The sequence below is a fragment of the Marmota monax genome, unplaced genomic scaffold (assembly GCF_021218885.2).
Source record: "Marmota monax isolate L192 unplaced genomic scaffold, Marmota_monax_Labrador192_F-V1.1 WCK01_AAM20220418_F8-fsc00092, whole genome shotgun sequence".
Taxonomy (NCBI): Eukaryota; Metazoa; Chordata; class Mammalia; order Rodentia; family Sciuridae; genus Marmota; species Marmota monax.
Window position 1 is genome coordinate 1,697,229 of NW_026692583.1, and position 58,467 is coordinate 1,755,695.

At 52.0% G+C, this 58,467-nt stretch overlaps 2 protein-coding genes across 4 annotated transcripts; one reads left to right on the top strand and one right to left on the bottom strand.

The window, feature by feature from the left end:
- Positions 1 to 349: 349 nt before the first annotated feature.
- Vps37b (VPS37B subunit of ESCRT-I) lies at positions 350 to 31,005 on the top strand. 2 transcript variants are annotated; one of them, XM_058579819.1, is made up of 5 exons: positions 381 to 505; positions 18,316 to 18,390; positions 25,843 to 26,014; positions 27,838 to 27,920; positions 28,745 to 31,005. In XM_058579819.1, exons 3-5 carry the CDS (start codon positions 25,870 to 25,872, stop codon positions 29,234 to 29,236), a joined length of 720 nt encoding a protein of 239 aa, XP_058435802.1. In that variant the 5' UTR covers positions 381 to 505; positions 18,316 to 18,390; positions 25,843 to 25,869; the 3' UTR covers positions 29,237 to 31,005. The 2 variants fall into 2 exon arrangements, with proteins under 2 accessions (XP_046302232.1, XP_058435802.1); XM_046446276.2 differs by lacking the exon at positions 18,316 to 18,390 and having other exon boundaries at positions 350 to 505.
- Positions 31,006 to 33,326: 2,321 nt separating this feature from the next.
- On the bottom strand, positions 33,327 to 57,867 carry Hip1r (huntingtin interacting protein 1 related). 2 transcript variants are annotated; one of them, XM_046446070.2, is made up of 32 exons: positions 57,690 to 57,867; positions 46,071 to 46,134; positions 45,666 to 45,808; positions 45,475 to 45,531; positions 44,490 to 44,570; positions 44,015 to 44,091; positions 43,700 to 43,761; positions 41,568 to 41,708; positions 40,590 to 40,647; positions 40,427 to 40,502; positions 40,134 to 40,274; positions 39,974 to 40,035; positions 39,744 to 39,816; positions 39,489 to 39,672; positions 39,323 to 39,411; positions 39,124 to 39,240; positions 38,947 to 39,048; positions 38,505 to 38,699; positions 37,881 to 38,028; positions 37,697 to 37,783; positions 37,166 to 37,273; positions 36,848 to 36,984; positions 36,554 to 36,664; positions 36,269 to 36,327; positions 36,054 to 36,084; positions 35,912 to 35,974; positions 35,497 to 35,597; positions 35,251 to 35,356; positions 35,021 to 35,144; positions 34,870 to 34,931; positions 34,564 to 34,770; positions 33,327 to 34,470 (listed from the first exon to the last, which is right to left on the bottom strand). In XM_046446070.2, exons 1-32 carry the CDS (start codon positions 57,780 to 57,782, stop codon positions 34,423 to 34,425), a joined length of 3,207 nt encoding a protein of 1,068 aa, XP_046302026.1. In that variant the 5' UTR covers positions 57,783 to 57,867; the 3' UTR covers positions 33,327 to 34,422. The 2 variants fall into 2 exon arrangements, with proteins under 2 accessions (XP_046302026.1, XP_046302027.1); XM_046446071.2 differs by lacking the exon at positions 57,690 to 57,867 and adding an exon at positions 51,064 to 51,258.
- Between the last annotated feature and the right edge of the window lie 600 nt (positions 57,868 to 58,467).

Below are 58,467 nucleotides of genomic sequence, written 5' to 3' on the forward strand. Positions count from 1 at the left end.
TCAGGGGTCCCTGGTTCAGGCAGGGCTCACAGCGGTGGCAGTGACTTCCCACGGCCTCCTTTCTTTGGCTTTCTTCCTTGTCCTTGAGGAAACAGGCCTTATGACATCACCATCGCCGCTATGACATCATTACCGCGTTCTCTGCGTCATCAGATGGGCCCCTGAGCCCCTCCTCCCTTGGAGGCCCCAAAGCTTTGCTGACCCAGCACCCGCCGAGAGCCCCGCGGGTCTGCGGCGCGCCACGTCACGTCCGCCCGCCCGCCAGAGAGGCGATGACGTCACGCCACAGGGCTGGCGTCACGTGCCCCCCCGCGGGGGGCGGGCCTCGAGGGCGGCGCTTCCGGTCGGCGCAGCCTGGCGGCCGAGCAGCGGAGGCGGCGGCGGAGACGCGGGGATGGCGGTCGCCGGCGGCGAGGCTCGGTTCGCCGGGCTGTCGCTGGTGCAGCTCCATGAGCTGCTGGAGGACGAGGGGCAGCTGACGGAGATGGTGCAGAAGATGGAGGAGGTGAGGCGGCCTCGGTGGGGAGCGCCGGCCCGGGGCGGAGGCGACGGGGGTGGCTAGGGACGGGGGCCCCGGGCGGGAATAGGCGCGTGAGACGGGCGTGGGGAGCAGGGACGCGGACCCGGAATGGGCGTCGGGGACTCGAGGTCGCGGCCGAGCGGCGGGTGGCCGCGGGTCCTAGAACGGCGCGGCGGGGAGCCTGGCGTGGGGAGGCTGGGGTTCCCCGGGGCCGGCGGCGCCGAGCCCGCGGAGAGGCCGGGGCCGGGGGCCGCCGCCGAGTGTGGGAGGGGGTTCTGAGAAGGACCGTGGGGCCGGGCGGGAGTTTGAGGCAGAGCCCCAGACGGAGCCGGGGAAGGAGAGCCGTCGGGTCCGAGGGGTCCCAGGAGTGCCGCCCGAGCGCGCCTTCGCCTGGACGGCCCTGGCCGGGTCGGGGAACGTGCTTGTGGGTGGCGGCAGGGTCCCTGGCTCCATAGCGTTGTCCCGGGAGGAAGAAGGGAACGTGGGCTCCTGGAGTGACTGTTACCCCGCAGCGTCCTGCCCTGTGGGTTCCTGAAGCTGTTTCTGGGAGGAGATAAGCGGGGGGGGGGAGTGTTGGGAGCCGACTGCTCACCCCTCCTTGGTAGTCACGGGCCAGCCCAGCCTCTGGAGGGCATGAGCCCGTCCGGTCCTGCTTATCTGCCTCCATACCTTGTGTGTGGTTTGCTTTAAGGGGTGACTAACTTTAGCCTTGCGGATGGATTTGCTGTAGGCGCTTCTTTTTCTCAGCCGTTTGGGAATGTGTCTTGGGAAGTCCGGTTCTGTGGGTCTGGGTCTCCACCAGGCAGAGGTGGCCCAGGGTGATCCAGCTGACACTTCTCACTCCTCCTTTGTCTCTCAAGCCTGAGCCTTCCCACCCTGGCAGTGCAGAGCATCTCCCCCAGAAGCCCTTGTGGGGGGCTTTTGGCTTTCTTTCCAAAGAGGGATTATTCAGCCCTGGGTCAGTCCCCTTAAAGGGGGGCTTGTGTGGAGGCTGCACATTCAAAATCCCTGGAAAACCCTCAACAGATCATTGTCTGGAGCCACAGAGAGGCCACTGTAGTAAGATGGTATCAGTCTTTCCATTAATACACCCCTTGTATTCACAGGCTTTGTAACTTGGCACATAGGACATGGCTCCGAGATGCAATTTACCCCATTTATGGTCTCCATGTGGCACTTTCCATTTTAGAGAATAATAAGTGACAAAATCCATCTTTCTTGACTGACTTAGAGTTTCATGTCTACAAAGAAAGGAAATCTTTGCTTAGTTTCTCTGCTTTTTAGTTGCTGGGAGACCTTTTGTTGATTGTCAGCAGGGCATCTTTCCACTTTAATGATAAAATGATAGGTATATTTCTCTAATGTGTAACACGGACTAAAGTTACTTTGTTCAGTGTGACGATTGTGTTTCAATAAGAGCAGATTACTGTAGCTTTATTGGTGGTACATTAATAGCAATAAACTGCTTTTTAGTTGCCAGAGGACTGGGGAATGAGTCGGTTTGATTCCAAGGCTGTTAGGAACAGCCTCACTTGTTTCTTCTACCTGAGAACTGGAGATAATTTAAAGAGAAAGGCAAATTAAACTGGCATTTTTTTTTTTTTTTTTTTTTTTCCCTTTTCCTTTTCCTGAGGACTGACTTCACGGTTGTAGTTCAATTTAAATTTCTCAACAGTAGTTTGTTCTTTTGGGTGTAGTGCCTTTTTTTTTTTTTTTTTAGAGAGAGAGAGAGAGAATTTTAATATTTATTTTTTAGTTTTCGGCGGACACAACATCTTTGTTTGTATGTGGTGCTGAGGATCGAACCCGGGCCGCACGCACGCCAGGCGAGCGCGCTACCGCTTGAGCCACATCCCCAGCCCGGGTGTAGTGCTTTTAAAACAAGGAAATTAAATTTGAAAATCCACATACCTTAGGTAAATCACCTAGTCAGGGTGACACTGCATATCCTGTTGCCTTCCTTATTCATGTGGTATGTTTCTAAAGGAACGGATATAAAGTTTTGGCCATGGTAGTTTTACTCACCTGGTAATGTTATCTGTTGATTTATTTTGAGGTGGTCTCGAAACCTAGTAGAAATTATTTTATGTACTGTCTACTCTTTATTTTTGAAAAAAAAATATATATGTTTAGTTGTAGATGGACACGGTACCTTTATTTTATTTATTTATTTTTAGGTGAGGCTGAGCATGGAACCCAGTACCTCCCACATGCTAGGCAAACGCTCTTCCACAGAGCCCCAGCCCCAGCCCTGAACTGTCTGCTCTTGACCAAAGGAATATTTATGATAGGCTTTGGAATCATACATTCTAGACTGAACACCCCTACTTTTTAGCTGTGTAATTGCAGGCATGTCACTTTACCTCTCTGAGCATTGTTGGAAAAGGATGATATAATAATATCTGTTATCACAGAGTTGGTGTGAGGATCAGTTGAGATAATGACTGTTAAATATACAGTCTGTATTTAGTGCTCAATAAAGAATAATGGCAGCCGTGTATGGTAGTACACACCTGTGATCCCAACTACTCAGGAAGCTGAGGCAGAAGGATCTCAGGTTTGAAGCCAGTCTGGGCAACTTAGTGACACCCTGACTCAAAGTATATAATAAAAAGGTCTGGGGATTTAACTCAGTGGTTGAGCACCCCTAGTTTCAGTCCAGTACCATAAAATAAATAAATAGGTAGAAATGGGGATGTAACTCAGTAGTAGAGTGCTTGCCTAGCATGTGCAAGACCCTAGGTTCAGTCCCAGTACTGAAGAAAAAAGACATTGCAATTAATGACAATCACTTCCTCTTCTCTCTTTCAAAGTTAACTGACAGTCATTAATACCAAATCATCCTGACAGGTTAATAGTCTCATTTCAATATTAAGTAAATTTTTGATTCACCATTAACCTTGGAAACAATTTACCTTTCTGTGATTAAAATGGTTATGCGTCTCAGGTCTAGGAAGAAATGGTTAATGCAACAGGCCTTTCACAGTATCAGATCTCTTAACCTGAATGGAAGCCTTTTTTTTTTTTTTCCTTAATTGGCAGAAGGCAGTGTTTTAAATTGTAGAGTAAGACATCTTCAAGCCTGAGGGGATATTTTGTGGTGACTGGAAAGTGTGGCTGGGTTTTGAAGGCATTCACTGTTAGGCTGTGCATTATGCTTCACTTACATTGTTTTAATTGTGGTGTGTGAATTTTGATGCAGGTCAAGACATTAAAATAATGTTGGAGCTATAGACTTTGTGGGCCCGTGTTTGTTTGTTTGTTTGTTTTTTTTTCCCCTATTTCCCCTGTCCATTATACAGTTCCATAAATGTAGTATATCCTTAATGATTATTTGCTGTGGACTGACCCTTCATGTACTTTTTTTTTTTTGTATTGGGGATTAAACCCAGGGACACTTAACCTGAGCCCCATTCCCAGCTCTTTTTATTTTGAGACAGGGTCTTGCTAAGTTGTTGAGGCTGGTCTCAAACTTATGGTCCTCCTGTCTCAGGCACCCACCCCACCCCCAGTCGCTGGGATTACAGGCCTGTGCCACCATACCTGGCTGTATGCATATGTCTTAATTTTTGAATTTTTACCACCACCCCCCCCTTTTTTTTTTTAATGAGACTGGGTCTCACTGTGTTGCCTAGGCTGATCTCAGACTCACAGTCCTCTGCAGCAACCTTCTAAGTAGCTGGGGTTACAGGGGTGTGCTGCTGCAACCGGCTCATTTTTATTTTTACTTAAAGTTATTTTTTACATGGCAGTAGAATGTGCCTTTATCTGTCCACATTAACCCCATTGGACTGGCAAGGCACTCCCTTAAAAGGAACTGTCACTTCGGGAATTAGGCAAGTAAACCAGGCCTCTTGGGTCACTTCTCCCTATGTACTTTCTAAGGAACTACCACTTGGTTGGTGCCACTGAACAGTTCCACTATTGATTCAAATTCTGGATGTTTGTTGTGTGGTGAGTGAAAATGCCCACAAGTAAGAATGCCAGGGATCTGAAAGATTGTTTTGCGGAAAGTAATGAACTTTGGTCTAGAAGAAGCCACTTTCCTAAGGCCTGGGGGCTGTGATTTTGTGTGAGGCTGGAGAGCTACTATAGGAATCATAATGGCTCACTGAAAAGTAGCACCCTTGCTTAAAGTCCAGGACTCCTTCCCAAACACACAGGCTGAATGAATGCAGTTGGACTTTGATTTTTAGAAGCCAATATTTGAACTCTTTTGAGTATATACAACTGGAGTTTTTTCTCTCCATGTTGTATGATCATTATTGTTCATGTAAAGGCTTTACCTGTTGTGGGTCAGTCTTTTATGGATCATTTGAGTAAAATTTACTGTGCCCAGGAATATCTTCTGAAATTTCTCCTGAAATTCTCATTTTATGTGTTTTTTTTAAAGGAGGCATCCTGATGTGGCAAGAATGTAGTAAGAGTTAGTTGTGTGACCACATTTAAGTTAAATTCTCTATGCTTCAGTTTCCTCAACTGTAAAGTGAGGACAGTAATAATGCCTGCCTTTTAGAGTTCTTTTGAGGTTAAATGTTAGTACTTGGCACAGAGGAAGTCTTCAGTAGAGGCTAGCCCCCCCCTTTTTTTTCTTTAAATACCAGCGATTGAACCCAGAAGTGCTTAACTACTGGGCCACACCCCAGCCCTTTTTCTACTTTTTATTTTGGGTCAGGGTCTCATTTAGTTGACTAGCACCTCTTTAAGTTACTGAGGTTGGTTTTAAACTTGTGAATCTCCTGTGTCAGCCTCCCAAGTTGCTGGGATTATAGGCATGCACCACTATATCCAGTGTTCCCATTCTTTAATAAGAGATTTTCAGAATTGTTGGATTGCCTTAGATGAAATTTGATCCACTTGTTTTATTTAATCAATCTTTACTTATATTTTTAGTGTAGTAGGGGCAGTATAGCACTGATATTAGAGTCAGAACTGGCTTTTTAAAAAAATATATTTTTGTTGTTGTATATGGATACAAAACCTTTATTTTACTTATTTATCTTTATGTGGAGCTGAGGATCGAACCCAGGTCCTCACACACGCTAGGCAAGCGCTCTACTACTGAGCCACAACTCCAGCCCCACAACTGGCTTTTGATACTAGTGGTGCGACCTTTAGCAAGCATTTAGTCTTTCCAATTTCAGTTTCCTTGTTAGAAATAAAAGGGATAATAATAATAGCTTACTTCATAGAGCCATTGGACAGATTAAATAGGTTTGTAAGATACTTAACATGGTACCTAGTGCAAATGGAACACTTGGTAAGTAGTTATCACTGGTTATTATTGCTGGAACTAAAAAAGCACAGTATATTTACTGCCCAGATGGAAGATTCCATTTCAGTTCCACAGCTCTTGAGCATTTCCTGGGCATTGTAAAGGAAACACTAGTAGGACAATAGGACATAATCCCTGTAGGAGAATTTGGGACCAAACCAAGTACATGTAACCTTTTATAAAGAGGTATAGAATTTCAGATTGGGAAGATGGAAAGAGTCACAAAGGTGGATCATGGCACAGCAGTGTGAATGTACTTAATGCCATTGAATTTGTACTCTTAAAAGTAGTTAAAATGGCAAGTTTGGAGGCAAGGGTACTGGGGATTGAACCTGAGGTGCTTTATCACTGAGTCATATCCCCAGTGGGCCCCCACGCTTTTTGAGCAGGTTCTCACTAAGTTGCTGAGTCTGGCCTCAAACATGAGATCCTCCTACTTCAGCCTCCCAAGTTGCTGGGATTACATGTCCACCACCATGCCTAGCTAAAATGGTTTATAAATTTTGTGTATATTTTAACTACAGTTTTTTTAAGAGAATAAGGAAAGCCCAGATGTCAGTTTTTTGAGGGAGGGGGTAGCAGGGATTGAATTCAGGGGCACTCAGCCACTGAGTTGCTTAGTGCCTCGCTTTTCTGAGGCTGGCTTTGAACTCATGTTCCTCTTGCCTCAGCCTCCCAAGCTGCTGGGATTACAGGCGTGCACCACTGTGCCCGGCTCCAGATGTCATTTGTAAGTGACATTGAAGGTTAGATGAAAAGAAGCTCTCTGCCTAGATTAGATTTCTAGTGTAAAACAGTGGACTTTGGTAGGTGGGTAAACTTTAAGAAAATAAATTATTAAATGCAATAATGCCTACCAGAAAGTATAGAGAATAGTAAAAAGAAATCTGTGCACCTGCCACCCAACTTAGGAGGTAAACGCTGTCATCCTGACATAAAGCACCCTGTGTTCACTGTTCTAAGGGCATTCTCCCTACCTCTGTCCCCAGCCATTATCTTGACTTAGGTATTTATTTTTCTAAGAAGGATTTTGACAGACAAAATAGGGGATCAGAAAGAAGTGACAGCAGGAGCAGAGACACAGAGACAAAAAGGCGGGGACAGGCTGTGTGATTAGTGAGTTCCCATCTACTCTGGCCAGATGGGATTTGCTTATGTGTAGGGAAATGACAAGAACTAAGGCTGGCAAGGGTGGAATGCAGGGTGTGAGCTCCATGTTAGTTAATTTTGTGGCAGGGAGCAGAGGGGCAGTGGAATGAGAGTTGCACTTTGGGAAGAGTCATCTGGCCGCAGAGTGTGGCTGGAGTGTGGGAGACCCAGGGAGACCATGCTGGAGGCAGAATTGGAAAGTGCGGGTTAAATAGCAATTAGGATGGAAGCTGGGGCTCTGGTAGGGGTGGGACCAGCCTCACTTCCCCCTCCCCTGTTGTGTGTAGGACTTCACGGTTTTCTCTTCCAAAGCTCTTCCCTGACCTCAGTCATAGACTCATGGTCCCTTAGCCTCTTTGGTTATTTCTTCTATTGCACTTGACACCATTTTATAAGTCACTTCCTTCTCTGTGTGCCCAGCTAGCATAGGGGCTCTATTTTGTCATGTTTGTGTTTTCAAACTGGTGTTCAGCACAGTTCCACCTGGCGCAAAGAATGTGCCCGCTTGGTGCTGCTGAGTGAGTGAAGTGACTGGGGTTCAAGTGGCCCAGTAGGAGAATGGGCACAGTGAGCCAAGAGTGGGGGAGGGAGTCATTGTTAAGAGTGTGAGAGTTAGGGTTAGCATTGCCTGATCCTGCCCAGCAGATGGGAGGAGTGCCTGTGGTATGGGGATTGACCTCAGGGTGCTCTACCACTGAGTTGCATCCCCAACCCTTTTTAAAATTTTAACACGGGTTTTGCTGAGTTGCCTGTGCTGGCCTCCAATTGTAATCCTCTTGCCTCAGCCTCCTGAGTTGCTAGAATTGCAGGTGTGCTTCACCACACTTGACTCTTCCAAGTGCTTGTTGAAATCAAGGGGAGGTATCAAGTTTGAAAAGCCATTAGGAGTAATTAATGAGTTGGGAGAAGGAAAGAGGTGCCATTGAAGAACAGAAAAAAACAAGTCCAGTGACCTTATTTTATAGGCAACTGGACATTTTTTTTTTTTAACATAATGCTTGTGAATGAATACATCACACTGGCCAAAAGTGGACCCTAGAGGTAGACTGGCCTGAACTGAACCTCATCCCTTGTGTGCAGAATGGATGTGCTCTTGTGCTCAGGCAGGCCAGCTGGGTTGGTTAATTCTCCCCCCCCCCCCCCCCCCCCAGTATTTGTAGCAGAATGTTTTTATGGAGATTCGTGCCAAGTACACAGTACAAAGTTATTTGCAAAGACCTGTATCAGCCACTGTTGGCTGGGTAATCACTGAAGCTGAGAACATGCTTAGACAAGAGCTGTATTTGATTTATTTCCTTCCTCAGCAAGGTGAGTTTTCGGATTCCATCATTGTTCAGGAAAACTGTCTTGCCCAGTGGTACAAAGACAGAGGAGCGTTCTTTGTTGAATTTCTTTATGGGGAAGAATGGAAGTAGAGAGGTGGACTTGGCTTTCTTGTTTCTAGGTGACATTACAGCCCATCAGTAGGAAGTTTTGAAAGTATTTCTCGGGGCTGGGGATGTGGCTCAAGCAGTATCGCGCTTGCCTGGCATGTGTGCGGCCCGGGTTCGATCCTCAGCACCACATACAAACAAAGATGTTGTGTCCGCCGATAACTAAAAAATAAATATTAAAAAAATTCTCTCTCTCTCTCTCTCTCTAAAAAAAAAAGTATTCTCATAGAATTGTGGGGAACTTTGTGAAAAGTAGACATTTGAGTAGTTATACCTCAAGCTGTGTCAAGGTTAATGTTTCTTATTTTTTTGAGACAGGGTCTCACTGGGTTGCTTAGGACCTCGCTAAGTTGCTGAGGCTGGCTTTGAACTCCTGATCCTCTTGCCTCTTGCCTCCTGAGCTGCTACTATTAAAAGCATTACCCACTGTGCCCAGCTAATGTTTCCTTTAAACCAAACCTTTTGTTATTGCCAAGTTAATCATTGGCATGGTGAAGTTAGGGTTGTGTTCATATCCTTGAGGTCTGTAACACAGTGCCTAGTGTGGTGGAGAGACACCGTGAGTACTAGTTCACGTTCGCCCCAGGTAGCAGTTTGCACTAATGTGAACACAGCCAGGTTCAAGAAAATGTGTTTATTTACCTGACCTTTTTGGAGAATCCAGTGACTTTGGAGATGGAAAACCTGTATGTTGTAGGTCCCCCCCACCCCTCTCCTTCTGTTCCTTTCCTTCCTTTGCTGGAGATTGAACAGGTGTCTACAGCTGAGCTATACCTTCAGCCTCAAGCTTTCAGCTCCTAGGACCGTGCAGGTGTACAGAAGCTGATTTCATAGAAAATTGTATATAATAAACAGTAATGAAGCCTACACACCCTAGTTGGGGGAGACCCAACAAGCTTTTGAGGGGTGGGGGAAGTCAGCAGGGAATGTTTCCTGGAGGAGACAGTGACTCACAAGCTGTGATTCAGAGATGAGTTAGAGCTAACCAGGTAATGAGGGAGCAGGGCTCCAGGGCATGGAGGTGGGCAGCAGGAACAAAAGCTAAGAGAGGAGAGGACATTGAAGTATTGCAAGCATTGCAGGAGGGACCAGCAGAGGGAATCGTGGGGGATAATGTCAGAGTGGCAGGAAGGGACAGATGGTCTCATCTGCTGTAGTAGTGAGGCATTGGGCCTGACCCTTTAGCCAGAGAGCCACTGGAGGATTTAGTCAGGGAGTGCTGTGATTGGTCACCCTTGATGTTTATGAGGATGATTCTGAGATTTGAGAGGGTAAAACTAGAAAGCAGAGAGATCAGTTAGAAGGTGAAAGATAATTGATAAAATTGAACTTTGGGTAGCCAAAATAATGGACTTTGAGGGCATAAGCTGAATTCAGAACAGAGCCTGCTGAGTCTTGCTTTGCCCAGTTTGAATAATAATACACTTGATCATGTGATGTATCTGTCAGTGGCATATTTTAAAAGTATGTAGGGAAAAACTAATAGAGCAAGTCACATCAAGAAATATGTGACATGGGATGGGGATTAGTGATAGAACACTGAAGAGGCACCTGTGAGGCACTGGCTCAATCTCTAGCAAAACATTTATGTGCATGGCACACACCTGTAATCCCAGCTACCCGGGAGGATGAGGCAGGAAGATTGCAAATGCAGTCAGCCTGGGCAACTTAGTGAGACCCTGTCTCAAAATAAAATGGACTGGGATGTAGCTTATGGTGGAGTGCTTACCTAACATGTACAAGGCCCTGGATTCAATCCATAGGACTGTTGAAGGAATATATGATAGAAATGCAAAAGCTTTAAAATGCATGAAAATTGGGAAGTCAGCTATTGAGTGCAGTAGTTAAGACAAGATTGAGATTTTAAGTAAACTTTGGGGCAAGTATTAAATCTTCCTAAATGCCACTTTCCTCCTCATTAATTTAGCAATATTAATAATAGTATCTGAAGGTGGATGTGGTGGTGCACACCTGTGGTCCCAGCCATTTGAGAGGCTGAGGCAGCAGAGTCGTGCATTCAAGGCCAGTCTAGACAACACAGCAAGATCCTGTCTCTTAATAAAAACCAAAACCAGAAATTTAATGTCCTTATTGAATTATTCTGGGGATTAAATAAGGTGATGTGTGTAGCCAAGTGTGGTGGCGCTTGCCTGTAATCCCAGCAGCTTGGGAGGCTGAGGCAGGAGGATCAGGAGTTCAAAGCCAGCCTCAGCAACTTAGGCCCTAAGCAATTCAGCAAGACCCTGCTTCTAAGTAAGAAATATATATATATATATATATATATATATATATATATATATATATATATATATATATGTGTATGTAAATGGTCTGGGGATGTGACTCAGTGGTTAAGTGCCCCGGGGTTCAATCCCCAGTACTAAGGAAAAAAATATATGTATAAACTGTTTAACACTGTGCCTGGCAATAAAAATCCAATATATGGGAGCCATTTCTGTTTTTCATTCTGTAGTGTGGGGCTGTGTGATTTGGGTTAGCGTTTCCCATTGAGCTCTAATTTGTGAATGTTAATGATGATTACATTAACAGGGGTTCCATGGTGATAGATTTGGAAGCCAGTGAGTTCAAGGGGGGTTGGTTTTGTGTCTCTGCCTGCTTGCTTTGCTGCTTTCTCACTGCCTGGGCTATGTGGCAAAGCTCTAGAAGGGCTTATGTATATGTATGTAGTATTATTCTCAGACATACTTGATTGTAGGACTTGAGTGGAGAATCTTATGGGACTTGTTCTTATGGGGCCTGTTTTGGCAAATGCTTATTTAGGGGATAATGTATCCATCTGTTTCCATAGTCCAAGGGTACTTACTGATCTATCTAGAAAGTATAGTAGTTTTTGGATATTCATAATGACATTTCTGTGTCATCAAGGAAAGGCTAGCTACCTTAGTTTCATGGAGTCTCTTTGAGAAAGCAGGGAAGTATCTAGTATTTTTCAAACCAAAATGCATAAATCTTAACTTTTTGCCATAGTTTGAATCTTGAATGTCCCCCACAAGCCTGTTAAAGGCTTAGTCACCAAGGTGGTACTATTACCACCCTTGAGAGGTGGGGGCCTAGTGGGACCCCAAAGGGATTGAGGGACCCTGGCCACTTCCCGGCTCTTTTTCTAACTGGCCATGAGGGGAGCAGCTTTGCTCCCCCAGGTGCTCCCCACCAAATGCCTAAAAATCACTGGGTGTGCCTGCTTGTGAACTAGAACCTCCAACTGTGAGCCAAAATAAATCTTTTTCTTTATACATTGATTATATCAGGTATTTTGTTATAGTGATAGAAAACCAACTAACACATATATATCTAGGCAGTCCTTTGGGTAAAACATCTGATTCCCTACATCAGGTATGATTGTACAGCTTGCCTGCCTGCCTCCCATTCTCCCTTCCTCCCTTCCTCCCTTCCTTTCGAACCCAGGAGCACTTTACCACTGAGCTGCATGCCCAGCCCTTTTTATTTTTATTTTATTTTGAGACAGGGTCTTACTAAGTTGCTGAGACTGGCCTCAAACTTGGATTCTCTGCCTCAGCCTCCCAAGTCACTGGAATTACAGGCGAGCACCACCGAGCCTGGCAAGATACAGTGTTTAATAGTCGTAAATCCAGGATCCACCTGACAGGCATTTATTTTTTTATTTGCACTTATGTAAAGACTGAAAATACTCATACATTGATTTCTTCAAATTGCAGTTAAAAGGAAATAGAGATGAGGAAAATCCATTAAGCTCTTAATAAACATTGAATGCTTTGGTTGTTGGTTCTAGTCAGAAATTACTAATAAATATTAAGGTTCAAACAAGCACGGTGTTGTACATCTGTAGTCTCAGCAACCTGGGAGATTATAGTGGGAGGATTACAAGTTCAAGGCCAGCCTCAGGAATTAGCCCGACCCTAGCCACTTAATGAGACCCTTTCTCAAAATAAAAAAGACTGCGAATGTAGCTTAGTGGTAAAGTATTCCTGGGTTCAAATCTCCAGTATCAAAAAGAAAAGAGAAGAAGAAATAAATGAGGGCTTAGGAATTCTGTCTTCCATAGGCTGTTTTTTTGAGAGGGAAGGGGAATAAAGAGGCTTTTTGTTTTGGGGGATTGAACCCAGGGGTGCTTTTCCACTGAACTGCATCCTGGCCTTTTTCTTTTTTAATTTTGAGATAGGGTCTCACTAAGTTGCTGAGCCTGGCCTTGAATTTGCACTCTTCCTGTCTCAGCCTCCCAAGTAGCTGTGTGCCACCTCATCTGGCTATAAAAAGAGGATCTTGATTTTTAAATTACCGTAGAAGCTATTAATTGACTTCCTCCACTTAACTAAGTGTTTCAGTAATTGCATGCTTCATGCCCTTCATTAAAAGTAGTGACTGGTCTGTCCCCCACCTGTTCCCGTCATGGTGAGGTGCCTGGGCATTTCTGTTCCCACACTGGAGTTGTCCACTTACTTGAGGGCCAAATGTGTTTGCTTTCAGACCTCTTTAGTCTAGTTTTATTTGTTTAGTAATTATGTGATTTCAGTAAACACTTTGGCAACTGATGAGTAATGACTGAAAAGAAAAAGAGTTTCTATGAAAACTGATGGGGCTGGGGTTGTGGCTCAGTGGTAGAGCATGAGGTACTGTATTCACCTAAAACTAAAAAATAAGTATAAGGAAAAAAAGAAAACTGTTAACTGAGTGCTTTAGAAAGAGTTAATATAAAGGATTTCACTAGGGGAAAAAACTCACTGGTGAATTAAATGTGGACTAGATTGAGGAAAAATTGAAGAATTCCTGGATTTTGCCTCCCTGTTGCTTGAGTACTGAGTTCTCACTCCATATGAAAGGATGTAGTCTATGTGAGAAAATAAAACTAGTGGACTCGGCCCAGTCAATTGTGTCGTGCATACCTGTAATCCCAGTGGTTTGGGAGCCTGAGGCAGGAGGATCATTGAGTACAAACAAGGCCAGCCTCAGCAACTTAGCAAGGCCTTGTCTCAAAATAAAAATTTTAAAAAGGCTGGGTATGTAGTATAGTAATACAGTGCCCTTAGGTTCCATCCTAGTACCACCACCACCACCACCACCACAAAAAAAAAAAAAAAGCAGATGTCTATGTGTCTATAAAGTGTTTAGCATATGTGTGCTTTTACCAAACTGCTTGGTTAACTGGTTCTGTGTGGTGGAGGATTCCCAGATTCTACTGTTGAGACTGTGATTAAGTCTACAGTGGGGCTAAGGTGACAACTCCCTGCTTTTGGGAGACCAGAGACAAAGGCAGTTAGCATTGTGATCAGTGTGGGCAGACCATCCTGTCTTCTGATCCTTACTTCTCTCCTCCACCCCAGTCTCCCGTTGTTATATGGCCAGTGATTCTAGTAAATAACATTTTATAGCACCTACAAGTATCAGAACCACTCACACCTGTTATATTATCCAAATAATAAGTCCAAAAAGTAGGGAAAGCTTGTGTTTTCTCTGAATATTTCTTCTAGGAAAAAAACAAACCCCTAGTATATTGTGCCTGCCAAATGTGGAAAACTGCCAATGTATATGCCTGAGACTACTTATTTCTTCTTTAGGATGGTCCATTTATCTTTTACAATTTTTTTTTAGCTGTTGATGGACCTTTATTTTATTCATTTATTTATATGTGGTGCTGAGGATGGAACCCAGTGCCTCCACATGCTAGGCAAGTGCTGTACCACTGGGCCACAACTCCATTTATTTTTGAGTCTAGCTTTTTGCATTTCTGTGGTCACTTGCATTAAGTGAATGATGTGCTGATTTTTAGGTGCAACCCACCTCCATATGGAAGAGATTGAGTTTGGATCCTATTGCCTGCTCCTTTCAGAGGGAAGCAAATTTCATCTCAACAAGACTTTGACATTTTTTTTTTATAAAAAATAAAATATCTGTATTAATTTGATAATTGGAAGTAACATTTTGTTTGTTGAGTGGGTTGTCTGATGCAACTTTTGATAAGCAGCCAATAAACTTCCTTCCTGAGTAGGCTGTATGTAGCCTTGGAGATGGTTTCACACAGCCCCCAGGATAGTTGTATTTTAGGATAGTTTCATAATGTTCTATGATTCTATGTTAGCTGTTTTTTCAAATCTTTAATTTTGTCACCATGTTAAAACAGTCTCTGCAGCTTTTTTTTTTTTTTTTTTTTTAACTTCAGTAGAACTTAACATTTGAATTTCACGATGTCACATTAGGTTGTGTTTACAGTACACCTCTGGGATTGTATAGGTTTCATCTGAAAACCAGAAGTTAGTTGGAGAGAGTGGTGAGGTTCTTCATTGACAAGGTTATTTCTGAATGGAAAATGAAGTTGGGCTTTTTAATAATAACCTAACCTTTAATATAAAGGTTAGGTTGTTATTATTATTATTTAATATAAAGACCAAACTCAAATTGTCTATAATTCCGGCAAACTTTACTTAAAATTAATTGGTGAGATACATCAAATGTAATGCAATAAGAGGAGATATCATTAACATTGCTGACTGCCTTTCTTTATCACCTAATCCATAAGCCTGTTGTATTTAAGGTCTTAATAGGTCTGAACTCTTTCACTAGTGGAAAGGTATAAGAGCTAAGATTTGTTTCTTTTTCATCTTTGAATTATAGAAAACTTTGAATTTAATTTTATCTGAAGAAAAATTCAAAATAAAAACAGGCCAGATGTAGTGGCTCACACCTATAATCCTAGCAACTCGGGAGGCTGAGGCAGGAGGATCATAAGTTTAAAGCCATCCTCAGCAAAAGCAAGGCTCTGAGCAACTCAGTGAGACCCTATTTCTAAATTAAAAATATAAAATAGGGGTGGGGATGTGATTCAGTGGTTGAGTGCCCGTGAGTTCAACTATCCTGGTACAAAAAAAAAAAATTAAAATTCAGGTTTCCCACCAAGAATCACCAGTATTCCTTTGAGAAGGGCCAGGCCATCATGACAGTGGGTGTTTTGGAGAGCAGGAGAGCAGTAATGTCAACCTCAGAGTTGGCTGGAAGGGTCTGCATGGGCCATGATGGCAATTTAAGCATCAAAGTGGTTGACTGCATCGAAAGATTAAGATGACTTTTGGTCATTTGGACCAATGATCAAAAATGACCAAGCTTACTGGTCATTTGGGGGGACTGCTTAGGCACTAATTTAATCTTCCAAAAGTTGGCTTTCAAAAAAAGAAGAAGAAGAAAGAAAGACCTTTTTTTTTTTTTTTTTTTTTAAAGTAAGGACTGGGGTTGTGGCTCAGTGGCAGAGTGCTTGCCTAGCATGTGCAAGGCCCTGGGTTTATTCCCAACACTGGTAGAATTGGGAGGAAGAAATAGGAAAAAGTGGGAGGATAGAACAAAGATTGACAAGATTTTGCTAATTGTTGACCCCAGGGAAAATGTTACCCATGGTTTCATCATACCTGTCTCTCTACTTTTGCTTTGTATTTGATAATGTCCTCAATATAAAGTTAAATAAAAGATGTAAGTAGTAATGAAATATGGATGATTCTTGGAACTTGAAAATAGATGATAGTGAACTAGTGAATCTTCATTAGGTTCTATGACAAAATCATGTAGAAGACACACTTGGAGGCAAAATATCCTGATGGTATCATAGCAGGTCACTTAACTTCCATAAAATTACATTTCCTTTCTCCTGGGTAAAAATTAAGACAGATTTGCCTCACTTTCATCAGAGGATGAAATGGAGATAATAATGTGAAGAGAAGGTAGCATAGTGCAGTATGTGTTAGCAGATATTGAAATGTGGAACATGCTAGCTGGTGAATGCACCTGTGATCCCATCTCCGCAAGGAGGCTGCAGCAGGAGGATCACAAGTTTAAGGCCAGCCTGTGAAACTTAGTTCCTGTTTCAAGAAAGACTAAAAGGGCTGTGATGCAGCTCTGTGGTAGCATGCCTCTGAGTTCCATCCCTAGTATTTAACAACAACAACAAAAAAAGTGGAAAATGCTGATAAGAGTGAAGTTTCCAGGTCTCCATCAGTAACTTCTTACTTAATTTAGTAGATCTTTAAAAATCACACCAACTTTTGTATTCTTCCTTTTGCTCTTGGGCTCTTTATTTGAAGAGCACATGCAGTCTGTGTGCAGGACTGTACTGCTGCGAAGCAAAATGAATGGCCCGCCCCTGGACTCGGGCTGTGTGCAACTTTCAGAGCCTCGTGTATGCAGATGATCTTGACTGAGGTTCTGGAGGTCCAGACTGGTCTCTAATCGTTGGTTTCCCAGAGCCTGGCACTTGGGAGTGCTTCCTGTGGGAGGCCATCCTTGCACATGATTTGAGTTACCTCTCTGGCTGGGGAGATGCGCTTAAACACAGCTGTGTTAAAAGTCTTCCCCACCCTTTCCCAGGTCTGAGGGCTTGTCCGTGCAGAAGCTTGCCTGGCCACTGACCTGAAGACCCAATCGTCATCCTTGACCTTGGGATGCTGCCCCCCTTAACCTTCATTGGATGGGATTTTCCCTGGAATTTTTTATTCTCCAATAAAAGCTCACTCCCTGGCGCGCGCGCGCTCTCTCTCTTCTGTAAACCTTGCCACTGCATTAGGTGGCTGGAGGCGGGAGCTAGGAGAAGCCGGCTCAGAGCTGATATTAAAGGTAGTGAGAGTCTGTCTCTTTAATTTAAAACTCACTAGCAATTTCTTATGAACTGAACCTTCTTTCATGAAGCCCGCACTGGACGCGTGCAGAGCTTCCTAAGTATTTCTTGAATCAATGAATGGAGCCATCACTTACTGTGTTGGAGCATGTTGTTGTTGTGGCCATGGTGAGCTGATGTCAAGGAACAGAAGTTTTATGGTGATTTCAAGACTCTCATGGTAACAGTGCTCACATACTGATAAACTTTCCAAGTTCAATAGAGCTGAAGTTCTGCTGCAGAGAAAGGAATTATGCACGACCACTTACTTTGTGCCTGAGGTTTCTCCACTGGTGCTGCTTGTCTAGTTTTAGAGCAGTCGTTTTTCATAATCCCAGTTTTTTTCCTTGTGTGTTTCTCTACCAAATTGTTGTCACTACTGTGGCAACTTGGAGTTCAGGTGATTTCCTAGGCAAAGTCTGTCGTTTGCAATGATAAGCAATAACTTATGATTTTACTGTTTAAAAATCCATGATAAACATTTAATAAAGCGAATGTTCAGAAGAGCTTAGCAAGATTTTAACAAAAACTGACAAAGAATATCCCAAGGCCCCAGCTATTAAGATTCTTAGGGATGAAACTGGTAGGATACTAGGATGGTCTGAGTACTGCACTCAGTTCTAGGACCAGGGACAGGAGCAAAGCACAGCTCTGCTCTTCAGGGGCTTAATGTCTTCATCCAAAAGTAGATATGAACTTAAATGTTGCTTCACTTCTTTGAGAAAATAGCTCTAGAATTCAAGTTAAATCAGTCAGGCTTCTGGCAAGACATAGGCACATTCAACTTGTGGGATTTGATTATTATTTTTTCTTCCTTTTCTTTTACCCTCCCTAGCCCACCCCCTTTGCTACCTCCCTCTCCTGGATTGAACCACTGAGCTACATCTCATAAGTTGCCAAGGCTGTCCTTGAACTTGTGATCCTCCTGCCTCAGTCTCCAGAGTTGCTGGGATTACAGGTGTGCACCACCACACCCAGCTGGGGATTTGATTCTTTTTTATTTTTTTAGTTGTTGATAGACCTTTATTTATTTATATGTGATTCTAAGAATCAAACCCAGTGCCTCACACATGCCAGGCAAGTGCGCTACTGCTACAGCCCCAGTAGCTGTGGCAGTAGTTTTTTTTTTAATTGATTTTATTATTTTTTTTAATACATGTCAACAGTGGAATGCATTACAATCCTTATTACACATCTAGAGCACAATTTTTCGTATCTCTGTATATAAAGTATGTTTGCGCCAATTTATGCCATTATACATGTACTTTTTTTTGCATTATAATTTTTTCAATATTTATTTTTTTAGGTGTAGATGGACACAACACAGTGCCTTTATTTTTATGTGGTACTGAGGATCGAACCTGGGTCCCGCCTGTGCTAGGTGAGCGCTCTACCGCTGAGCCACAATCCCAGCCCGCATTATAATTCTTTTTTTTTTTTTTTTAAATTTATTTTTTAGGTTTTCTTCTGTGGACACAACATCTTTATTTTATTTTTATGTGGTGCTGAGGATCGAACCGAGTGCCCTGCGCATGCCAGGCGAGCGCGCTACCGCTTGAGCCACATCCCCAGCCCCTATAATTCTTAATACACATATATACCACAATTTTTCATATCTCTGTTTGTATATAAGGTATGTTGACTCCCAATTCAAGTCTTCATAAAGAGATTTGATTCTTTTTTTTTTTTTTTAGAGAATTTTTTTAATATTTATTTTTTAGTTTTCAGCGGACACAACATCTTTGTTTTGTATGTGGTGCTGAGGATCGAACCTGGGCCGCACGCATGCTAGGCGAGTGCGCTACCACTTGAGCCACATCCCCAGCTCAAGGGATTTGATTCTTAATGGAGGGATTCCTCACAGGGAAAGAATGTGTTGAGACTCCAAGGGCTACTACAAGGTTGGCAATAGTTATACCCCCCTCCAGGCCCAGAGGACTGGACCGGGAGAGGGAGAGAGGGGCTTGTCTGTCTGTTGCCACATCATGCCAAGGGGACCAAGAGAATTACCCCCAACCCCTGCCACCACCATTTTACTCTTCTTCCACCCTTAGTTTCCACTGCTGAACCCAACCAGAGCCAGGGGCAAGTGACCTATTGAAGTGTCAGTATGGCTTCTGAGGCATAGAGCAAGATGGGAAGTGGATCTCAAGGCCAGAGGGAAGATTCTATCACTGGACTGGTTTTCTCTGGCTGCTCTAACTAATCACAGATGTTGTGGCTTAAAACAACAGGAATGTGGGCTGGTAATATAGCCCAATGCAAACTGTATCCTAGCATCCTAGCATGTGCAAGGCTCTGGGTTCAATCCCTACCACCACAAGCACAGACCAGGAATGTATTCTGTCACAGTTTAGAGGCCCAGTATCTGACATCAAGGTGCCTATGTTTCCCTGGGAGGTTCTACAGGCTTCCGGTGGGCACTGGCTTCCTTGGCTTATGATCACATGTCTCCAGACTTCATGTGGATTACATATCAATAAAGGAGAACCTAAGAGGGTCTAGCATTGTGTGGGTGGTCAGTCTAAGGGAAGTGCAAAGACAGCTCATAGCTATTATCAGGGCCTTGGTCAGGGTAGTGTTTGCAGCAGAGATTTGGGCAGGAGAGCCATCTGGACAGGAGAGCCATCTGGGATGAGCAGCTAGTGTGAGCAGAGAGGTGGAGGAAGGAGTGTCTTGTATGTCAGGCATGGAGCTTCTGCTTGTTCTCTAACAAAATGTTTGCTTGTTTATTAAAATGAGTGTGGATGTTCACTTTGGTTAATACTAGGCCTTCTGAAAATGGTGATGGGTAACAGTGCATACCTCTATTTTTTTACTGTAAGTAAACTATCTCATATCCCAAGTGCTTATGGATTTTGAGCATTCAACAGACTTCCAGGACTATTAAGGATTACCATTCATTTAGGGCTGGGATTATGGCTCAGCGGTAGAGTGCTTGCCTAGCATGGGCAAGACCCAGGTTCGATTCTCAGCATCACATAAAAATAAAGGCATTGTGTTGTGTCCATCTACACCTAAAAAATAAAATTAAAAAAAAAGAATTACCATTCATTTGTTTAAATTTACTAATCTAATTCAGTAATGTCATTTATTTTGCTGTGATGAGGATTTTATTGTAATATAGAGGGGGGGTCAGGGACTGCCCTGATTATTCTTGCATGAGCATGAGGAAGCTTTAGCTTGGAAATGTGGACAGATTTGTCTGCCTGGTGTTTAGGAAGGCAGTTATAATTATAGACGAAGGAGCCAGACTCTGGCCAGCTCAAATCAGAATATCACATTGTAGAAGCAGCTGGTTTGGAAACCATCCATTGGAAACCCAAATCCTTGACCTGGCACTGACCGGCAGAGCCACAGGCAATCTCCTTTCTCCGTCCCGGTGTCCTAGCATTTGTAAATATTCCTTTTGCAGTGGGAAGTTTCTGTTTTCTTTCTGAGTTTTCTACTATATTCCCTCAACCAAAATAAAAATTAATAACATGTACGTTTGAGAATAGAATGTGTGCTCTCAGAGCACTGATACATGAATGTATGTATCCCAAGAGATAAAGGTATCTCTACCTTTTTGCCTTGGACAAGTGAAAAATAAAAATAAAAAAATCCCTTGTACCAGGGATTGAAGATTGAACTCGGGGGCACTCAACCACTGAGCCACATCCCCAGCCCTTTTAATTTTTTTATTTTGAGACAAGGTAATTTTATTTTTTCATTTTTAAAACAAAGGCAATTTTTTTTTTCTTTAGAGCATTCACCCTTCTGATTGTATTTATAGCTAACAAGGTTTTGTTTTCTTTTTTGTTAATTGTAGTTGGACACAATACCTTTATTTTACTTATTTATTTTTATGTGGTGCTGAGGATTGAACGTAGGGTCTCACACATGCTACAACCACAGCCCCCTAATAGGTGGTTGTTTTTTTTTTTTTAAGCTACACATGACATTACAATGATCTTGGCAATTCATACATTTGAATCATTGGGGTATAATTTCTCATTTTTCTGATTTTACAGATTGCAGAATCACACTGGTCATAGAGTCATCTATATACATACGGCAATCATGTCTATTCTATAACAGGTTTTTTAATGTAAGAATTTTTTTTTATAAAATTATATGATTATTTTAATGATTCAACTTTTAACTATGATAGTTATAAGTAGAGAAAAGTGAAAAAAATCCTATCATTCTGAGGTCTCTGTATTAACTGGGTGAACGCCCTTCAGGCAGCAGAAAGAGCTTCATGCAAAGGGAGCATAACTATAAGTGCTGGTATTGTGCATCTCATTTTTCTTTAGAAGAAAAAAGGAAACTGAAGTGAAACTGGATGCATTTATAAAAATGTTTCTTTACCACAGAGAAATTATTATTTCCTGAAAAGATTTCTTTATGGTTAAGAAAAAGAATCATGAGAAAGATCAAGTTGGCACTGCTTTTTTCGGTTTCAGGTATGTTGGTACCTACCACGAAGAAGAGGACGTGAGGCAAGTTACCGTATTTTCTAGTCTGTTGGTTCCTGAAATACAGTGGCCCTCTCTGCTGATTGATAGTACAGATTTGGTTATAGGCATGGAGGCATTAGTCTGAGAGGGTGAAAATCAGGCTGCCACTTGCACCTTGCTGCGAGGTGTGTGTCCGCGTTCTTGGGGGTGCTGGTCTTGTCCTGGCCAGCTTGCCTTTGCTTTGTAGATGAACAAAAGTGGGTGTTCCTCATTCTCCTCAACTGGAACAAGGGAAAAGAATATTGAGGAGCAAGTCTTTTCCTCCCTCTAAGGCAACATCACAGGAGTGTTCTGCACCATTCCCGGGCTTAGGAAAAGCTCTACTGGCCCTTAGCACATGGCCCTTGCCCTAGCCCTGGCCCCGCTGCTGTGGTCCACCCCGAGGGTGCTCTGGTGTAGTGCCAGATGTGTCTGTATGAAAATGTCTGAATCCCCAAAGGGTATGAAAAATTAGGTCCCATGTAGCAGTCTTTGGTTGTCCTCATCTGGAGTCCTTTGGCCCCTTGCTGGCTGGTGCCTTTGTCTTTGTGTGTCCTGTTCAAATGAATTGCCTTTTGCTTATAGCCTGTGTTTCTGTTTCTTTCTTACAGGGCTTTTCTAATGTGTAGAGCAGGTGATTTCAACTTGATTTATATCCTGCGGGAAAAATATGTATTTTTTCTTTTGGAAGATGCATTTTACAGTGAATTTGAAGCCATGTTTTTCAGCCTAGCTATATATTGGAATCACCTGGAATTTATTTGTTTATTTATTTTGGTATTCAACGCTTGAGTGTTGCTGCCTTTCCAGGGGTCTCCTTGGGAGACCTACACTTACTGTGCTGCCCTTCCTTAGGGCGTTTAGGGAAATTCTGCTTTTGGAATTACCCTAAGAGTAACCTCAATGCATCCCGACAAAGCCTCATTCTCAAGTGACCTTATTAGGGGAGCCCATCTGTTGCATAATGGATCTGAGGCTCTTATTCCTTAACAACAAACACAGCTCATGTTTTTTTCTTTTTTCTTGTTTTTTTTTTTTTTTTTTTCTTTTTTGCAGTACTGGGAGTAGAACCCAGGGCCTTTTGTATGTCAGGCAAGCACTCTACCACCGAGCTACATCCCTAGCCCCTACATTTTACTCTGTTTTGTTATCCACCTTCTTTAACTAGACTTTGCCTCAAATGACTTTGGGCTTTTTTGGGTGGGGGTGGGGCTCATAACTCATTCAGCAGGTCTTTGAGGTGGGGTTGCTGTGTCCCAGATGACCCACCAGGCCAGAGACAGCAGACATGCAGCTCATGTTCCAAAATGAGAGACTGACAGCATGAAACCAAATTTGAGTCTCACTGATGAAATAAGTAAGTGTTGTGACAGAGTGGCTGCTGGTGTAGATAGGATGACCAGGGAGGTCTCTGAGAGGATGAACTTGAAGGAAGAGGAGACCCAAGTGCCCGAGACTTGTTTGCCAATTTTCGGGCTGATGTGTTCAGCTCTGTTGACAACAGGCATGTTCCCACTTCTCTGAATTCTCTGTGTCTACCTCAGAGCCTGACAAGTAATGTTTGCTCAATTAATATTTATTGAATAAAGAATTGATTGAAATCAGAATAATAAAGTACATAGACTAGCAGGTCTGGGAGCAGGAGCCCATGTCCTGGTCCTAACTGTCCATGAGGTGAGGCCAATGGGAGGGAAAGATATCAGCAATAGTTAACTTGAGAGGATCATAGATCTGAATGCATCTGTAAGAAATAATACTGAGACCTTGTGTCCCCTTTGCCTTATTTACCCCAGTGGCAGAATTGGGTGAAATTCTAGTGCACTGAATTTTCACAGCCAGAGTATTTATTGACCCTGATCCCACCAGGGTACAGCACATAGAGCATTTCCATTACCATGAGGATCACACTCACCTTCCCCCTCCCCCGCCCCATTTTCCATTTACATGATTGTGTTTTTCAAGAATTCCATGTACATGGAATCATGAAGCACATGGGCTTTGGGGATTAATTTCATGTTGTTGTTCCATGTAATTCCCTGTAGCTTTTTCTCAGTGTCTTGTGTTTGATTAGTGTGTTCTTTTTTTTTAAATTGCTGAGTACTATTCCATGGTGTGGTTGTATGGGCACAGTTTATTTAACCATTCACCTGGTGAAAGACACCTAAAAACTGCTTCAGGATTTAGGCTATTATAAAGCCTTTGAGAGCATTCATGTGCAGGTTTTTGTACGTAAACTTTCATTTTTCTGGGATGAATTCCCAGGATTAGTAATTTCTGGGTGATATGGTAGTTAATGTGTTTAGTTTATAGATATTAAAAAAAATGCCCAGCTGTTTTCCAGAGTGACTATACAATGGTTTAGTTTTGTTTGGTCTTTCAAAAGACTTAACAATTAAAGGAAAGACTTCCCTGCAGGACCTTGGTATGTAAAGCCCACAGAGCAAAGAGCACAGTGTTCTGGAGGATGTGGAAGGTGGGGGGGCCTGGGAGCAGGAGCTCCTCCTGCCTCCCAGGAACCCAGGTTAAAGTAGGTCTTTCCACCTCCAAGACCTTCCTTGCTTGCTAAAAGCAGCAGAACAAGATGTGAATGTTGCTGCTGTTTTAATTTTGGAGAGAGTGTTCCCAGTTTTTATAGTATTGAGCTCCTCTGTGATTGAAATCCTTTCGGTTTTAGGCTAATTTTTCATGGACTTTGGGCCTAGCTTGAGTTTGTCTGGGAGAAACAGATTATCTGCTGAGTAGAGTCCTTCTGCTCAGTGGTAAGGGGTCTCCTGATTGAGACATTGCTTTTTTTCTTCTTCTTCCTTTGTTCTGGTGGTTTGGTGAGTCCCTATACTCTGTGTGTGTGTGTGTGTGTGTGTGTGTGTCTGTCTGTCTGTCTGTCTGTGTCTGTGCATCTGCCTGCCTGCCGGCCTGCATGTGTCTGTCTCCTGGGAACTTTGCAAGAGTAATAAATGGGTATGGTGGGAGGTGGGGGGAGTGGAAGAAGCTATATCCAAAAGTATCAAAAGGAAGGAAGTAGTAGTGAACTGTAGACTGGGTGGGGTGGTAGAAAACATTAAGGGGAAAATGAGATGACTAGGGTGTGGCTAAGAAGAGCTCCTTAAAGGGAAACACAGATGTGACCTGGGGAAAGAATTGTTTGTTTTTGAAGCTTCAAATGCAGAAAGCGAGATGGCTGCTGTAGAAGAGCAGATCGTGAGTGATAGAAGAGAACAATGTGGATTTTTTTTTCCTTAAGCACACCATCTCAGTTTTGACCTTCCCTTTTCCTCAGACTTCCCATTGCACCTCTCACCCTGGAGGTCTGTACAGTGTTGAGAGCCACAGCCGAAGGGGTCCCAGCAAACTTCCAGCTGCCAGCTGATGATTGGCTTACAGCGGTCCCAGCAAACTTCTAGCTGCCAACTGATTGGCTCCTCTGCGGTGATGCTCATTGGGTTGTTTCCCCGCCCTTTCAGACCACGGAGCTGCTCATTGGGGGACTTTTTTGGCTCCGCCCATGCGACCCAGCCAATCGGCCTCAAGAGCAGGAGTGGGGGAGGTTGAGAGGCTTGTGGGAAGCCGGTGGTGGCAGTTGGGCTCTGAGGGTTTTCCTGAAGAGCTGTGTGGTGCGGGGTGTGTGTGTTCTAAAAATAAAGTTCGTTTCTTTTGACAAGTGGCTCCTGAATTGTGCCCAGCCAGACTGCAGCAGTACAAGTGGCCTTCTTTACCTACCAGATAGCCTGTTCTCATCATTTAAGAGGACTACAGGAGGCCCTTGTTGGACAAAATAAGTCCTCCCCACCTTGGGGAGTCAGCTTTGCTGATGGGGGAAGCCTGGAAGGGCTGGTGATGGGAAAGACGATGAGGGGGCATGCGGTCAACTTGGTTCTTTCTGAAGGTGTCTCAGCTGGCTTGTCTCATCTCTAGGCCTGATTAGGAATCATGCGCTGACATTATGCAAACTGGTCTCCCTCTGATAAAAGTGATTCTTCCTCTCGAGCAGCAGAAATTTGTTTTGAACAAATCCAGCCCTGTGTCTTTATAGCTGTTGACTTCTGTGAGCACAGGGATAGTAAAGAATTCAAGTCACAGTGAATCATTGCAGTGAAAGCTCTGCTTGGAGTCCCAGGACAAAGCCCATCCTGGAAACATGTTGGAAAGGAAGCTGGCCTTAGAATGGGAAGCAGCATCCACATGACATCCCTCTGACTAGTGGGACTTGGGTCTGGGCCGGCAGCATCTGCCCAGCGTGTAGTGCCAGCCTGGACCAGCAAGGAAGAGCAAGCTCGTGGGGGTGGCACAGGGACCCTGGGGCCTTCCATGAATTAATACGCTGTGGTTCTCATCATCTTGTGTGTTTCTTATAGACGCAGACTCTTCAGCTTAACAAAGAAATGACACTTGCCAGCAACCGGAGCCTGGCAGAGGGAAACCTTTTATATCAGCCCCAACTGGACACTCGGAAAGCACACCTAACCCAAAAGTACCAGGAGCTCCAGGTTCTCTTTGAAGCCTATCAGATAAAGAAGACCAAATTAGGTAATTTTTTTCAGGGGGATCTTTTGAGAATAAAGAGTTGAGGGAAGGATACATTTCAAGCTGTTTTCCCACTAGGAAAGAAATATTATGGAAAAATATCAGATTAAGACATGACTCTGATGCAGCAAAGCAATAGTTTGTATATGGAATGGTGTTGCCAGGCCAGGCGCCGATCTGCACCCGTAACCCCAGTGTCTCTGGAGGCCGAGGCAGGATTACAAGTTCAAGGCCAGTCTGGACAGTTGAGCAAGACACTGTCTCAAAAAGAAATTGAGAGAGGAACAAAATGGGAGTGGGGGTGCACTGCAGCTGGTATATAACTTAGCGGTATTGCACCCCTGGCTTCAATCCCTAGTACTACAAAAAATAAAAATTGTGTTGCTGGTTTAGAAGAAACTTACTACTTTTTAGATTGAAGATTCTAGCCTGTTGCAATGGTTTATGCCAGTGATTCCAGAGACCAAGGCAAAAGGATCGCATATTTCAGGCCAGCCTCAGCACTGAGACCCTGTCTTGAAAGAAAAAACAAAAAGATCTGGGGATTAGCAATCAAGATTCCACTTCCCCAAATAGCATAGAAAAAAGGCAGTTTTCTGAATTATTCAACGAACATTTTACTGTATATTTGACTTTCAAAGTTGATGGTAGAAAATATCATGTTAGGGGCTGGGGTTGTGGTTCAGCAGTGGAGTGCTTGCCTGGCATGCATGTGGCACACTGAGTTTGATCCTCAGCACTGCATATAAATAGAGGCATTTATAAAAAATGTATTATTTTAATGTCACACTTTAATTTGCAGTCATAACAAAGAAGCATAGGAATTGAATGTCATTGAGAGTCCACAGAGTGCTTTTGAGAGCTTTTTTTTTTTGAAGTTAAATGAAATTGCATTAAAAATCATCCTCTTCAGTGAGATTTACAGTGGTGTCTGGTGTGTTTATTTGTTAGAGGTAAAAATTTACTCTTACACACCCGCCCCAAGTAGAGAAAAGAAGAAACTGGCGATGCCAGGTACTGGTGAGGCTGTGAACTCATGCCTAGGAGCGTAGGTTGCTAGAGCCACCTTGGAAAAGTCGTTGGCAGAACCTGTTGAGATTTACTGTGCACACTCTGACTTAGCTGTCCAGCCCCTGGGGACACCTAACAAGTGGATGTTTATGTCTTTCAGAAGATAAGTTTAAAAAGGGGGGGGGGGCATGTGGTTTTATTGATAATAGCTAAATTTGGAAACAATCTAAAGGTCCATCTACAGAATGATAGGTAAACTGTGATGTTGACGCAGTGGACTGCCACACATCATTGAAGGGAACGGGATCAGCGATGTGTGCAAGACCTTGATCTCAGATGCAGTGTTGAGTGAGAGAAGCCAACACAGTGCAGAGCTTGCCTGTGGGGGTGGAGGTCAGTGTCCAGAACATGGCTGGGCATGGGCATGGGGATCCCTTAGGAAATGTCTGTCGGGTTTGTACATACGTTAGGATTTGAGTCACACACTTCAGGTGTGTGTGCGCTTGGTCAGTTATCACTTAATAATTGGAAATGTAAGGCCACGTGATTACGGTATTTCTATTGTATGTTCAAAAACAGCCCACTCTGTGGGACAGATGGTGACATTGGGAGTCCTGTTGTGTGATAATGCTGGCCACCTTGATACTTGTTTTGTGCTGCTGTTCATCTGGTGGAGGCCTTTGCCTCAGCTTCCTGGGGAGTCAGCTCTCAGGGGTGAGATCTTCCATTGCCTTCTAGTGAAGATTTTTGACAGGGAAGTGGGATGGTGTCTGGGTGGAGATGCCCTTTATTGTCATGTCTCTTACTTCTTCCAGATAAACAGTCTAACAGTGCTTCCTTGGAGACCCTGTTAGCGCTTCTTCAAGCAGAAGGGGCCAAGATTGAGGAAGACACCGAGGTAAGGCCAAGCGCTTTAGCGGAGGCCCAGGTCAGCAGGTCTGCTTTCTCCAGGACAGTGAGCCCTCCCTCTGTGGGCAGGAGGAGGTAGTACAAGTAGGTGTCATTGTCCAGGCAGGTGCCAGAGAGAGGGGCCTGGGGAGCCCCAGGGCAGTGAAGTACAGGTCCAAGCAAGGGTGTACAGTCACACTGAACCAGCACTGATGTCACGGGTGCCAGCAACCCAGCTACCATCTGCTGTGCTGTGGGTCAGCTGGTGGCTACACAGCCTTTTGGATATGTCCAAGTGAATACCAGGGGATGGGGAAACATCGGGGCTGAATGTCATGCAAGTCGGGGCAGGCAGTGTGTGGTCAGGTCAGTCTGTGCTGGTCTGATGAACCAGTAGGCTTTGGGGAGACCCTGATGGACACAAGCAGGTCTGTCAGGGTGCAGCCTAGGGGAAAGCCAGGAGGACTTGGGTTTCAGCTGACTTAGCTAGAAAAAGCTGAACTAGGGCAGTGGTGCCCCCTCTGTGCCAGGCAACCCAGCAACTTGGAGTGCTGCCCCTTTATTATAAGGTTGGGTGCTGCCTGGCCTACTGCCTGTTTGGGCTTGTGGTTTGGGGAAGTGGGGCCCAAGGCAGGACCACCAGCTTGCCTCCCAGTGGCTCTTACCAAGGCGCACCTCCTGAGCCTGCATTGCTGACCAAGTGGCAGCACACGGGCACCTCAAGTCATTACCAAGGGGAGAGACTGAAGTACTCCCTGAGCCCTGAGCTGCGAAGGGGGCTCTCTTCCTAACAGCCTGCCTGCCCTGTAACCAAGTTTCTTCTGCCTCTTTCAGAACATGGCAGAGAAGTTTCTGGATGGAGAGCTTCCTCTAGATGCCTTCATTGATGTCTACCAGAGCAAGCGGAAATTGGCCCACATGCGACGAGTGAAGGTTGAGAAGCTGCAGGAGCTGGTGCTGAAGGGCCAGAGACTCCCACAGGTCGCGGCCCCACTGCCGCCCAGGATTCCTGAGCCTGTACCTGCTGCCTCTCTGCCCTACCCAGTCCTGGAGGCCAGTGGGCCCCCCTCTGTTATGCCTCGGCGCATCCCCCCGCCCCCGCCCCCGGTGCCTGCTGGACGTTTAGCCACCCCATTTACTGCTGCCATGGGCTCAGGACAGGCCATTCCGTACCCAGGATTACAGTGCCCACCCCTGCCCCCTCGGGTGGGCCTTCCACCTCAGCAAGGATTCTCTGCGCAGTTCGTGTCTCCGTACCCTCCAGCTCTCCCCCAGAGACCCCCGCCCCGGCTGCCTCCTCACCAGCCAGGCTTCATCCTGCAGTGAGCACTAGAGCTGTCCTTCTGGGAGACGCCCTCTGCCTGCCTTGCCAGGTTCTGCACACAGAGGCTCTGAGCTCTGACTGTTGGGCCAAGGGCTTGGGAACCCTGGGCCAGTGTCCCATCTGGCTTTAGAACTGTAGGCCAGTGGTTTAGGAGTAGAGGCCCAGGTTTTGTGCACCCAGGCAGTGTGTACTCGAGGGCGTGGCCCGGCAGGCCTGTGCAACTTGCCTGTGCGTCCTGGGTGTGGTGTTCAAGTACCGTAGTGTTGATGAACTTGTGCATTTGGGAAGGAAAAAGCCTCTCTTCAACTCCCATTTCAAGTCTTGGTCCTGATGTTGCAGCCCTATTTAATAAGCATGGCTAATTATGTCTGTTATTTTCAGAAGACAGTGCTGTGTCTCGCTCCACTAGCTGCTGTGGCCCTGGAAAAAGACAGGTCTGCGTCAGCCAGCCCAGCGGTCGTGCCCATGGCTGGCCACAAGGCACAGCTGCGCTGCCCTCTGAGTCTGTCTGGGGCTGTCATCACCGTCACCCCTTCTCCCCCCCGAACCTGGCTGCTTCTTATGCTTCAGAGCCATGGGCAGTGCTTGTACTTGGCTCACTCCTGTTCCAAGGCCCAGGGTGGAGTGGCCCCGGGTGTGAGTGCGTGAGCTGGACTTTGCACAACACGCTGTTCCCAGCTCTTCGCTTTTGCCCTGAGCTAGCCCCTGAAGGTTTCTGTGAAGAAATACTCCCCTGGTATTTTTACTGTATGTGTAATTTACCTGTTTTATATTGGGAAAGAACTTTTTTGAAACAAGATATTCAGGGAAACTTTTAAAATGCAAATATTGTTTTGAATAGATCAAAATGCAAATGAAGTAAATGCAATTTCTTTTCCTGAAAACAGTACACGGTCACACCTACAGGTGTCCGTGCTGTGCCTTAGCTTCACCTGGTGCCAGGACTCAGACACCTGCAAGGTGCCGGCCATGGCTGCCCTGTGGGCCCATGGGCCAGGCCAGGCCCCAGCAGCCCTGTATTCCTGTAAGGGCTTGTTTGTGACAGGTGGGAAGAAAGTCTGGCCACTGTCAACCAGGATATTCTCAGCCAGTATTCTCTGCTTCTGGCTGGCAGGCAGCTGGGCCTCAAGGCAGGTGGGCCCAGGGCCTGGTGGTGCTGCAGGTGCTGGGCAAGGGCACTGGAGGGATTTGGAGAAAGCCCACTCCCATGGGATATGCATCATACACCATCTCTTCCTTGCTCTCTGGGATCTTGTCTACAGGTGCCACATTTGCAGAATTCCCAGGGCCCAGCTGGGGAGGGATAGCATCTCACAGAGACCTGTGTGCTCATTGGAACTTAGAGCCCCACCCTTACCCTGTCACCTATGTTAGGCAGCCAGGGCCTGACCTGTTGCAGTGGGCCATAGGCAGGGCCACCAGCCTTTGTCCTCAGTTACCATACTCTCCTCTTGGACTTGAACTCTACTGTATTATAACTGTCCAGTAAAGAGAGAGAGCTGTGTAGGATGATTCACTGCCATGCCAATCAGGAGGGCTCGCCATGTTCTGTGAATCTTGGGTGAGTGCTGCCATCGTCCTCCCCTGAATACCTCTGCTGCTGGCCTCACTGGGAGTGGCCACAGCTTGGCTGTGGGCTCCAGCCAGACATGAACTCTGTGTGGGTGTTGTGAGGGGGCTGCCAGGCTGGCTTTGCCATTGCTGTCTGGGGCCTCGTCTGTTACTGGTTGTAAAAATGTAGGACCCTTTTTAATAAATTGAGAATGATGAATGATAGTTCTATCACTTCCTTGCCTGGGAATGCCTGTGAAGTGTTGGATTCTGGAGCATCGGTGACCAGAGTCCAGCAGGGATGCCAGCTGTGCCGCTGTTCTTAGAGTTGAAAACAAAGTCATGGGAGGCTGAAGGCTCTTCTATCGGGGGTTCCCAGCACTAAAAGCAATAATGGGTAGGAAGAAGCTCGTTCCTGCTGTAAGAAATGTGTCTTCAGGATCGCAGCCGCAGTGCTAGGGCGGGCTGCTGGGGATGACCTTGGGGTTTGGGCTTCCTCTGGCTTCTGCCCTCATGGCAAGTGGTGGAGACTACTTCAAACATTTCTGATTGTCAAATGGTAGGATCTCAGTGGCCCTGACATTTTGCTTTGAGTGCTGACGAGCAGGTGTTTCAAGGGGACATGAGGTCCATCCACACCAGGGCTGGATGAGGTGGTTTCCCTTGAGGTAGGAAGGAGGGACCTTGCTTCCTTGCCTCCTTTGCAGATCTATGTGTCCATCTTTGAGTGCCCTCCTTCCTTGCCTGAGCTGTGTACCTGTGCTCACTGCCCCTGGCTGAGTTGCATGCCATGCCCTCACTTGCCCACCACACTTGGTTGAGCTGTGTGCCTGTTCCTTTGTATGTCACCACCCCTGGCTAAGCTGTACTCCCCTCACCCCTGGCTCTGAGGGTGCGCCAGTCTGGTGCAGGCTAGGCAAGTGCTTTATTATTGAGCCACATCCTCAGCCCTGAGCTGTGTATCTGTGCATATTGCCCCTGGTTGAGCTGTGTACCCATGTCCTCATGGGCCCACCATCCTGTGCCACAGGTGGGAGGAATTTCTGTAGCTAAGCTATTAGAGGAAAGCTTTTGAGAAATCAGTTTGCCTTTGAAGAAAAGAATTTGGTAGTTTTTTCCCCCAGTGGCTGATAGGAAGCTTAGTCAAATCTGTAACCCCTCCCCAATGAGGACGTGACTTCACAGTGGGATTGTGGATGCTCTCCTCCCTCCTTTGGCCCTTTTTGGGTCTAGGAGGGACAGCCACTGATCTCATATGGTAGGTAGGCTTCTGATTTTTAGTGCAGGACACTTGAGGTGGTCTCAGTTCAAGATTTGATCATCGAGGACTTAACATCAGATCGTTTCCTTGGATCACTAAATTAGCTGTCACTTTTATGTATTGTTTTAGTTGTAGGTGGACCCTATACCCTTATTTCTATGTGGTGCTGAGAATCGAACCCAGTGCCCCACGTGTGCCAGGCAAGTGCTCTACCACTGAGCCACAACCCCAGCCCATGTCAGCTTTTTGTCCTTGGCTTTTAGAAAGCATTCTGCCCGGGCGAGGTGGCACACACCTTTAATCTCAGTGTCTGTCTGTGCTGGAAGGCTGAGGCAGGAGTGCAAGTTCAAAGCCAGCCTTAGCAATTAGCAAGGTAGGCCCTAAGCAACTTAGTGGGACCCTGTCTAAAGGGCAGGGGATATGGCTCAGTGGTTAACTGTCCCTGGGTTCAACCCCTGGTACAAAAAGTGTTCTGAGCTTCCTGACTCACAATCAAGATGCTGTACCACAGGTGGGAGGAATTTCTGTGGCTAAGCCATTAGGAAAAGGAACGCTCCATCCACATGACCATGTCCTGTGGGGATTCATTGGTACAGCGCTTTCACACACTTTCTTGTCCTCCCACACAGCCTGCCTGGGCATGTAAGCCCTGTGCCCAGGGGCAGGGACCTGGGGGAGGCCCAGAATCTGAGCAGCCCTGCTTTACACTCTCCACTGAATCACACTGTCCTTTCGCCCAATAGATTTAGTGATTTTGCACTGGTCACCCCTCAGCCTTCCCTCTGGAGCATGCTTCTGGGGATCATGTGCTGGCAAGGCTGGCTGTGCTTTCTAGAACCTGGAAGCCCTTAAGTGCTAATGGAAGGGCTGCAATGTGGCCGTGATGGTTGAGTGCAGACCAGCCGGGAGGCAGGGTCCTGACCCACACTAGATCCCGGAACCACACTAGATCCCGGAATTTGCCCAACCAGTCAGCAGCCACCATCCTTTGTCCAAAGATGCATGGTCTCAGATAGGCTGGGAGACTAGCCACTGGCCCCAGATCAGGGGTTCCAGGCTGGGAATGGTGATGGCCTCTGACTTGGCCTCCTGCATTAGAGGAGGGTCTGAGTCACGTAAATCATAGTGGAGCCGCTCTGTGGTAGAACTGGCAGCAGCACTGGTGAGATTCCTGTGTCCCAAGTGCACCCACAGTCTCACTGTCCAGGACCTGGAGAGGGAATGCATGTCCCAGGAACAATGAAGAGGCAGATGCAGCCCCTCACTGGGGCACTGGGGACAACAGTCAGCATGTTTTATTGCAACAGAACGTCAACATGGGGGAGCAGCAACACCAGAGGAGGACCTGGCTCCCCAGACCCGGGCTCTGTTCGGCGTGGCCAGGGCACAGGGTAGATGGCCAAGGGGCTGGGGTGGGCCAGGCACTTATCTACCCCCACAGCCTGGTTCCCACCCCCAAGCCAATCCCTCGGGCTCAAGGAACACAAGCTCATTCAAATCCATGGGAGCAGGAGAGGCGGGGCTCCCAGTCTCAGGCTGCCCCTCCCTGAGGCTCCAACAAGATTTCCTGATCCCCTAGAAGTGGGCCCATGGATCCTGATTTCTGGGACTTTTCTGGCAGAGTTGAGTTCACCATCTTCAGGAGAATGGAAAACAGAAAATGAGATGGTAGCTGCAGAGTTGACCTGGAAACCCCAGGAGGGAAGGCAGCACCTGGGCCAGGGTGCCTACAGGCACAGCCTGCAGCATCTGCCCACTCCCACAGTCTGGCTTTCTCCTGGGGCCTCCCATCACGATACTCTAGCACCAGGCCCAGGGAGAAAGGGGTGACACCCTCCACCCCCTCAGCTACCTTAAGACCTCCTGTCCTGCCGAGACCACATGGCCCAAGGGTACCTCGAGACTCCAGGAAGGCCATGGGTGTTGTATCCTTGTCCCTGATAGCCAGCAGGGACCCTACCTTTCTGTTACCTACAACCTCTGACACCGAGTCCAGAAGGCAGGGAGACCCACACGTGGCCCTGTTCCCAGTGTGCTGACTATGAACTTAAGTTGTAACCTGGAATATTAAAAACGCTCCATATATTTCCTGCAGAGTTGCAGCTTCGGCCTGCTGGGTCCTGGCTGCTCCGAAGTTCCTATTGCAGATAAGTAGACTTTCATCCAGATGAACCATCCCACATGGCCCACGCCCCTTCAGGCTCAGTGAAGGCCAGGGCCTTGGGGACACTGATCTGCATGGTGAGGCAGGAGGCCTGGGCACCAGGTGCAGGGGCTGGGCCCCTTGGGGGCCTCTCAGAGGCCCCTGGATGCCCTCAGGACAGCCATGTGAGGCTAGGCCCAACCTCCAGCTGCCCTGCTGGACCTTAGCGGAGCCTAGTAGTTCATGAGTTGAGCCGAGTAGACACCATCCTTTTTGTCCAGCTGCAGAGATGAGAGTAAATGGCTCAGTGGACAAGGCCAGAAGCACAAGGCCCAACTTGGGACAGCCACCCACTCCAGGCCTCCTCCAGGCACCTGGTGGTCCTGTCTGGGGGCTACAGTGGGCTTCTGGGCCAGGGGAGGCTTCTTGGAAGCCCCACTTCTGGGGGCAGCACTGGGTCGGTTGGTGTCCTCCTCACTGGGCGTCCCCATCACTCCAGCCAGCACATAGTGCTGTTTCCGCAGCTCCCCAAGTCGCATTCGCTCCACCTCCAGCGTCTTCTCCAGCTCCAAGACTCGCACCTGTGCCCCACGGCACATGTCAGCACTGCCAGCCAGTCCCAGGAGCCCTCCCCAGGATCAGCCCCGGAAGGCATGAGCTTGGCTGCCACAGGTGCCCACCTGGATCTCCATCTCCTGCTTCTTCAGCTTGATGAGGGACATGCCAGAGAAATCCATGGTGTCTGGCCAAGAGGCAAAAGAAAGTGTCCAGGTGCCCACTCCTGCCCAGCTCTGGGAAGCCAGCAGCTCCACCCGACACCCAGGTGCTTACCCCTGTCCTCAATCTGCTCCTGGCCTGACTTGCTGGAGGCCACCACGTTGGCAGCCCTCTCGTTGACGGTGCGGGAGCACTCCTGCAGGCGGCTCAGGTGGGGGCTATGTTTGTTGGCCTTGACCTGGGGGGAAGGCCAGGCAGGCCATGGGCTCTCAGCCCTGGGCACTTGAGGACCCAAGGCCAGGCCCAGCATGGAGCCTGAGGTTGTGGACATGGGTGCAGCTCACCTTGGAGGCGGCCACCAGCTGGGCTGTACTGGCTGCGATCTCATGGGAGCAGACGATGAGCTCCTCGTACTTGCCCTTGTGAAGCACCACCTTGTCAGCAGACTCCCTGAGGGGCAGGGCTGGTCAGGGCCTGGGGGTGGGCCTCACCCCCACACTCCCACCCGAGGCCCTTAGAGCCCTGCTGACCCCCCAAGCCACTCTCCATCGCAGGAACCAGACCCTGCCCACCCCACCGGGATGACATACACCAGCTGTGTGGCTCCCCAGCCCACGGCCTTGGAGGCTGAGATGAGACCTTCAGTCCACCGAGAATTCTTGGCGTAAAATTCCTGCTGTGTGGCTGCCCCCTAGTGGCAATAAGATGACAGGGTGGAACGGGCCAGTCAAGGTGGACATCATAGGTGGGAATGGGTCCCTAGGGGCCCTACCTCCCCTCTGCACAGCCACAGGGCACATTCTGACACCTCTCTGGGGTGGGGGTTTCAGCTGGGACATCAGGGACCCAAAGGGGGCACATGGTCTCATTGTCTGCATACTTCAGGAGTCTCAAGCATGAAAGGGCGGGGGCTCTGGGGTCATTCCCCTTCCAGGGACCTATCCCTTGCTGGTGCAGCTGTGGGGCCCACCCAGGGGGGCGTCAGCTGGGGCCCGCCCAGCTCACCCTGCCGCTGTCCACGATTTCCTTCTGTAGGCTAGTGGACGTCATCACTAGGAGACGGATGGCCTGCCAAGATCAAAATGCTGCCTGTGATTCTCAGGGTGACTGACACAGAGCCCTCCTGGGGTCACAGCCACCCACTCACCTTCATCAGTTCTGTGCAGGAGTTGAGGATCCTGGGGAGGAGTGGGGGTGGGGTGGGAGAGAAGGGGGAGGCTGGTTGGTTGCTCTACACCGTGGCCCGGCCCACGTGACACCACGCAGGCTGGGGACCAGGCATTCCTCTCCAGAGCCAGGAGGGTAAAACCTCCTGGAACCAGTGGTGGGCGGGGCACAGCTGGGGCTGGGCCGGGGGCTCACCTCTCATTCACCTCCAGCTTCACCCCGGAGCTCTCGTGGCGGGCCTGGTTCATCATGTCCTGCACCAACGACAGCTGTGAGCTGGCTGGGCAGAGCAGCAATGGGAGGGAGGGGACGCCAGAGACCGCGGGGGCCACCTCTACCCTCTTCCCTCTGACCTCAGGGACCCCTGAAAAGCAGGGGTGGAATCCAGGAGTGCGTGCAGCCAGCGCCCACCCAACCAGGGTCTGCAGCCCCCAAAGGCTCCTGCAGGAAGCAGGGGAGTCCCTCAAGCCCAGTCCTCACCTCGATCCTCCGCACGGCATCTTCAATGGCTGCTGACGTGGCCGCCATCTCCTTGTCAACCATGGCCCCTAGTTCCTCCTGCCGCACATCCAGGCTCTTGGGCTTCAGCTCCTGGGAGGACAAGAGTCAGGCATATTCAATTCCATCAAGCACAGGGCCTGGGGAAAATGTCCAGGGATCCTGGGCTGTGGAGGGGCACGGTCCCGCCTAGGACACCCATTTAGCATACCCAGAGGGAACACAGAGCAGCTTGGCCCTGGCACCCCCAGCCCAGGGCTCCGTTGTACATCTCACCTCTCCCAGCTGGAGGATGCCCTGCAGGGGAGTCCGCACCAGGCCAGGCTGTGCCCTTGGCAGAGCCTGCCGATCCTGCAGCTGCCCCAGGAGCTCCAGAGCCCGGGCTCCACACTCCCTGCATGCGTCAACCAGGCCTGTGGTGGGAGAGGGCTGTGAGCACAGCCTTCACTTGAGGACCCGAATGAGGCCCCTACACCCTGGCCCGGGGCCTGGCCAGGACCTGGCTGCAGGCCCACCTTCTCCTAACATCTGTGGAAATCCCTGTGGAAGACAAGCTGGTGAAGCAGCCAGACCCTGCCGCCAGGGCCCACTTACGGTCTGCAGGGTCAGTGGGGGCCAGGTGGGAGGTGGCACCACCGTTGATGATGGTGTCTGCAGCCAGATGGGAGAAGCGGGTCAGGGCTGCCACCAGAGAGGAGGCATCTGTGTAGATGACAGGGCTGAGGTCACAGATGGGAAGCAACAAGACACAAATACCGGGGAACCCTACAGCAAGCTCACAATGCGGCCCCAGTGTCCCCGGCTCATGGATGAGGAAAGGAGGGCTGAGAGCATGCTCAAGGTCGGGCAGCTAGGGGCAGCAGGGTAGGGACCAAGCATGTCAGGGATCCCAGGCCCCTTCCTCCACCCAGCGAGGACACTTGGTAGCCACACCCCACTGGTGAAGGCTGCCTGCCCGCAGGGCCAGGTTCCCAGATGGTGGTGGGCAGGGCCATCTGCCTGGCTTCCTGAAGAGGTGGCTGTGGTCCTGAACAGCTCCCCTCCAGGCGGGAGGCAGCGGGGCTGCAGAAACCCAGAGTCCTGTCAGCCTCTGCCCTACCTGGCCCACCTGCTGGAGGCACTCACCTGCCAGCGAGGTCAGGTACTGGGCGTGGCCCTTCTCCAGGGCACTCACAGTGTCCAGGGCTGCCTGGGCCCTGCTCACCAGGTAGTCTGGAAGCATAAGGAGAACGTGAGGCCCTCCCAACCACGGCTCAGGGTGGGGGACAGGAATGAGGCACGTGCAGTGGGAGGTGGCCCGAGTGTGCACCTGGGGAGCTGGTGCAGCGCAGGTGCAGGGGGTCATCCAGGTTGCTCACGGCGTCCTGCAGGATGCCCTGGGCCTCGGCAGCGGCCCCTCGCAGCATGGCGAACTGCTCATCCAGCAGCCTCTGCCGCAGCCCCTGCTCCTGAGACTCCTGTGGGCAGCGGGCACAGCAGCCTAGAGACCCCGTCCCAAGGCCCAGGGACATGGCCCAGCCCCAGGGTCACACTGTGTGCAGCCAGTCAGGACCCGCAGTGTGGAAGCGCTGCCCTCTGCTGGGGGATGGAGATTGCCAGTGGGAGGCCTCCCTTCCCAAGCGGGAGAACGTCCAAGCAGGCAAAGGGTTGGAACAAGCGTTTCTCAGAGACACACAGGCCAAGATGCCCAGCACTGTCCACAATTAGAGAAAGGCCAGTCAAAATGCTGACACCCTGAAAGCAGCTAAAGGAAGAGCAGGCAGACAGGAAGTGCTGGGCAGGGTGGGAGGACTGGAAACTAGGGAAGGGCTCTGGGCTTCGTGGAGAGAATGTTCTGGAAAGCTGACTCGGAGCACACCAAGCAGGACCCCCACCTGGGGAGGACCCCCACCTGGGGAGGACCCCCGTGGTGTGCACTGCGGGACAGCCATACCTTCTCCGCCAGGCGCCCCTGCAACTCGCCCCGCTCCTGGGAACCGCGCAGCTGCTCCTGGCTCAGCGCAGCCTCCTTCTCACGCACCAGGCTCTGGGCGGCTAAGAGGTCGGCCTCCCGCTGCCGCATGGCCCCGCTCAGAGCGTCCTTCTCTGCACTCAGTGTGTCCAGCCGGGAGCTCAGCTCTGACCCGCTCTGTGAGCACGTGTCCATGAGCAGGTCCACCCAGGCTTATGGCCAACCCCTGCAGCCCCGTTTCCAAAGCCACCTGGTACGCTGGGACTCCAGAGGGTAGGTGCTGGGTCCTAATGCCACGCACCCTCTGGGTCTGGGTCACAGCAGCATCGGGGACCCACTAAGGGCCCCCTGAACCCAGTGACACCCATGCCTGGCCCCATTCACAGGAAAGAGGTGGCTTCCACCCAGCACCCGCCCCCTGCACCTGCTCCGTGCGGCTCAGGGCCTCTTGTGCGTGTGCCAGCTCTCCGGTCTTGGCCTCTAGCTCCCTCTTGAGCTTTTCCAGCTGGTCACTCTGCTCCTCCAACTGGGACAGGACAGCGGGTCACTGGGGCAGCAGGGCTCGGGGGACGCAGGCGGGGCTTTGCATGGGGGGACGTACCTTCATCTCAGACTCCCGTTTCACCTGCTCCATCTGGAAGGCCAGCTGCTCCTTCAGCCGTGCCACCTCCTCCTGGCTCTGCTGTGTCACTGTCAGCTGCTTAGCTGTGTCTGCATTCTGCAAGAGCAGGGGACAGATTGGCTCATGGCCGTGGCTCAGGCCGCCCTGCCTTGGACTGGGGGAGGCGGTGGCCACACACCTTCCTGAGCAGCTCTGCGTGCGTGTTGATGAGTTCGCTGTGCTTCTCCTTCAGCTTGCTGTAGCGCGCCTCCGTGGCGCTGGCCTTCCCTGTGAGGGAGGAGAGGCCGTGAGGCTGGGTGGGCCAGGGGGACACCCCCCGCCAGTGCCTGCAGTGCCACACGCACTCTCAGCCTCTTCGCGCAGGCCCTGGTTCCGCGAGCTCTCCAGCTGCAATGCCCGCAGCTGGGCCAGCTCGTGGCGGAGCTGCTCGTTGTCCACCAGGGCCTTCTGCTTCTGCTTCCGCTGCTCCTCCAGCTCGGCCTCCAGGGAGTTCACCTGGCCCTTCAGCTGCGAGATGTACCGCTGGGCCTGGGGCACACAAGGACAGTGTGGGAACCTGCCGGCCCAGCGGGCGCGCCCGGCCCTGGCCCTCAACTCACCTCCAGCTTGATCTTCTCCAGCTCCGCGCGGAGCAGCTCCACCTCTCTCTTCAGGTTCTCGATCTGGAGATCCCTGGGGACAGAGGTCCTGGGCTCCAGTTTAGCCAACAGGCACAGGCCCGTCTCCCGTGCTTTTGTTCCCCACCCAAGGCCTTTGCAGGCAGACGCATCCTGCAGCTCAGGGAGGCGGCTTTCCAACCCCCCACCCCAGCCAGCTACCTGGACCTCACCTATCGTCCTTCAGGGAGCCATTGGGGGGTCCAAAGGTCTGTTCGAAGAGGTCAGCCACCACCTGGCAGGGCACAGCACAGTCACCCCAGCGCCTCCAGGAGGGTGGGAGCTGGAGGCCCCTTCTCAGGGGTGGGGCATGGGGGGCAGCAGGGAGCTCACCGCAGGCTCCCCAGCAGGGGGCCCAGCGCTGATCTCAATGAGATTCTCAGGCTCCTCATCCTCAGGGGCCTCCTCAGGGATCACCACCACCGGCTTGATGTGCTCAGCCAGGGCTGAGGCCCGCAGGAAGTTGGGGGGTCCCTGCAGGGGCAGCAGATGAGAGCTGCTCACCCAGCCCCAAGGAAACCCATTCTCCACTGTCCCCAGAGCCCCGTGGGGCTGGCCAACTGCCCAGGGTTCTGGGAGGACTGGAGGCCAGGGGCTCCAGCCAGGGTCTGGGAGGGTGTGGGCACCTCGGGCAGCCGAGGGATCTGGATGAGGCGCTTGAAGTACAGCATGTCCGAGGCTCTGCGGAAGAAGTTCCTGAGGCTGAGGGGGGAAGGGTGAAAAGGGACGCGTCACAGAGGAGCCAGGGAGCCGCGTTCCCACCGTGTCTCGCCCGGCCCGAGTTGGTACCTGTGAAACTGCTCATGGAACCGGTCCCTGTGGCCCTGCAGGGTGTCTGCCGGGAGACCTGGGGACAGCACAGATTTAGGGGGTTTCCCTTCCGCACACCGCTTTGTGGCTCTCTTCCCTCCCCTGTTCCTCCATGCTCTAGACCGTCAGAGACTAGAGAGCACCCATGACCGGGCCAGCTCCACCCACATGGGAAGGCACTGGGAAGGCGGGAGCCTGGGGGGGGGGCTCCAGCTCTGACTTTCTGGGCTAGACAGCAGCAAGCTGGTGGAAGGACTGTGTGGCTGCGTTGAGCCATGCCCAGCTTTGGGGGATCACAAAATTCCCGTGATGACACACCGCAGGGCCCTGCACTATGGAGAGAATGGCACATGCATCCTGAGCTGGAGGTTCTCAGTGTGGTCCGAGGACAAGACCTTTCCAGAGGTTTGAGGAGGTCAAAACCCTCTTCTGAACGGCACAGCAATGGGTCCCACAGAGAACGTGGCAGGATGAACTCAGGAGAAGGCGGGGGACTCCGTCCCCTCTGCGCCAGGCAGTCAGTTGTAAAAACATAAAACTAAGCAGGTCACAGTAGCCCAAGCCTGTAATCCCAGGGACTTGGGAGGCTGAGGCAGGAGGATCAGGTATTCCAGGCCAGCCCCAGCAACTTAGTGAGGCCCTATGCAAGTCAATGAGACCATGTCTCCAAATGAAAAGTAAAAAGGGCTGGGGACGTGGTTAGTGGTCAAGTGTCCTGGGTTTAATTCCTCAGTATCAACCAAAACAAAACCCTACAAAATCTTTCTCTGCTTTGGAAAACAGTGATTTCTTTTCTTCACTGCACCTATGTTAGTGGGCAGTGAGTTATTATTTATTGCTCTTTCTAAACTAACTTCTCACTCTCCTTCCTGACTCAGTAACCATGGATGAACACGAGGCCTTTGAAGGCTACCCTCAAGGCTGCGGCTGCCCCAGGGGCCGTGCACAGTGACTCACAGGAGTGCAGTTTGAACATGAGCTTGACCGTGTAGTGGTAGAGGTGGCTACAGTCCTGGATGACCTGGATGAGTGGGGCCAGACGGCACTGGCCTGAGGACATCTGGGACACAGCAATAGCCGTGTTGAGCTGCCGGAAAACTGCACAGAAGAAAGGTGAGAGGCGAGAGCATGAGACCTGGCCCAGGACATTCATTAGAGACAGCCCAGGCTGTGGTGGCCCCTCATGATGTCATCACAGCCACTGTGATGAGGTGGCCACAGCAGTGGGCAGCTGCTGCAGACCATCTGGTCAGCAAGCAGGACTCTAACCCAGATCTCAGGCACCAACGGGCTCCTCACCGCAGATGGGAGCCCCTGTGCCAGTGGCTACCTGCCAAGAGCATGCCCAAGGTCAAGGAGCCCCATACCCTGGGGCCTCAAATCTGATCTAAATTTTAGAGATCAGATTTAAGGCTGTCCCTCACATCCCTTCCTACAGCTGTAGGCTCAACACTCAGCTGTGCAAGCCCCAAGTGACCCTGAAACCTGACCTCCCTGAGGGCCCTTTGACAATCAGGCCCTGTATCAGAGCTACTGAGGAGGGACAAGCACGAACATGAGGCTGCCTGTCGTGGCTGGCATCTTCTGAGGCAGAGGAAGGACAAAGAGCAGGCGGCAAGCAGAGTAAGAGGGCAACCGAGCGGCCCCACACTGGGCACATGCCGGCCAGAGTCCAGAGGAGCCCTTGGGCCACTGGGGTGGGGCCAGGTGCGGACCTCTGCAGTGACAGCAAAGAGCCCGGGAGGGGAGGGACAAGAAGGGAGAGGTGCAAGGCCACCCCTCAGCGGTCCTTAACTTCCAGCTGCAGGCCACACTGCCCGTGTGTAAAGCACACCCTGCTCCAGGTTGTCCCCGAGTGACAAACACGGCCCTGCAATCTGCAGTCACACAGACTGGTTTCTGAAGCTTTCCTGACCACAGCAGATTCAGCTGCTTCTGAGTCTCCCCACCATGCGCTCAGTATGCCACAGTCAGCCGTCCACTGAGGACCTTTTGGACAGTTCTATGTCCACTGTGACCGGGGTGTGGTAGGGACCCTGCACCTGCACGGCTCCGGGAGTCTCTCCAGCAGACACTGGCACCTGGCACCGCTCCGATGCCCTGCCTTTGTGCCCCCAAGTACCAGGGTGGAGACCAGTTCTCTCCACTTCCCTTGTGGGGGCCACCGCTGCCCACATGGGCTTCCTTCCATGTGAGAGCAGCCTGGGGTGGAGACGTAGGCGCCGGTGGCCTCCGTGCTAAGGCCTGGACTCAGCACATGTGTGCCAGGTCACAGCCTGGGGACCTAGGCCAGCTGCTTGGTTGGGCCACACCCCATCACCTGCCCTCTGCCTCCCACGTAATGTCCCGGGCAACCTCCCCCAGGCACAGAGAGCTTGCACCAAGCTGGCCTCTGGCCGGTGGGGACTGACTGCCCGCTGTGCTCCGCCAGCCTCAGTCCAGACCTGGGGGTGCGGGAGGCCACCTGGCTCCTTCCCAGCTTCCAGATTTCCCTTAAAAGGCATTCGTTTCTCGCCCCGCCACGGAAAGCACTGAGTCACCACAAGTTGTCTGAAGCTGCCACTCAGAACAATCCCGCAGCCGGGAGGGCGAGCCCCTGAGACTTCCTGTCCACCAGCCACCGGCCCCTGGGCCAGGAGGCTGATGGGAGTCGAGGCTCTTTAGGGCAGAAAATGGGCAACACAACTTAAGTTCTCTCGGGTGGCGGTGGGGACAGGGCTGCTCCCCGATGGCCCAAGCCCCGTGTGGTGATGCCATGTGCACACAGGGCACAAGGACAGCAGAGACTGTGACCTGGACATACTGCAGTGGGGCTGGGCTCCGGGGGCAGTAGGGGCTTCTCACTGTGCTTTGGAGGCACCAGGAGGCCTCATCGCCTGCTCCTGGGAGGGGTACAGACCCCTGGAGGGGCGGATGCGTTTTACAATGGGTCGGGGTGGGATGTGGCTCTGAGGGGGTGCTTGCCTGGCAGGTGGCACTCAGGGCTTGACCACACGCGCACACAGCGCGGTACAGTCTGGTCGTGGGGGTCTTCCCCACCGTCCTCGGTGGTAATGCAGATCCCCGCGTGTCCCGCAGGGAAGGCTCACCTGACTCGGAGAGCCTCAGCTCGCAGTCCATGTAGTCGAACATCTCCACGGTCAGCTGGAAGCTGCAGAGAAGGGCAATGAGGTGGCTGGGCAGGCCTCTGGGTCCCCAAGACCTCCCCCCACACCTGCCTGCACACTGGACAAACCGCCCACGTAAGCTGAGCCCGCTCTCCTGGGAGCATGACCCTCAAACTCAGAAGGCCATGGGCTCATTAACATGTGGCCCCACGGGCACTGGGGGTGGAATGCCTGGGGACACCAGGGCACTGAGGCAGGAAGGAGAGGGAGGCCAGGCTCCCGGCCACGCAGACTCACATGTTGTTCACATCCGTCCCAGCCGCCTTCTCCAGCACCTCATCGGTCACCTCCAGGCTGGCAGGAAACTGGGGGTGCTGCAGAGAAACCCCACCCACTGTAGCCATGTGGGGCGGCCCACGCAGGTCCCCTCCCTGCTCCGGACAGAGCCAGCTCTGTCCCAGGAATGCTCTAGCTCTGAGGAGGAGGAAAGAGCCCTGGAGGGCACCCAGCCCCAGGTGGCCACGCTTCTGTGACCCAGCAGGCAGAGGGCTAGCTGAGGGTTTTGGGGTGGTGGACGGAGCCCACAGGGGGAGCAGGCCGCAGCCAAGGCAGGACACACAGGTGTGGAGCAAGGGCTGGGATCACCCAGTCGTCCTGAAACACCAGAGCAGTCCTGGGAGCTCGTGCTGGCCTCCCTGGTGAGTGCACAGCCCACTCGGGCAGATCCCAGCCTCCTCTCTGACCCAGGCCACCAGAGAGCAGAGGAAGCTACCTTGAGGTGGAAGGAGATCTTGGTCAGCAACAGCTTGGTATACACATTCACCAGCTGCCCGTACCGGTCGTGCAAGTGCCCCTGTGGGGAACAGAGCCCAGGGTGAGGGCCCGCTGCCCTGAGAACATGCCCAGAAAGCCCAGGGACTGGGCAGGTGTGGGGACTAGGAATGCAGGTGGAAGGAACCAGAGCGAGGGCAGGCCACTTGTTCACTCAGCACACTGCCTGCCACCTCCTCTGCCCCAGCATCCCTGTTCCTGTTGATCTTACTCCTCATCATTCTTGCCAGAAAAACTCTTGTGAGAAGACAGCTCTTTGTCCAGGGCCACAGGCCAATTCTGAGTGGGGACAGTTCACTGAAGAACTGGTGGCAGATGGGGAGGCACATGCCAACAGAAGTCTGCACACCCTCCCTCCTGCTCAGGCCCCAGGGCCGGGACCAGAGCACCGTGGACGTGTTTCCCCTTACTTCAAGGGACATGGATAAAAGGCAGAGGCCTTGGACAGGGCGCTGCCCCAACAGGACCCTGGCCCTGCTCTGGGTCTGCTCCAGGGGCCACAGGCCAGCTGAGGACCCCTAGTGCTCTGAGAGAGAATCTGGCCAGAGGGTCTCTCCCCCCCACCCCCAGCAGCCTAACTCCTGAGGACCTGGGAGTGGACACAGCTCCCCAGGGTGCTCAGAGCCCTGTGTCTGTAGGTCCTGGGGAACTGTGGGGAGGGGTGCATCTCCAACCCCTTCTATAGCAGCTGGTCTCTAACTCCCCCCTGGGAGGCCAGCCTGGAACCGCCACGTTTTCCAACTTGCAGGGACAGAAGGGCCTTCCTGATCTAGGGCTGGAGGCCCACTGGTCTCAGGCTGGGAAAGGCACAGCACGACCTCACCCGGATCGTCCTCCACAGCCCCACCAAGCCTCCCCAGCGTCTGCCTCCGCTCTGCCTGTGCGCACTCGTGCCAGGGAGGTGCGGGCCGCGCTGCAGCACCTACCCACAGGTCCCCGATCTCCCGGATGTTGCTGCGGTACCTCTGGCAGTCATGCAGCACCTGCGGTGGGAAGGGCAAGGAGGACCCAGAGGCTTAGGGGGCCTGAGGACGCGCTCCCACCAGGGCAGAGGGAGGAGGCGGAGGGCGTAGGCAGGGCCTGGAGCTGAGGTCAGACTCTGGGGTCCGCAACTCACATTGGGGTGCCCGTCTCGGAGGACCTTGTGGAGGACATGGCAGAACTTCCAGCTGAGGATGGAGCTGCTGGGGAGCGGCAGACCGATGGCGTAGGACCAGAAGGTGAAGGCCCCTTTCTCGTGGTGAGTGCCCAGAATGATGCCTGCGCGGTCAAGGCCAAGTGCAAGGCAAGGCAGGCTGAGGTGCACCGCGCTCAGTAAGTGCAGCTGCCCTGAGATGCGGGAGAACCCGGCTGCCCCCACCCTGCTCCCACACCCCTGCCCCAAGCCACAAGGACCAGGGTTTTCAGCAGAGGACAAGACAGAGGGCAAGGTCATGAACGTGTGTCCAGACTTGAACTGCCCCAACTCCCACCACCAGGGTGTGCCGTCCACCATCCCCCAGGTGGGGGCAAGGGAGGATACGCCGGGCATGCTTCTCCTTCACGGGGGCCTCCTGGCTGTTGATGGCCTTGCTGATGCTGATGGCCTGTGAGAGAGACACAGGAGGCAGAGTTCAGAAGCCCCACGAGAGGGCCACACAGTGAGAGGTGGAGGCACGGTAATGCGGGAGGGGACCTCTCCCCGAGCAGCCCAGGCACAGCCTTCTCTGACTTGAAGCTCTCAGCTGAAACTACAGCTCACGACAGGCCACCGAGTGGCCAGATCTGGGGGGTGGGACAGAAGCTGGGCTCATGGCTGAGGAGGCACCTCTGTGGTCCCAGGGAGGAGTGCTGGGGGATGGCCAGAGCAGAATGACAGGGGGAAGGGCTTCAGGCAAGGCTGTCAACTGACCCCAACAGACACAGGGCCTGTTGCCTGAGGGCCGCCTCTATAGGAACTGGGTCCTGGCTAGTTCCTACCACCCAGGGGGACGGCCACTGTGGCCCTGGGGGAGGAGGAAGGCAGGAGGAGGCCCCTTCAGCACCCTTCCATGTCGCCTGAAACCCAGGCAGGAGCCGCCTCTCACTCTGCACAGTCCAGTGCCGCGTGTCCCAGAGGCCAGCTCCAGCTCCACTGGCTTAGTGCCTCCTGTGAGGCACCTGAGACCGTTGTTCCCTTGCTGGAGGCTCAGGTGCACCTGCCGTATGCTGTTGCCAAAACTACTTCTCTCGGTGGCAGGTCTGATGGCCTCTGCCCAACAGGCCATCGGTGTGTCTGGAGTGAAGGCTGCCCAGGCCACGGACAGCTGGGCTGAGCCAGGGGGCTGCACCGGGAAGCTGTCTGGGCACCGGCCCTGAGCTCTTCCCCTCTGCCACCTAAGTGGTCCCTACCTTGCCCTATACAGTGGTGACTTCATCTGCTCAGGCTCTACTGGGGGCACCCTGGCACCCGCTCCGCTGGGGCATACGTCCTCTCTGTACACGGGGGAGGCCTGGTAGGTCCAAGCAGCCCTTTCTGGTGGATGCGCAGACCTGGGGGCAGCCAGGGCCCGGGCAGGCAGTCTGAGCAGCCCCTGCACCCTGCCACTCAGCGAGGCCTGCTGACCCCCTTTCGCACACAGGGCCCATTGTGGTGGCTCATTGGGATGCGGGGACCTGGGGCTGCAGCCAACTCTGCCTCCTCGCTGTACCAGGGCCCTGAGGACACAGGCTCTGGCTCCCTCATTTGCAAACCCTGGCCAGTCAGACACGAGGCTGCCCGGCCACCTGCTGTAGTGTCTGCCAGCCTGGGCCTCCTGGGGCTTCTGCTCCTTCTTGGCGACTCCATGCCCAGGGGTCCTCGCCCCCACTGAGGGGACACTGTCCACGGCGGTGGCCATGAGGAGGGCAAGGTCTGGCAGCAGCCACTCTCTGCGAGTACACGTGCCAGCAAGGCCACATGCCTCCGGGCAGCACCCCGGGAGGTTGTTGGAAGGACATTTTCTTGAGGAAGAAAATGAGGCAGAGGGGGTGCCTCTGCCTGTCCTACTAACGGGGGTAAGGCCAGGGTTCAAAGCCGGCTCCGCCGACTCCACATGTCCCCAGCAACGGCCATACAGACCCAGGTACTGCCTGCCCTGGCGCGGGACTCACGGGGCAGGTGCGGCTGCGCCTCCCTGGGCAGCTGGCGAGCAGTTGTGGCTCAGAAGCCAGCAGAGTCCTGGCTCCCAGTGTGTAATCCCAGCCCCAGCTGCCCTGTCACCTGAGCTGGTCTAGTGACGACTGCCACCTGGCCTGGAAGATTCCCAGCAAGAAGCTGCTCCCATAGCCCTCAGCACAGACACAGGACCCCCCCCCCCCGGGGGAGGGGGCGGGGCGGCAGGCCCTCACTATGGGCCAGAGCCCTGGGAGCCCAGCCCCCACTGCCCCACTAGACCTGGCCTGGGGCTCTCCACATGCCCAGCGCCCTCCAACCAGGCCGTGTTCCTGATTTACCATCCGCCTCCCCTGGGCTGTGGCACCCGGCTGGAGCCTCCTGCACTGGGCACAAAACAGAGGCCAGGGAGGCTCCAGGAAGTGCAGCCCCAGGACAGCATGGGCACTTGGCACAGTCTGTGGTGGCCCCAGTGATGCCTGCTCCCCACCCTGCCCGCAGGGGACAGGCCCGTGTCAGTCGCCCGGGCGCCGGCTGGCTCCGGGGAACACAGCCCCCTTGTGTGCAGGGCGGGCAGATGTGTGGGGCCAGACGCTGCACAGGAGGCCCAATGCTTACACAGGGGGAGGCTGCGGGCACCCCTGGGCTTCCTGCTCCTCCCAGGAGGGGGCCAGGCAGGCCCCTGCTGACCCTGTCCCCACCTCACCAGCCTCTAATACTGGACCTTCTCAGAGGGGGCTTCAGAGTTGGCAGTGCCCTGGGCACCTCCCTTTGTGACACAGCTCTGCTCCAGGGTCAAAGTCTCCCGGAGGCCTGACTTTAGTGACACTTGGTCCTGGGTCCCAAAGTTCCAGCCTGCTATCCTGAGGCTGCCTGGAGGGGTTAATGAGACTGTGGGTAGAGGGACCAGAGGGTAAAGGGGAGCTGGAGGGCCACCCCAGCCGCCTGGGGGTTCTCTCTGGCTGGTAAAACACTTCCCTTGGCCCCGGCATGGCCCTCGAGCCAAGTGGAAGTGAATCCTGGCGGCCAGCGGGGTCCATTGCCGCGAAGGGAAACACCTCCTGAGCAGAGTGGCTTGATACACACTCAAGGTCGCACTCTAGGGGGACCCAGAGCTGGAGGAGGGTCACGGGGCAATGGAGAGCGGCTGGGGAGGTATCTTGCTCGGGAGAAGAGGTGACAGTTTCATGGCACACAGGCCACTGCTGCTGTCCGGCCCTGGAAAACCCAGTGGTCCACAATCGTTCCCTGGAGGCCCCGAGAGCCCCAGGAACTGCCCGCTCTCAGGAGGGCTGCAGGTGGCCCACAGGGGACCAGGGCTGGGTAAGGCCCTGCAGGCCCTGGAGAGGCCGTGGAGCTGCCCCATCCCCGAGCTCCCCTTGTGAAGCACGTGTCCCACAGGCCGGCAAACCGGTCTCAATAACCTCAAATCAGATCATCTTTCTGGAGCTTGGCCACATGCAGGCTCGGCCGAGCACTTTGCTGCAAGGGTCTCCGTCCTCCCAGGAACCCTAGAAGCAGGTGGATGGGGAAATGGAGGCTTTGGAGGCCAACCACTGCTCAAGGTCATAGCCAACCACACGGGGGCTGCTCCACACTCTTCACACGGTGACAAGGCCGAGCAACTGCCCATGCTCCCTCAGCTAGAGGTGGGGGACTCATGCTGTGTCCCTGGCCCTGTGGACTAACCTGGGCACCTTCTAGGTGGCTGCTGGGCTACGTGGCTGTGGTTGTCTCCAGGAGAGTGACCCAGGTCAACACAGACGTCCTCTTGGTCTCTGACAGGACCCAAGCTTCCCATGGTCCACCAACACCAGAGGACCAGCCTGATTGCAAATCAGGCCCAGACTGGACTGGGGCTTTGTTCACACCACAGGTAACAGAGGCTCAGGCTGGGCGGGCAGGTGCAGCCAGGAGGCTCCCACACCCCCATTCCTGAGGCTCCACTAGAAGCCTAGCTTTTACCTGCCCTCTACCCTTCGCAGGTGATTCTGTCCTGTAGCCAGGTGGGGCCACATCAGGGAGCCCGAGCCCTCAGGATACTCCTGCCCTGCTTCCAGGACAACCCGTCCTTGTTGGTCTCAGAAAAATCCACTGAGGAGCACAGAGGACCAAGGTCAAGGCTGAGGCCAGACAGAGCCCAGAGCTAAGAGGTCCAGAGCTGTCAACACTGGACCCTGACACAACCCCAGGGACATGCCAAAGGGTGCCCTCTCAGGAGACAGGAGACCCAGGCAAGGCAAGGAGACACTTCCTGAGAGGTGCCCAGCCCAGTGTAGGCTCCAGGCAGGAACAGCGGCAGGTATCGATGCCATCAGTGAGGCCAGGAGGAGGAGGGGGAGGGGGCTTGCCCAGTGCCGCCCATCAAGTGTGGGGCCTTTCACAGACCACAGTGATACCTACATCTGGGCCACAGAGTCAGGAAGTCGGGGGAGCCCGTTCAGGGAGGAGCCATGTGGTTGGGGCAGACAGGGGGCTCTGGAAACCTATGGCCTGTGGGTGGGGGTCAGGGCTAAGTGGACTCTTGGGTCCACAGAGCTCAGCACAGGGAGAAGTGAGGACTCAGGAAGTGCCACTGCTGTCCTCCTCAGAAGCCCACAGAACAGGATGAGTGGCTCTTCTCACCCAGCCCCGCCCTTGCCAGGAGCAGCACCCTGAGGTCTCAGGGCCCTGGCTTGCATGCTCCCCAGACTGTGAAGCAGGAAAAGAAAACTCTCAGGTCTCTTACAAAGTGGATGTGCACAAAGGGGAGCAGTTCAGCAGCCTGCAATCCCAGCAACTCAGGAGGCCGAGGCAGGAGGATAGGAAGTTTGAGGCCAGCCTCAGTACCTAGCAAGACGCTGTCTCAAAAAAAAATTTTTGTTTTAAGAAGTACTGGGATGCAGCCCAGTGGCAGAGCACCCAAGTTCAATCCCTGGTACTGCAAAAATAAATAAGAAATAATACAACACCTTGCCCAGTGCCTGCCATCTGTCCCTCGAATGGCGAGCCAGTGCCCACTCCAGCCTCCTTCCACCATGGGCTCTGAGCATCAGCAATCCCTGGGACCTTCCCTCAAGCACCCCTAGAGCGACCACTCCATGCTCCTAAGTTCATCCAGAGCATCTGTCACCTAAAGGAACCTGTTAGTTACACTCTGTCCCCATCTCCAACCTCCTGAACAGAGAATGGTGGCCCTCTGCACCCAGGTTCAACCAACTGCCAATCAAGGCACTGGCAGGATGGGGCACTGTGGGGGAGAGACTGTGCCTGTGGAGAGTTTTTCCTTGTCACTGTCTCCTGATCAATGCTGGACGACTCTTTACATTGCACTGCATCAGGGATTATAAACCCAGGATCTGAAGGATTCGGGAAGAGACGAGCTTATGCCCAACACTCCCCGTTTCACACGAGCAACTCGCACCTTCCAGGGTCCCGGAACCGAGGGACGGCTGCACATCTTCCTCCCCACTGCATCTCCAGGGCCTCACCCTAACGCCTGGCAGTCGAGGGACCTTCTCTGGACAAACATGAGTGGGATACTTGAAGGCACAGAAGCTCTCTGAGGCACAAGCACGGGAAACCCAAGGCGGTGGCTCTTTCTCCAGCTAATAATTTATCCACTAGAGTCAAATAGTAAAGTAATTTATTATAAAACAATTTCTATTTTTAAAATCAGTCCTGCAATGAATCAGACTTAAGCCTCCTTGTGCCGCTATCACAAGGCCTCACAGCGGCACTTGGCAGGGACAGAAACGTCCTTCAGAGGGCCGGGCGCTGGCAGCGCGGCGGGCTCTTTCACTCTGCGCTCTCAGAGAGTGGCTTCAAGGACAGAAAGCTCTCATTCAGGCGCCGTGGACACCTCAAAGACCATTGATGACAGCAAACACAGGGTGTCTGTGGCCGAGGCTGCGAGGATGAACCACAGGCACAGCCAGGAGAGGCCGTCACCTCGGCAGACAGGAAGTCTGCGGTGTGACGAGTCCTGCCCTGGTTCTGTCCGTCCGCGTCCCTGTCCTGCCCGTCCTGGCCTCCCCCTCACTCCTGTCATCAGGAAGCTGCACTGGGCAGAGGATGGAGAGCCCTGGATACTGTCAACAAATTCACAGCCCAACCCACAGCCACCTCCGCTCTGGGCTTTGTAGGGTTACACAGAGGAGCAGGAAGATTCGCTCCGAGTCACACCTCTGCTGTGCTGGCTCCGGAATGGACAGGGAGCCCGCTGGGCGGTTTTGTTCCTGGGGCACCAGTGACATCACCACAGACCTGTCTGTCCCACAAGCCAGAGGACTGAGTCACTCCCAGGCAGACACACCTACTGCAGCTTGGCGCTGGTGTGTATTTTAGCCAAAGGAAAAACAGTCCTGCTGGAACCCATCTCTCTCCGCCAGCTCACAAGTCCCCAGCATGGCCCCACAGGATCCAGCCTTCGACAAGAGGACGGCATCAAAGATGGGACCCGTGGGCCCAGAGTCTGCCCCCATGCAGTGGCACTTGCTGAGCATGGCCCTGGGCCAGGCATTCTGTCCTCACCCAAGGACCTCCAGGTGCAGTGGACAGCGTGGATCTGAACAGCTGATGGCCCTGGGTAGACACCCAGCCTCATGTCTGTCCCTGATCTGCTGGCCAGCTGCGGTGTGACAGGGACACAGTGTGCATCACGCACCAAGGCTCCGGGGAGGAGGGTGGCAGCTTCATAAACAAGGTGATATTGGTGTCAGCCCTGAAATAAATAGGGGTTCACAGGTGGGGGGGAGGGGCGAGGCCAAGTGGCACAGTGGAGCTGGCACAGCGGCGCCAGGCTGGCCAAGCATCTCAGGTTAGCCAGCTGGGTTTCCCTGTCCCTTGGCCAAGCAGGCCTAGACTCAACCTAGGGGTTGCCACATAGCACCTTGGGACCAAGTGGCTGGGATCAGGTGGCCGGCAGGGCTTCCTTCACAAGGGCCCAGTGCACTGGCTGAACTCGGGCCTCAAGGCCAGGCGGGGTGGAGGTTCAGCTGTACTCTTGCCCCTGTTCTGAAAGGGGCGGTCCTGCAGGACTTCCGGGCTGCCCTGGCCCCAGCCTGCCTGCTTCTCCTGGACAGCATGGGAGGGGCGCTGCAGCTCCGCCTTCCAGGGCCAGCTGTGCCCCACCTGGGAGGGCCACCAGCCCAGCTCCACTGTCCTCCCCCACACGCTGGCTCAGCTCGGGCACAGGCAGGACCCAGCAGGGGCACTCTCTATCCCTCTCGGCCCCCTCTGGCTTTCTGCACACAGGAAACAGCTGGCACCACACTTGCCACAGCCAGGCAGGGGCCAGGCATGTCCGCAGTTCTCACAGCCCCTCACCGGGGTCCTATGAGGCACCCCATTTTGCAGATGAGGACACTGAGGCCCAGGGCAGTGAAGTATAGGGCCAGGCCTGTCCCCGGCTCTTAACCGCAGGCATGTGCCGTAGCTCATGTCCCTCGGGTGGCAGGGAGCGGGGCACGAGAATGATCTTAACCCTCTCACAGGACACCCAAAGCTGCAGAACAGGCTAAGAGATACACGGTCCGTGGGCCTCGCTGGTGTGTCCTGGGGTGAGCGGGAAAAGAATGGTCAGCTCTGTCCCACTCTGACCAGCACGTGGCTCAGGTGATGCCCCAGCAGGGCCAGGTGGCCTCTAACAGCCGGGAAGTCTGGCTGCACTGCAAGGGTCTGTGTGGGCGGGGGGTGGCCTCCCAGGCTGGGGTGAGCTTTCTGCTTTCAGAGAAGGGCCTGGCTTCCCTCAGCGCAACCGCCATTGCCTGGGGATGGTGGGGAGGGGACGGCCTGCTGACATTCTGAAAAGCTCCCAGGTGCTTCTGGACTTGCAGTGTCCAGGAGTGGCCACTGGCCGTGTGTCACTGCTGAGCACCCCACAGGTGGAGTCCAGAGGAGCATGAGCTGCAGGTGTCAAGTATACATGGGACTTGAACGACCTGGTGGGAGAAGCCGGTGCCAAGCACTCCCCGATGTTCACCAGGATCCCACGGGCGTCACCCAGCACACAAGGTTAAACCCACCTCACCTGTCTGCTTTTCCTAGAGGCCACCAGGCCACCGAAACTCACACCTGTGGCTCCTCTGCTGCTTCTACGGGGATGTGTCAGGCAGCCAGGGCCAGCTGTCCTCAGTTGTCGATAAATGTTAATCTTTATAAGATCTGGGTCCTGCAGGGCTGCCCTGGAGGATAACCTATGACCTGTTTCCCAGTGCCACTTCTACTGGCCCCCTCGTCCTCACACCTGGGCAGCTTTCTCTGTGGTCAGTGCTGCCCTGGCCTCATGAGCAGTGGCCAAGTAGCCTTGCAGGGGCTGTAATGTAAAGGGTTTCTCTCATCCTGAGAGGACACCTCTGGCTCTACCTCCACTTCCTGTGGGGTAAACTGCCCTCCAGAGAGGCCAACAGCCCACAGGTAAAGGAGGAAACAGGACTCCACAATCAGCACGACCCAGGCCTATCTGCGGGGTCCTGGGGCGTGCCATGTTTCAGAGATGGCTTTCTCGATAGTGGAGGCCCGCAAGCTATCTCAGGTATTCCGGAGGAAGAAGTAGGGAAGGGAGAACAATGGCTAGCTTTTTGCTGAGACCCTACTGTGTGCTAGGTGCTGCACCATGTTTTACATGTAGCATGGATCAGTTCCCTATGGTTGCTATTAAAAAACTGCTAAACATTTTGTGGCTTAAAACAACACGAATTTGTCATCTTACAGTTCTGGAGGTCAGAAGTTTGGAAAGGGTCTCACAGGACTGAAAGCAACGTGTCAGAAGGGCTGCTTTCCTCTCTGGAAGTCCTGGGGGTGGAGGCACCATTTCCTTGTCTTTTCCAGCTTTTAGGTGGTACCCATATTCCTTGGCTGCTGGCTCCTTCCTCCACCTGCAAAGCCACCCCTGGCTGGGAGAATCTCCCATTCTGACCTCTTCTCCAGCCTCCCTGGTATACAGTAAGAGATCCTTGTGATCCATTGGGCCCACCTGATCCATTGGGTAACCCAGGACAATCTCCCGATCCCATGGTCAGCTGTGAGGCAACTGAGTTTCAACTGCAACCTGAATTCCCTGTACAAGTCATGTGCCACATTCACTAGTTTGGGGAATTAAAGATGTGGACATCTTTGAGGGGCCATCACTCGGCCTGCCATACAGTGTCTCTCATACCTTTCTGTGAGGTAAAAGGAATCATCCCTATTTTCGAGGAAACAAATTCAGGACTTAAGCAACTTGCCCAGGGACACAGGCTAGAAATCAGGGCTACCTGCCCACAGGCGTGTTTCACGAAGCCACACCATCGTGTTAGTGGTGCAGGCAATCTCTAGTTCCGAATACAGGTGTGCCGTATTCCGCAGTACGTGTGTGTGTGTGTGTGTGTGTGTGGCGGGGGGGGGGGCACAGGGATACTGGGAATTGAATCCAGGGACACTGGATCACAAGGTGATTCGATTTTTGAATTTTAAAGAACTTATTTATTTATTTATTGGCAGTACTGGGAATTGAACTCAGGGGCACTTTACCCTGAGCTATACCCCCCAGTCCCTTTCATGTTTTTTTATTTTGAAACAGGGCCTCGATAAGGTGCTGAAGCGGACCTGGAACTTCCTATCCTCCTGCTTCAGTCTATGATCCGTCACTGGGATCACAGGTGAGAGCCACAGTGCCCGGGTCTATTCTGCAGTATTCTGTATTCAGAAGCAGCCACAAAAGTTTGTCCTTTCATTTTAATAAAAAGGAGCATTTATCACCAAAGGCACTGGGGCACGGGGAGCATGGCCTACATGGTGCCATAGCCACAAGCACTGGCTGCCAGAAGGAATCCCAACTGCCTCCCCTTAACACTCCTGAGAGCTAGACACACAGATCTGTGTGAGATGGGGGTGGGGGTGTCCTGTCCAGAAAACAAACATGGAAGCATTGCTCTTCCTCCTGTCCCAGGCCTGAGAGCTGAGAGATCAGGCTGGTCTCTGGTGAGGACTTAAATTCTAAGCCAGCCCAGAGCGCCCCTGCAGCTCATGGCGCTGAGGCCCATGTCAAGACAGGCAGCATGTTCCAAAGGGAAGCTGGTCCCAGGATTGGATGTGCTATTTTCTGTCCCAAAGGGGACACAGAAGCAGCAGCCTCAGCTTTCCACGCCTTTTCCACCAAGGGGCCTGGCTGGCAGCTCACTAGATATTTCTGGGAACGATCTAATTAAATATTAACCACTTACAAAGCCTCATTCTTACATCCCTCCATAAGTCACCGTGAAAACAGGCAAACCCATAGGTTAGACTTCAACTCCATCCGTGTCTAAAAAGGATGAGTTCTGTGAGATTCACCCATTACAAAGTTCTCATTAAAAGTAACTCTTTCAGTCCCTCAAAGACCCAAAGAGCAAAAACAAAACAAAACAACCTGCCTTCTGTTTACAGACTAGCCACCAAAATGTGTGGTTCTGTTTCAGACTCTATCTTTGACATTCAGGAAAGTTGCCCTTGTCATGTAAGAGTAAGATCAATGAACTTGGCCCTTTAAACCTCATCTCCTCCACCTCAAAAGACAGGAAATCTAAAAAAAAAAAATCAGTGAATCAAAGAAGTTCCGCACACCACCAGATTCTCAGTGGTGTGTTTCTTCCTATGTTCTGCAAATTCAAATTCAGTGTTTCTTCTTATGATCTGCAAGCTCCTGACACAATTAATTATGTATTAATGACTTTAAATTAAATGCCACATTTGTTTTTATGACGAGCTTTCCAGGCTGGACCAGATGACGATGACAAGGACAAATTAATCATTTGCAATCAAGTTGGGGCCTGCACTTGGCATGTGTGGACCCTCCACGTCATGAGGTTTTACTATCACTTTCATTGTCAATCACAAGCACAAAGGTTAGCAGGTCTCCCAGTGTTTTCCCTTATTTCAAAAAGAAAGCTGTTGTAGGCAGTATGTGCCGACTTATTCTGCAAGCAACCGCAGAAGTCACTTTGCTCTGACAAGAGGGAAGGAACTTGCTCAGGGCAGCCACAAATGCAAATGTCAACCAACCTGCTTCAGACCAAAGTATAGTAGTACTTTTGGCTTCCTTTATTTCTTAAGTAAAAATTTTCAGCCTTTTCGGTCTTGGTTGACTTATTTTGGCAAATGAGCAAGTATGCCCCAGGCATAAGAACACCTCACAGTTTGTAAAATAGAAGAGGAAGACAACACCAGACCAACACAACGCCTCCATCGTGGCACCAACAATGTACAAATACACACCCGCGCAATTATTTAATTTCCCAACACCTTCCCAGGATAGGCCCTCCCGGGAAGGGAAGCGTGCGTGGGAGCGCAGGATGCGAGCCTGGGAAGTTTCCGTCTGTCGGGCGCCGGGGTGGACCGAGGGGGTGGTAGCCTATTTGTGCGGGGCCCGGAGCGGGCAAACAAGTCCGGCGACATACGTGAAACTTCACCCGGCAATAATAAGCTGCTGTGCAGCCCTGGACACGGCCCCGGAGAAAAGGAAGCAGAGTTTCCTCCAAGGAAACGCTCGGCTTCCCAGGTGGGGCATCTGTTTGCAGGCGGAGGGAGGAGGCAGGGCCAGGGGCGCACCTGGGCCCCGGTCCCCCTCCGCTCCCCGCTCCGTGCCACCTTCATCCAGGACCTCTCCGCCCCTCGCTCCCCGCACCTTGATCCAGGCCACCTCCGACCCTCGCCCCTGACCACCTTGATACAGGACCTCTCCGCCCCAGCCCCCAGGCCCAGGCTACCTTGATCCAGGCCACCTCCAACCCTCGCGACGACCACCTCGATCCAGGGCCCCCTCCGCCCCTCGCTCCAGGCCCCCTCGCTCCAGGCCCCCTCCGCCCCACCCCCTAGCTCCGGGCCACCTGGATCCAGGACCACCTCCGACAGCGGCCCCGCTCTTCCCTCCTCCCGGACTATCAGCTGCCTCCCCACCGCGGCGCCCACGAGCGCGCCGCGGCGCCCACGAGCGCGCCGCGGCTTCCGGTTCACCTGCGCCGGCGCTCCGGCCGCTGAGCTCGGCGCGCCGCGCGGACACAGGCCGCCCGCCCGCCCGCCGCCCGTGCTCGCCTGGGTCTTGTCGAACTGCTCGCGCTCGGCCTCCAGGCTGTGGCCCGGCCTGCGGCTCAGCACCCGCGCCGGCACGTTCTTGATGCTGTTCATGCTGCCGCCGCCCGCGCCCCGGCCCGGCTCCGCACGACTGATGCGTCCGGCGCGGCCCGAGCCTAGGCACCGCGAGGCCGCAGCACCGCGCGGGGAGGAGCCGCCGCCGCCCCGCCCGCGGCCCCGCCTCCCCGCCCGAGGCCCCGCGCACCCGCCCCGCCCCTGAACCGCCCCCGGGACTCCCGGCACGCCCGCCTCGGCACCCCTGCATCCCCGGGATTCCCTGCACGCCCGCCTCTGCACCCCCGGATTCCCTGCACGCCCGCCCCTGCATCCCCGGACTCCCGTCACGCCCGCCCCGGACCCCTGCATCCCGGGATTCCCTGCACGACCGTCCCTGCGCCCCCGGATTCCTGGCACGCCCGTCCCTGCACTCCCGCACCCCGGGACTCCCGGTGCGCCCACCCCTGTACCCCGCCACCCTCACTACTGGAAAGTCCGCCCTTGCACCCCGGGACTCCCCACACTCCTGCCCCTTCACCCCCCTACTCCAGGAACTCTGGCCTCTGCATCCCAGGCCAGTCGGACTCCTGGGTCCTGGACTTTCAGAACCCCGAAGGACACCGGGCATGCCCTGCTCCCTAACTCAGCCGGACCAAACATCGCCCAGCCCTGCCAGACTTCCAGCCCTGTCCCCAGTCCAATTCTCCCTCTTTCTCCTGGGCGTGCAGGCGCAGGCATTCGC

Excerpts from the sequence above, each read along its gene's own strand:
- Vps37b (XM_046446276.2), top strand. The coding sequence starts at position 395 with ATGGCGGTCGCCGGCGGCGAGGCTCGGTTCGCCGGGCTGTCGCTGGTG. Across the intron at positions 26,015-27,837 it reads GATAAAGAAGACCAAATTAG|ATAAACAGTCTAACAGTGCT; the intron begins GTAATTTTTTTC and ends TACTTCTTCCAG. Across the intron at positions 27,921-28,744 it reads AGATTGAGGAAGACACCGAG|AACATGGCAGAGAAGTTTCT; the intron begins GTAAGGCCAAGC and ends TGCCTCTTTCAG.
- Hip1r (XM_046446070.2), bottom strand. The coding sequence starts at position 57,782 with ATGAACAGCATCAAGAACGTGCCGGCGCGGGTGCTGAGCCGCAGGCCG. Across the intron at positions 38,029-38,504 it reads AGGGGCGCCTGGCGGAGAAG|GAGTCTCAGGAGCAGGGGCT; the intron begins GTATGGCTGTCC and ends CGCTGCCCACAG. Across the intron at positions 36,085-36,268 it reads AAGCTGGAGGTGAATGAGAG|GATCCTCAACTCCTGCACAG; the intron begins GTGAGCCCCCGG and ends ACTCCTCCCCAG.